Source organism: Chironomus tepperi, unplaced genomic scaffold (genome assembly GCF_022539635.2).
Source record: "Chironomus tepperi strain 1889 unplaced genomic scaffold, CSIRO-AGI_Ctep_v1 contig_449, whole genome shotgun sequence".
Classification (NCBI taxonomy): domain Eukaryota; kingdom Metazoa; phylum Arthropoda; class Insecta; order Diptera; family Chironomidae; genus Chironomus; species Chironomus tepperi.
This window is the reverse complement of record NW_027226571.1, coordinates 10,828-82,916: the sequence shown is the minus strand read 5'-3', so window position 1 is coordinate 82,916 and position 72,089 is coordinate 10,828. Positions and strand designations below refer to the sequence as shown.

Genomic DNA, 72,089 nt, shown 5'->3' with positions numbered 1-72,089 from the left:
TTAGTCACTGTAGACATTTACAATCTTTGTTGAGTACAATATCCTTCTTTCCAGCACAAACTCAACATTATCAGGCATTCAAGTAGTCTTTGGTGATTCACAAATTTTAGAGTCTACAAACTACGTAACCTATAAGCTTCAAGATTTTGTTTCTGACATTGGTGGACTTGCTGGATTATTTCTTGGATTTTCCCTCATTTCTCTGTTCGAGTTGGTACTTAAGGTTATCAGTGAAGCTAGAAAATTGATATGGAAGCCATCGTGGTTCAAAAAAAATCAGAAACATAATTTTTGTAAATCACAAAAACGCGAAAAAAGCAAATCTAGAACAATGGTGACTCATAATAATCAAAATCCAGATGTTGTTGTCATTGATCTGCTTTTTGGCGAAGAAATAAGAAATGAAAGGTAAATTTTGAGCTTAATTTCAAGATAATTATGGTACAATAGATCGTATGTAATTTTCAATGCCCTTTCGTCTTCGACGGACAATAATCTTTATCCATGATAAAATTTAGTTACCCGAACAGCACAACGTATTCACTAGAGCATCACAACGTCGTTGTATGAAGGACAAGACGTGAAAGTGCCCTGACGGCACCGTGAAGACTGATTTTTTGAAAAATATCTTGCAACCCATCACTGAAATTCGCTCTTTCCTGGGCACTTCAAATGTTCAGTCACAGAGCTTTTAATGCTACGCTAAAGCTCATTTATTAACACAAAATGAAAGTCGCTTCTATTTACCAGTCATATGAATGTCACCTGAATCGAAGTCTAGACTCTAGAACCATGGCGAAGCCTTCTTCATTTCCATCGTTCAGGCTTCTCTTCCATCCTTAAAAGCGTATAATGAAAAGTTAAGCGAAACAAAATTTTAATCCACATTAATTTTTCATAAAGTTTTTATTCAAAACAATACTTTAATGCACTTAGAAAAATGTATAGCAACATGATATTCCAATTCAAATTTAATTGAGATTAGTCACGTATGAATCCAGTTATGCAGCTCACGGTTTAGCATAATTTCATTTATTCTGTCTGATTTTATAAATAGAAATAAAAATTTTATTTTTAAAAATTGAATAATTTTTTAAAAAATTCACTATTCTTGCTGTTTGGCAAGTAAATTGAGGCTATGCCTTCTAAATGACAATAATTCTTGATAGCCACAAGCTGCAGTCTAAGCACATATCATAGGAAATAGGAACAAATTGCCATAACTGCGGATAACAAAGCGCTACATTCTCCTACTTCACTGTACAGTTCCAGCTCGCATGCAACAAGAAGAATCATAAAAAGCTGTAAAAGCTTTCCATTTATATTTAATTAAGATGAGAAATTCCCATGAAATTATTTCAATAATGACTTTTTTTTATCTCATTCCTTTCAAGTATTGCTAAATGAATTCTTTTACTTATTGTGTCAATTAATTCATCTACGTCAGTGATTCTCAACCCTTTAAAGATACTGAGCTAATTATCTAGTTTGAATCAAACTTGAAGTCGGGTCGAGTTGTGCATGAAGTCGAGTCGATGCGAGTCAAATTTTCTATACAAAATCCAAGTCGACTTCGAGTTTTGGATTAAATTAAGTGGATTGGCATCCCGGAAAGCATGAGTTGAAGGAATTAGACATCAAATCGGCATCAGGTTGGCATAAAACTGGACTCTATATGGATCTCGCATCGAGTCGATACGATGCTTTCCTTAGGTCACTTTATTGACATTTTTGCTGCTAAATATCATGATTGATTGAAGTTTTTGTCAACACACTACTTAGGGCTTCCGAGACCGAGACCGAGAAAGAGACTTCGAGAAACCTTGCCTACTAGTGTGCTGTAGAGCCAAGTTTGAGAACATCTGATCTAGATAGAGGATGGTAGACAAACAGCGATGAGAAAATGGAAAATAAAGGAAAATGTTTATTATTATAAACTGAAATAAAAGAAGCTTTGGATCATGAAACATTATACCCGGTCTGTAGATTAGCTGTGACCAGAGCTCGAAGTCGACTGGGCTTTTTAGGGACAAGTCGACCTGACTGCATTTGAAACTTTAGAAGACCTAAGGCTCAGTCTGAGTTTGATTTGCTTAAATTGAGCATTCAGATTCAAAAATTTGATCTAATTTTAAAGAATCCGCACTAAAAATAGCATAATACAATTAAATTTCATCACATAACACCCTCATACCTAAACAATGTCTTTATCTCGGGCACTAAAGATCAAAGCAATGTGATTTAATAAAGCATTTTTAATTACTCTCCATTATAATTAATTTTTTTATACAGAAAGCTGAACATAAAAAAAGGCATCAACATCAGATGGATGAAAAGAGAGAGAAAAAGACACACAGCATGTCCATTAAGTCACGAGGTTGTTCATTAGCTCACTTTATTCATTATACGAGCTTTTTTTTCATATTTTTTGATGATGATGCACACAAAAGATCCACAGTCATTGCACAATTTTTTATTTCTTTTCATGTCACATAACCGCCAGCAGCTTTTTTTTGCGAGACTATGCTGTTATGCTCATTGACTAAGCTTGCATCTTTTAGTCAATTAATTTTCTTTTAGTTGGAGTTCTTGATTTTTTAGTGGGGGAATTATGGAGAATGGATAGGAATGTCATATGGGTTTTGACTGGCTGACTGATTGATTGACTGTCAATTGTCTTGATGTTGCTTAATAGAAGATGCATATAGATGTGATTTGAAGATTTTTGCAATTTCGTTGGACTCTGTACAGAACCCTGACAGACATAGAGACCGCTTTTAGGTATCGTAATGGTCTTTCTGTAATATGGAAGCATACTCTTTGCTTGTTAGGGGAGGCGCGATCAAGGAAGAGTTTTTGGGGTTAAACCAACTTCGTCCTTCCTCCTTCTTCCCAAATTACTAAAAAATTACTAAAAAAGACTCAGAACTCCTAGTTGACTCCAATTTAATATGGAGTCGAGTCGGCTTTTAATTCAAGCTTTGACGTAACCTCGCCCCTGGGGTTGGTTTCTCAATTTTCTCAGGATATCCTATCCTACTCAGATAGACAGGACTATCCTTAATTACCTCATGTGCTTTACCATTTCCCAGACCCTGTCAGTTATCATACGCTATCCGGATAGACAGGACTCTTCTAGGGTCCTTCTATCTATCCTACCACTGCCCCCTAACCCCTGCCTACTCCTCACTTCCTTATTTATAAACATTATAAATGACACATTGTCTTAAAAGACATGAACTCTGTAGCCATAATATCAATTTTGCCTTGTTTCTTCATCTCTTATTTTTTCGCGTTGCTAACCATCATGATAGCCACCAACCATCATCATCCGTGAATTAACAGCTTTTCTTGTTAGAGATTAAAATTAAAGAAGGAATTTTCTTTTTTTGTGAACATTTTGTGAAAAATTCCACTTAATTAATAAAACATTTTTTTGTAGACAAATTCAAGTGAATTTTTCTCATTTTTTATTATTTTTGTTCATTGTTATGTCAGCGATGAAATGGATGATGATAAGAGAAGAAGGAAGATGTATGAAAGAGAGAAAAAAAAAATTGAGGAATTTATTCGGAATGCCAGTGTACAATGATGGAAATTGAGGATGTAAAATATTTTTTAAGAAAATATTATGATGAGAATTTTTGTGAATGTGCAGATTTTGAGATTATTTATGTATTCATTGGTGTAGGAGGATGTTATGGACATATTTTGTGAATTATTGAGTCATGAAAAGACTGATAACTTTAGAGTCGCAGTCAACGAATGCTTGATCTCAATACCTAATCCTGTTTATTCATTTTTAGTGAATTTTAAAGGATTTAAACCAGTAATTTTCAATCTTCAAGTCACTAAGTATCTATCTTGGTGTCTCCTAGTGTCTTTACGTGTCTTTTAGTTTGTCTTAGTATCCCTTGGTGTCCCTTGGTGTCTCTTTGAGTCTCTCAGTGTCTTTTAGTGTCTCTTGGTGTTTTTTAGTGTCTCTTGGTGTCTCTTAGTGTCTCTTAGTGTCTCTTTTTGTCTCTTAGTGTCTCTTGGTGTTTTTTAGTGTCTCTTGGTGTGTCTTAGTGTCTCTTAGTGTCTCTTGGTTGTCTCTTTGTGTTTCTTTGTGTCTCTTTGTGTTTCTTTGTGTCTCTTGGTATCTCTGGTGTCTCCTAATGTCTCTTAACGTCATAATGAATGCATAGAATTTATGACTCACTTCTTTACAAATGGCCGTCATTAATGAACAACTTATACATGAATGACCACACAGAGCACAGTTCCATTCCTCAACAAATCTCCAATTACCTTAAATATTTACAGCTTCCATATCCTTCATTTAAAAAATCTAATTTCCCATCACAATTCCTTTTCAAAACGTTTCCATTTACATTTCATTTCCAGCAATTAAATCAATGTACACAATTAAGTCCTCATTATGTAAAATTACAGTTCAGAAGTGCATATGAAATATAATATTAAATCTTAAAGCATCAAACTGTAGCTGAAATAAGCTTGTAAAAGAGTACACTGAACCGTGAAGAAAAAAAAAAGTAGTTGGGAAGCGAACGATAAGCATAAAGTATGAATGAATAAAAAGTTATGAGAAAAAAAAAGATTTCAGTAAATATTTACCCGGCAGTAATTTTCCATTTTTTTATTCATTCTCTTTTAGTTAGAATTATTTGAATAATTTTTTTTAAATAGAGGAAGGGAATTTTAAGAAGATTTGGACACTTCTGGGTAATTTAGGTAGATTACGGTACGGAAACAAGAAGAAGGTCTAATTTTTATAGAATTTTAAAGGTGGTCAACTGATTCTTAGGACCTAAACTACAAAAATTCAAGGTTTATTGATGTATGGACTGTGTGTTAGCAGACGAAATCAGCAATAAAGCCTTCTTGAAGAGACACCAAAGGAGTTATTGATGGCAATTGATCTGGTCTCTAAGGGGCTTTATTGCGGTACATATGCAGTCACCTACTTCAATTAGCCTAGCCACAACAAGTACCAACTTTATCTTCTCGTGGTGAGGTGAGACGGAGTCAAACGAGGCTGTGGTTAACATGGGGAAAATTGGTGTAGCAAACCGTCATACTTTAACCAAACAGACCCACCCTCAGAAAATAATTGAAACTTACTCAAATTATTCATCTTGCCATTGCTTTAAGCTTTAGTTTCAAGCATTAAAAATCCAAAATCTCATCCCTACTTTCCCTTCCCAGAGTGTCCAATCCTTCCAGCTAATAAACAAACAAGTTGCACTACATAGTACATCCAAGAGCTTCGAAGTTGCATTTTTATTTATTTATTTTTCAGTCTTCAGTCAGTGCTTCTTTTTCGTCTCTAAGAGCGATGATTAAAAAACATTTTTATCACTCAAGCTATTCATATTTGTACAGAGCTTTAAATTCCTTTTTCTTCTATTTTTCCATATTCATTCTTCATGCATAATGCCCGTCACATCGTTCATTTTGTGCAACATCAGCAGCAAATTTACCATTGTGATATTTAACTGTATGCTTCATCATCAGAGAGAATTATTCTCATTATATTTACTGCAGGGCGCATAAAATGCTTACATCAAACAACAAATGTGTGGGAAATGGTATTGGGGATGTGGATAGAGCGCATTGCTATGGGTTAGGGCTGTTTAGAGGAAGAGGAGAGGTGTGGTCCTTAGAATCAATATCAACCAAATTGTATCTTTAATTTTGAATGTACATCCTTCAAATTTCAAATTCTAGCCTCTGATAAGGATTGCAGTGCTTCTGATTAGGATCACAGTGCCTCTGATTAGGATACCAATGCCTCTTATCAGGATCAAGTGTCTCTGGCTTCGCAGCGCTCAAAGCAGCTTCTAGCTCTTACTATACTCTTAATCAGCCCCAAAGTCATTTCTAGATCACATCCTCTTTACTACCCCCACTGCACATACTGCACACATTCAAGCTCATTGAAAATAAATGAATCAAGAACTATGCCTGTATGATGAACTGACAGTCTATCCATCCATGCCAGTCATTATAATTTTGTTTCTCATATGATAGAATGATGATGAATAATGCACATTCCAACAATTGTTATAGAGAAGTTGGTGCCTTTATTGTTGCTGATATTATTATTTTTATTTTCATTGTAAACAGTACTGAATTCCGCAGAATATTGTGCCTCTAACTCTTGATACATGTGAAAGGTGATTCATATAAAATTTAAGTCAAATTTGTATTGCTGTAAATTACAATGATTGCACATTGTTCATTGCTGATGGCATTTTCGGTGAATGAATTGTTAATGGAGCCTGCATGAATGAAATTTTTTTGTTGAATTATCAAAGAGTCAAGTGAAATTGAAGATTTAAAGATGATTAAGGCTACTTTAAAGGCACATCATAAGGCTGTCCATAGAATTCATGGTAAGAAATTGTGGATAGGGAAAGTATTGCAATTGGTATTGAAAAATGGCAAGCAAAATCAAGCGATAGAGCCAGTTTCAGGTGGAATCTGAGGGAGGACATGGATTACAATTGATCTTTACGGTTAGCGAGGATAGATAGTTAAAAACGACACATCATGATACATAATGAAGTCTTAAGAGTTTAACCAGACTTCTGGTATTGACAACATATAACAGTCATGATACCCTAGCAGGAAAGAGTAAAGTCAAATCAGATTAACGCTCATGAACATGCAAATCTAGTGTATTTAAGGTGAGCAAGCTCTCGAGAGAATGCTCTTTGCCTGCTAGGGAGGAATACATTTAAAATATAAAGCACGGGCTATGTCATCATCATGTGTAGTATGATCCTGCAAAGCTGATTTTCTTGATGTCAAATTTCTTGAAAACAGTCTTTTACGTCGATGATTTAGGGGCAGGGACGTATTAAGGAGTTGCATTCAGCCTCTTTTAATATATTAATTCGTTAAGGTTTCTCAAGCCCTTGCTCTACGCCTTGCATGTAAGAAAATTTCAACCCCTACCCTTTCCCTTCCTCTCTCCCCCTACTCCCTGGTTATGCTTCAAACTATTTCCAGGAAATAGAACAAAGCCCTAAATACTTAATTTCTACAATTTTTTAGAAATTTGAAGCGAAAACAGAATTACAGAATTTTAGCTAATTCTAAAAGTTTTTGTAAACACCAATTTGTCAATAATCAGTCTAAAATAATCAACATTTTACAACATTTTTAATAATTTAAGTGACATACGTAGAGTTAACGTCTACAAACAAATAATAACTTAGCTACAAGCGAAATTAAGTAATTTTATCTTGTAAAACTTTTGTTTCAACTACTGACCTATTTATAATTTTGTTCAATTTTTGAACTGCTTGAAGTCAGACATGAATTTTTTAATTTTTATAATTTTTATTTTATTTCCAATTTTCCACGTATTTATAGTCATAATTGATTGTGCTAAAAACTATAGATTTATAAAACTTGAAGTATGTAAGACGGACGATGTCGTCGTGTCCATTAAAAAATGTGAAGTTGATGAAATGTACTTTACTGTGGATGCTGATGTTAAAGTTCCAATAACGAAGGCTTTGGTGAGTTTTGTGAGGTTTAAGGCTTAAAAGCAGAGCTTGAAGACGACTTGGATTTTGTACTGAAAAGTCAACTTGAGTCAACTCGAGTTCTGCTTGAAAGGAAGTCCCAACAATCACTGAGCAACTTGATAATCCATATTATCCCAAACCTTTTAGATGAACCTCAGCATTGGAGTCATGAAAGACAACAAAATCATCCAAACACTTGCACTAGACACGTTTGACTGGTGTGGAATAATCAATAAAAATGGCAAAATTCCAACAAAGCCAGGATGGAAGCTTGTCATGAAAGGATTTGGAAAATATTTTAAAAATTACATTCATTGTCCAATTAAGCGGAATGTCAGCTTTAACAAAATTTTTGCAGATCCAAAAATGCTTCTTTTTGCGCCTCCAGGAAGAGCGAATTTTAAGGGTTTGGTCGATGTTTTTGGTGAAAATGGACATAAAGATTTTTTTAATTTTTCAGTCATTGCTGAATCTTATGTTTGATTAATTTTTACGCTCTATATTTACTTGTATGACAATGTTACCATCCGGAAAAATACATTTTTGAAAATTCATATAATTAGTAATATGATGCATATTAACAATTTGTGAAGTATGATCATGAATATAATATTTTGAATCTGGATGTCGAATAAATTTTAGTTCACTTTTCGATCTTCAATTGGTATAACGTGATATATTTAGTTCTATTCTGTCAATATTACATTCGTAAGGTAGTCTTGTAGCTATTTTTTCTATTTTCTTGCTTCACTTTATGTTTCTGATCCATTGCGTTATACAACGTCGTCCAGAGCTTGATTTCAAGTCTTGATCGCGTTCAACAAGCAAGTGAAGTATCTTAACTTGTGAAAAAACACAGATTCTGAAGAATCATCTCATCAAATTTAAGACAAACGCCAACCTTTTTACTCAGCAGAAGCACTTAACTAGTAGGCTGGCTTATTTCGAGTCAAGTCGATTCGAGATGATACAAATTCCGAGTTCAATTTGAACATTGGTGTTAATCTCAAATAGATTACAATTCGAAATGTTTGAATAGCACTAATCAATAATTTGGTCTTTTGAATCGATTGACACACTTGAAGCCGATTGAGACAGGATGTAAGTAATCCACATCAATTCATAAAAAAATGACATTTCATGAAAAGTTACACTTGATGTTAAGTATAAAACTCATTTGAATATCCAAACTCTCTCGATTAATTGAAATGGTTCCGATTTGAAGTTGAATTCAGTCTAATTCGTTAGCATCATACCTTCACGTTTGTGCCATGCAATTGTAAAAATGACTTACAATTGCAGGAAAATTCAACAATTTTTATTAAATTTCTCTTTACATTGACTTTAATAAATCCTCATTAAATAAATAAAAGTATTACCCAACTTCCGATAATTACCCAAATTTAAAAAACAAAAGGCCAACTTCATTTTACATGAATTGTATGACTTTTGGACGTGCATAAAGCAGTAATGAAATTTTCACTTCTATTTATTCTGATTTCTTCAATAATAAGCTATACTGATTGTGTGAAGACATGCAAATTTATTGCCATCAAATCTTGTAAAAGTGACAATAATGACGTTGCTGAAATCAAAGATTGCGTAAGTGATGGAGCATTCTTGACAATAAATATCCACAATAAGGCTGCATTAAAGAAAGTAATTGTAAGGCATCTTACTTCTTTTATGCTGGTTTAACATATAAAACGAGCAATTCTTTTGCAATACAGGTTGATATTAAGATAGAATTGATGAACAGCGACAACAAAGTCGTATTTAAAGATTCACTTCCAACTTTTGAGTGGTGTGCATTGTTTGGTAAAAATGGTAAAATTCCAACATCAATTGGCTGGAAGGTGTTCATGAAGGGTTTTGGAAAGTACTTGAAAGACTACATGAGTTGTCCTGTGTCGAAGAATCTCACATTAAATCGTATACATGCTGATCCAAAAATGCTACTTTTTGTACCAAATGGAAAGGGATATTTTAAAGGTATTATTACTTCCATAAGTGTTGATGGACCAAAGGCAATACTTGATATTTCGCTTATTGTAGAAGTTAGTGATGTTTGAAGGATCAGATTCATGAATTATTGTTATTTTATTGTATTTACTTACTTGATTTCGCTGGCTATACTTATCAATTGTGGTCTATGACCTTCCAGTGATTTCATCGTGATGTTTACTTTGTTGCTGGCTTCCACTTTTCAATTTGCAATGTCAAGTGTATCTAAAAAGTCAGATTTAAAAACCTTATTAACTTTTGTAGTCTACTTATTAACTACGCGGGTCTAGAAAGACAATATTGCGTACCGCATAAGATGAACGGTCCATTATTATTTATTATTGAAACTATTAAATTAAATATTCCATAAAACAATATTGCCATAATTACATCAGATGCTTTTAGTTTTTCATCGCATAGACATTAGAGTGGCTGTTCTATCTATGACAGTTAGTTTTAACGAATTTTAATAAATATATCCATCACAGAACCTTAACCAGAGGCGTGTTCAGGGAACATCAGATGACTAAGTTCCTTTTTGAGAATAATTCTTGAATTTACTAAGGCTTTTAATAAAAAAAATTTCTAAATTCAGACCATCCCTCCTCCATCTAAATTTTTGCGATCCAATTACTCATTATAACTAATTATAGTAATAGTTTTAATCACCTTATAAAAGGTTAAGTGATTATTAACAAAAGAATTTCGCTCACATAATGACATTCAAATAAGGGAGCGTTCGGAAATTATGTAACGCTTAGGGAGGGATGAGTTACGGTGTGATTGAAGTACCACGGCATGAGGTACCGATTGCTGAACCGTTTTAAATCCTAAAGGGGATGCCGTTTTAAATCCTAAAGAACGACGGCATAAATCACCAAAACTTCAACATGCTGTATCCAAAAACTGGAAGTAGGACGAAAATATTTTTTGATGGACGCAAATGGACACAATATGGGCTTAATTCTGACAAAGTTTCAGAGCAATCGGACACTTCATGCCGTGGTACTTCAGTCACACGATTTACGGAGTATAAATGTAAGTTCATGATCTTGTTACAATGTGTTACATTGGAGGTCTGAAAATTGTAATTTTGCGTTACATAATTTACAAATCTGTTCCCAAAAATCTGAAATAAAATTACTAACAACCTCCAATTACTTGAAATTGAAGGAAATTTTAGATTATATTTGAGATATTTTATCTTTTTAAACTTTAGTCTGTGTATTGCAGCTATGAAACGTTTAACTCTGATGATATTTTGTTCATTAGCAATAATTTCCACGGAATGTGCAAAAAGTTACAGATTTATAACAATAAAAGCATGCAAAACTGATAATGAAGACATTACGGCTATTACAAAATGTGAAATTGATGGAATTTATGCTACATTAACTGCTTATGTTAAGGTTCCAATTACTAAATTTATTGTAAGTATTCAACAAGATGTCTAGTAGCGTCAATTGGATTTACTCTTTCTATAATCAGGCACAGATAACTAAAATGCTTAATAACATTTCAGATTGATGCTAAAATCGAATTTATGACCACTGACAATAAACTCATATTTAAAGAATCATGGCCAAACTTAAACTGGTGTGGATTATTTGGAAAAAATGGAAAAGTTCCAACATCAATTGGCTGGAAGATAGTCATGAAAGGTTTTGGAAAGTACTTCAAAGACTACATGAACTGTCCCATTAAAAAGAACATCACATTTATTCGCGCCCATGGAGATCCAAAGATGTTGCTATTTGCACCTAATAGTAAGATTAATTTTCAACTGTTGGCGAATATTTTTGGCGATAAAGGACAAAGAGAAACTGCAAATATTTCACTTTATGGTGAAATTTATGAGACTTAGTAAGCCTACGGATTTTTGGATATTTTAATCTCTAAGTGACTATAACGAATTAATTTTTTACTTCCGCAGATCAAAAAATTCACAAAAAAATTATAAATAATGATTTTAATGTCCAATAAAATCACATTTCGAAAATCTCAATTTCTTTGCCCTTCTGCCTTGATTCATGCCAGTCATGAAATTGTTCATTTTAATTTTTGTAATCTCTTCCTTAATATTTCATATTAAATGCGCAAAGGATTATAAATTTGAATCAATTGAATCATGCAATAGTAATAATAGTTTAGTGGCTGCTAATACATCATGTGAGGTTGATGGAATTTACTTGACAATTAATATCGATATTGTTCAGCCTGTAACGAAGCTAATGGTAAGTTTGTCCTAGAAAGCAAAGAGCAGACCAAGCTAAGAGTCTAGAACACTCGATAGCATGCTCAACTAGTGTATTTGAGCACAGCAAGCTCTCGAGAGCATGATTGCTACATGTTAGGGCTCCATAAGCCGTTTAGTTTTTACGTTACCCTGAGTGGACAACAATACGTTAGAACTAGTCATCAACTGGACATTGACTAGTTATAAAATATTGTTGTCCACTCAGGAACGCCAAAAATCGACCTTTTGACCTTCAAGAGCGTTACGTAATAAGTGAACGGCATCCGAACAGGCAAAGTGTATGATTTAATGGTACCTAAAACTGCTCTCTTTGCCTGTGTACCATCAGTCACCTAACGCGTATGCAAATAAGGTGCTCAAGCACATTTCGTGCACTATGTTTACACTGTGCCGTTCCTGTCTTGCAACATGCTATTTTGTATGTGCCTAAGCACCCAATTTGCATAGGTGTTAGGCGACTAATGCTGCACATGTAACGGGGCAATAGATATCAATTACAACATTTAACTGACCCTCCTATCAAAATGTAGATGGACATTCGAATGAACCTAATGAACAGTGACAACAAAATCATCTTTAAAGACTCATTGCCTATTTTTGACTGGTGTGGATTATTTGGTAAAAATGGAAAAAATGAAAAGGTTCCAACGACACCAGGATGGAAGCTTGTCATGAAAGGATTTGGAAAATACTTAAAAGATTACAGAAATTGTCCAATTAAGAAGAAATTGGCACTTAATCGAATGCATGGAGATCCAAAAATGATGCTTTTTGCACCAAACATGAGATGCCTTTTTCAGCTTTTTATGACTGCTTTTACGGCAAGTGGAGAGAAGGCATTTGTTAATATTTCTCTAATTATTGACATATTTGATAATTAGTCATCTAAATTCAGTGGTGGGCAACCTGTGTGTCGCAATACACTTGAGTGTCGGAATGCCATGGACAGTATACCGTGTACAGCTACAGTCGAAGCTAACCACCAAGGTGTACCGCGCATAAAATAGGTTACCCACCACTGATCTAATTACATCAAATTCGAATTTGACATTCGTTCATGTTTGAATGTTTTAAAATGCATTATTTCGTATTTATTTTAGCCACACAGGAACAATTATTAAGTATCATATTTGCACTAGAACTATCGTAATTATTTTGAATGTCAATAAAAATTTTGAATGCCTACCTATTTGCATTAATTATTTTTAAAAATAACTTCTTTACGTTTCATATGAATGTTATATAATTGTGACTGCTTGTCAGCACTGATCAGCACTAACATTGTTGGAATTTGATTCCTGAAATAGCCTTTATTTAATGGTATATCGCTCTATATCGCATGTATGGCGATTTGTCATAAAGTCGAATAAGCTCCGATAGCTCAGTGGTAAGCTCAGTGCTCAGTGCTCATGCAACTGAAATCATAGGACGTGTGTTCGAAGTCCCATTCGGGGATCCATTTAGTTTCCATTTTCGAATTTTACTATGACTAGATGTAGGTCTGTCTAAGAACCATGTAATTGTGATGAGATATACACCATGTTCATAAGAACCTGCATGTACTGAAGATGGAGGTCTGTTCAAAGACACCCGTTTCTTATTTTAACAGAATTTTCAATTTGCTAAGCTTTTCCGAGTCAGTCTTCACTGTGGTTTGGTATGCACAGGTACATCCATTAAATTTTCAAATAACGCATTATCAGGAGCGCATTCAGTTGCTGTTGAACAGAGACAGTATTGCATTTTGTAATTATAATAAACAAGCGGAATCCAGCAATAGGGACAAATTCAGGCGACATTTGAAAGAAGCCACGAGTCACTATTGATCTGGACTGCCAGTGAAGTAAATAAGCACTCAGTTGTAGAGTATAGAGATCCAACTGATCCAGCCAAAGTCAGACATTCATATCCCTAAGCTGATTTCATAATCCACACACATGTATACTAAGAAATATAAAAATCTATTTGTGAATATTCAACATCAATAGATTCTATAAAAAATGGCAATCATCAACCACAGGCAGAAATGGTAAAAGAGAATAAGAACAAAAAAAAGAGATGAAAAATTGTACATGAAAAGCATTTTAAGCTCGAATGACAAAGACACATGAGAGTGAGAGGTGAAAAAAACAGCAACACAAAAAAAAGTTGCATCAACTTTGTTCGTGTTTTCTACTTCCATCACTCATGATGCTTTACTGACGACAATGATGATGGAAATGTGCACAACAGAAACAAAAAAAAACCTTCCCCAAAGCTCACAAAAGCCACTTTTTTTCTATCTCTAAACCTTTTTATTTTTATCTATAGCTGTCTATTTTATATGATACATCCATTGAGTGGTTAAATGATGCACAAAGAATTGAAAAATTGAATTTTGAGGTTGGGAGAGTTCTTTGTGATTTTTTTTGTTATGCATGATGATAATGCTGGTTAACTTAGCATGTGACAAAACCTTGAATCTGGTTTCCTATACACAATTCAGCGCATTTACAATGATGTACTATCCCAACCGACATAAACTGTCCTATACGAAAAGATATTTGCTGTACAGATGCTATATGGATGTCATATGACTGCCTTGAAAGCTTGTTGATGTTTTGGTATGAAGATCCATACAAGATATGCATGATAAGAATATATAGAGAGATAATGTCCCCTAGCCGGTATGCATCTGCCTTAAGGCTGGACTTTAACAGCTGGACCAAAAAAAAATGCCCGTCAGAGTCACGCCTTCCTTGAGACACTATAATTTGCCTTTTCTACAGCTGTGTACCTTCAGGTACCAAGTTTTAAGTAACAAGAACATTCCCGAAAGGCACACGGCGTGTAAAAGTCGGAAAATGGTCGCTCCAAGCCAGCATAAATTAAGCTTTCGATTTTTGTCGAATATGAAGCCACGGCACCAACTTCGCTCCAGTACCCAATTCACGTCAGTACCAAATTAACACCGGCACTAAATTCATGTGGATGCTAAACTCACGTCGTCATGACTGAATGGTCCCTAGACAGAATCTCCATAAATGCGTCTATCTTCACATCCATCCATTATCCTTCATACTTCACCCACATTGTAGTAAGTCTGTAACATTGAAAATATGTATGATTTAGTGCACCATTGAGAGAGGTTACAGCACATGCATATTTTTTCATTATGCCAATTTTGTGAGGGCAACCAGATTAGTTTGCGTCTATTTATATCTCTTCAAATTGTTAAAGAATTCAGTAAATAAATTTAATACAGTTGCTCTATCTCTATAGTCATCCTGTAGAAGCTGAAAAAAATATTCTAATGGCATTTCTCGTATGCTTCTATGCTGTTGCTGTTGCTCAAAAAAAAAAGTTATTTAATATGAAATGTTGTACAAAAAAATTCTTCAGCTTCATCCATTCGACAAAAATGTGAGATGGAAGTAACGAGGATGGACTATTGGGATATACACATGTCCATATTATTTTATGAAATGAAGGAATGAATTTTAGCCAGTCAACAAATATTTTGTGCTGAAAAATTTCTTTTTTTGTTCTATTAAATACAAAACCTTCCGCAAAAGGAGGAGCAACCTCAGAAAGAAGCATGCTGAAAATTTGACAAGTTGGAAATGCATGGAAGGGTATTAAGCGCATTTTTGGAGTAGTTTTGATGATTTCTGATTTTTGTGATCTGCAGCACAGATTAAAATATAGCATATAATATGTCCAAGCTTACAGTATCCAGGAAAGGGGGTTTGGTGTCAAATCAGCCCCATCACCTCCCCATCATACCCAGAAAAGGTCTGATGACAGTATTTTACCAGTTTGGTGTCACAACAACTGGTTTAACTCTTGCTTGACTTTAGTTTGGCTGCTGAACCTTTCCATTTGAGATTTTCAGGTATCCTGTCCATATCCTTCCAAAATACCACAATTTCCATCCAAAAATACACTCACATCCAGCCAAAAAGCCATCAATCAACTCACTTACCTCAAATTCCACTCACAATTTTTCTGACCATCTCAAAACAGCAAAAAAATGTACAGTAAAATACACAAAATAAAAAGTCCAAAGTCATGACATTACTGATGCTGTTGCCTTTTTACTGTTTTTGTTGTTCATGTTGTCATTGCCTTCCAGCTAGATACCAAAAAAAAATGTCGAATTGAAATAAAGTTGTCGAGTGAAATAAATATTTAAATTTTTTTCAAAAAAATACATGGAATGACTTTATTGGTATGTCATTTTTTTTCGTCTGTGCTGTTCATTGAAAGGAGTTGGAAAGAAGATGAAGAAATTTTTGGTTTTTTTTTTGGAGTTTGTGGTATGAGATGGACAGATGGGAAGGGATGGAGACTTGGAGATGGAGTTGGTTTGAAGGTGATGTTGAAGGAATGTGCAAGGAATGCTTGTGGATTGTCTTAGGAACATCCAAGGAAGATCCAATGACAATTCATAAGAAGAACAATTCGAAGTTCAGGTTAGGTTAAGGATTTGCCTGCCAACTGCATTTTAACCTGAACCCACAGCTTAAAGGACATTCAGTACAACATATTGAACAGCCTTTAGCTGATTTAAGTCCATATTGTGCCTGTATATCACTCATATCAACCTATAAACTCTTCCTAAATAAGTTCACATTCAATTTCACTACAACCAACTCCAACAAGCTTCAAATGACACAACTTAACTCAAATGCATCACTTATGACTTATTCAACTACTCCCAAAACACATTCCATCCCCTGTGCAGCACAGAGCAAGAAGAAATTCCAAAAAAAGCATATTTTTTGCCATCTTTTAAAAAATTCACAGCTCAGATAGAGGAACAGAAAATAACCAGTCAACAATAACAACAATATTAGTTATAGCATGAGCAAAAGCGGATATTTAGATATTCAGCCTGAACATATCCTATCCAAACATGACATTTTGAGTCAAGTGTATGGCTGACTTCTTCCTTCTCTCCGCAGGAAAAAAATTGCTCTCATAAAAAATTTAATTTTAGAGAATGATATTGCTAGAAAAAAAAGTCAGCAGGAACAGCATGGTAAGTTTATGAATGACGATGACTTTCTGCTTACCGTCACTCACTCGCCTGGTTATTGTGCATGTACATATTTGTAATTTTGTAAGCTTACATGAAACTTTTTTTTGTATTTTCTCGACTCATGTTTTCTTCTTCGTCCCAGCACAGCACACAGCACTGGATATAAGTTCGCATGAAATAAAAGTGAGCGTGCAGGTGAGGTAGAAAAGGGATAAAATAGACAGCTTTATGAAGCATAAGTGCACATAACAGTTTCATATTTTTCCCTAATGCAAATCATCATCATCGTCAACATCATTGCAATCTATGGCAATATAAAGTTTCATTTTAGTTCCTTTATGTGAGCTTCAAATGGATTTTTAGTCTCTTGTGTATGCTATTGTACAGTCTGCTATGATAGTAAGCTCTAAAAAAAAGCTCATGACATATACACACACACAATATGGCGAAATTAGAATTGAAATGAAAGTTGAGGATTTGTGGATGAAGTTCAAGTGACGCTCTTGAAAAAGGTATGAATGGTCCTTTAAGCAGGTGTACAAGTGAAGTTAATTCTTTCAGTTGCTGTTTTTTAAGGAGTTTTGTGTTTTTAAGGATGTCGTTGAAGCCGGCAAGTCATTTGTTAGACAATGAACCAGACTTGCAAAACAGGCACCTGAAACAAGCAAAAACCGTTGTCGCCGGTGTCTAGTTTGCAACTCTGCAATGAACTTGTCTGAGTATTGTATTGTTGATTATTATGTCTAGGATTAAGCTTTAATTGTCTAAGAATCATATGCATTAAGGCAGATTTAGGAGGATTACAATAGAGGTGCCATTTCGGTCCGGTGCAGCAATGATGTATCAAGTCATCATTGTACCATGATTGGTACATTCAGGTATACTTCTTTGCCATACCAGGTGTTTCCTTGCTATTGACCTGTACCATTGGTGTTCCTATGCCGTACTGTACCTGACCACAACTGGAGATATTGGCTCTTAGTGTTAACCAAAGTGCTACGAACTCGGCTTAAAGGTCTGCTTTAGGTTTGACTTTATAAAATCATTCTTGTTACTCTAATGAGCTTTGATGAATCAAAGCTGCATATATCATCTCGGGACACACAAGGTTCAATGTGACAATCAAAGGAGCTTGAAGTTCAAGTGGGTTTTTATGGCTGTCTTTGACTGGCATCATCTTGGCTGGCATCATTATGGCTGTCATCTGATAACCTAATAAATATAACGTCAACTTTAGGTGTCATCTAAAGGAAGGCCATGGATTACATTTGATCTATACAGCCAGAGAAGTAAGTAACTAAGTAATACCAAAGCGTATCCTTAAACCTTCCTGATTCACCTCAAAAAGACCTTCTATATTCAGGAACAAAAAGTGACTCGATGTTTCCATTATTGTCCTTTGAGCATGTATACATGAATACCAATGGCACAGCATATTCATTCACGTGATGATTATTATTGCATTTATGCACAGACAATTTCGTTCGTCCTTTCCACAACATTGGATATTGTCGAGGATGTATGATGCACATGAGAAGGAACAACAACAGTTAAAAAACAGCACCAAAAAAAATGAAAAGCTGAATGCAAATAACAACAAATGCATTTTTTTCATGCTCAAACCCCACGTCACACCATCCTCTACAGTTCCTACATGTGTCAATGTGGGCAACAAAAAGGAAATTACATTTTTGCAATTCTACAGAACATGAACATGAAAAGTATGAGTTGGGGCAGCAGCAACAACAACAAAAAAATTGTTTTGGTTATTGTTTGCATATTGTTGTAATCATAAAAATTTATATCAATTTCTGGCTATTGTTGGATGTGGATGGGAATGAAGGAAACAAATATTTTTTAATTTTTTTACTGCTGGAATTATGAACGATGCAATAGTCGATGATGGTAAATTGTAATACGTGTAAAAAAAATTTTATTGCATCCAAAAAAAAGTTTGGGAAAGGAATTTAGATATTGAATTTATCTAGCATCTAGGTTTTGCAAAATTGCTTGATTTATTTATGGATAAAGTTTGAATAATAAACAATTTCGAGTATGGAATTCTATTCAATATAGTTTGATTACCTCTATATTTGATTAGATGGAGGTTTGTAATTATATAAAAGCAGCTTCAGGAATTAGGACTGTAGAGAATAGTTACAGACTTGTAGTTCGGACTCTATAAGTACAGTAAGGTCAGTAAGTACAGTAAATACAGTGTACAGTAAGTACGGTATTGGATTTATATGAAAGTACAGTAAGTACAGTAAGTACAGTAAGTACCGTAAGTACAGTACTACATTGGAGTGAACGACCATTCAAGTACAAAAAGTTGTCTCCAGTTGAGTTAACGTGATTATAACAGCGTAACGCAACCGGAGTCCAACAAAACTTTCCCAGGAATTGAGCACCGGCACCTTAGAGCCGATTTTCCGACATTCTAACCAACTACGACGCTATCTCTTTTTTGCTGCACTAAACGAATAAGCATTATACCTAGAAAACTCTAAACTCCTCGTCGAGAGATTCATCTAGATTCCAGTTGATATGTTTATCACATTTCCTTTGCAATTTTGTAATAAGTGTTAACGTTTATTCCGTTTTCATCAGAGACTCCACTCTGCTTTTCCTTAAAAATGACTGTAGGTAATGTCGGTAAAGTAGATTTTGCATGCAAGTATTTTATACAAGACTCAAGTTTCTTATGAAAGAAAATTGACAGTAAATTGTTCGATTTAAAATCCTTTCAATTTTGTACTGAAAAGGAGGGCAATGGAGACATCTCCACATATTGAGCTCCTCGTAGTCCTGTAAAGACACGTTTTTGTACGTAGTCCAGAAAAAAGTTCAAGAAACAGGAAATTACGAACCAAAATTTAAATTTAATCAGCCTTTATTAATTAATTTGGAAGACTCTACATACGATGAATTTACAGTACAATATTTCCATAAATGAATCCTTCATTTTCTGATTTTGACATGCAAGCAACAATTCATAATGATGCAAATGCAAATGAATCCAGAGTAAATAGCTGCTATAACCAAATCTTGGAATTCATGAATTGTGAACAATATTACCAAGACAATGTTGGCTATGCTCAATATCGCGATAGGAATCATCACCAATGAGTCTTTCTGAAAATTGAATTTAAAGATAGATAAAGCTACAAATATTGTGAAGATTAACTTACGTAGCATGATCCAATGATCAAGCAAATGTTTCCAAAGAAGTAAAACACATGAAATGACATGAAACTGATGTCAATAAGTGAACGTGCTGTAAGGAAATAAATATTGAGTTTTAATTGCTAACCCTTCCAGTTCATCTACAAAATACTTACGAATTCCTAGCGAATCTGACACTTTATCCTCTGCACTAAAAAATTCATTTCCAGTAGATATCCAAATAATGGCAACGGCGACAATACTAGCTGAAATTATTGCATTTATGAAGCCTGAAAATGGAATAATTTTAAATTTTGAAGATGATTAATGAATGGAGGTTCTTACCAAGGAGAATGTTGTATATTTTGAATGCATTAACGCTACACATTTTGACTAATTTCGAATAAACTTGAAGAAAATGAAAAGTTTTGAAATGTTTTTTGTGGTTGCTGTGATTAATTTTGAGAAATTATTGAAGGAAATTTCAATTTTTTCGGAGGTTACTTATGTTGTGTTGTGGCTGGTATGTCTATTTAAGCAATTTTAATTGAAACAGGAAATATTTCGTTTTTTGAACAACGATGATGCTTACCTTTAGACAAAAGCGTATTGTTTTATAGGAAATTTAAGTTGAATAATAAGGCACCAGACGTCTGGCTAGTGTAAAGCCGGATTCAGCGTTAACCGCCAACTCGGTATTTCGCAGATTCCAAGTTAAATTTTTGATACTGAAATCAGGTATCATGCCGTGTCTCTGCCATAAGTCAATGCCACACCGACATATGCGTGGATTTTTCATAATATTATCCGATTTTTGCTGTTCATTTCGAGTTAATTTGACAAAATTTCAATTTATTGCCGAATTTTTAACATTTCGTGATTCTGTTTAAGACTGAAACTCTGTTATATCCAGAAGTCGCTTCGTCAGGGCTCTCTTACGGCTCCTTTTAAATTGTGTTAAATCATTTTTGTCACTCGAAATAATGATTAAAGCTTAGCAAAAACTAGGGTTTGTCCAGAACTGCAGGGATGCAGGCGATAAATACAGGCCTGCAGTCTTGGACGAACTATAAGTTACAGTCCTAAAATGTACGAAATGCAGGCCGGCAATATTTTGCCAATCATGAAATTGAAAATTTATTAAGAAAATCCAAAAATTTTTCTTTAAAATTCATTTTTTCTTTCTTTATTTTCTTTCATTTTATTATATTTTGCACAAAATTAAAATTCTTATTTACTGATAAAATTACATTAGACTAATTTAAAATAAAATCATCATGGAAATTAAATACATATATAATTTGTTTACTATCTCTTGTCATTAATTCATAATTAAAATATTTTAAATAAAACTCCAAAAAAATAAAATAAAATTAAGCCTAAATAAATCATAAAAAAATCATGTGTAGAACAAATAAGCTCGCATTTAATGATTCTAAAATGCATCATCGTCGTACGTACTTCACAGTGGTTCATTTGTTTCTAGTGTCCAAAATGGAGTTGTCTACTTGGTGGTTCATTTTGCATACTTTGATAAATTTTATATTGAGATGTAGGAACTCCAATTTGAACTTAAACTTAAATTATTTGCATAAAATCAAGAGATTCTTAGATGATGCAAAAGAAGTAAATTTTGGACTTAAAAATTAATTGAATAAATTTTATTTTCCTTCATTTTAACAATTGTGGCTTATCAAATCAGTCCGTAGAAATTTAGTTATCAATAGTTAATTGAAGGAATATGACATGATATATAAATTAACATTAACTCAACATATCACCGAAAATTAAATTAAATTCTCATTTTTTTTAAATTTTATTTTGTGATTTTTGGAGGTTTTGTGGAATTTTGGTGGAATTTATGAATGATTTTTGGATGTTTTCATTCAATTAAATTTCATAAGAAGGTATCAGACCTCGAGACTTATTTGCACTAATTGTTCTAAAAACTCGCATTTAGTCGGGTTAAGTGCCGAATTAAAGGTCTGTCAGATGCACTGGAGTCAAAATCACGTGAATTTTTTGTGGGTCGTACACGTATACTCATTAAACCGGTTCTAGAACAGTTTAACTGACTTTTTATTTATTGCAAAATGAATTAATGACATCCAAACGCAGCTAGTCATGTAAACAATTAATTATTATTGTCGATGCCAACTATAGGTCATTTTTGCTGAATGATTGATTTTTATATTATTTTACTACTTTACTTAGTCAGTTACCCGGAAATCAAATGGGCAGTTTGATGAAATCAGGTCTCAGGACAGTCTCAAAACGAAAAGTCGAATATCTAGTCCTAGATCGTTTTGAGATCTGGGACTGGATATTCAACCATTTCGTGTAGTTTCCGGTTTAGTCATTCATTTAAATGATTTTGTCAAATATTAAAGTCGGATTAAACTCAGATTTTGTATGAAAAAGTCGGCCTAAGTCCACTTGACTCCATATAAAATTCGAGTCGACTTCAAGCTCAGAATTTTATAAGTAAATTCACAAAAATATCACGAAAAGCTCCAACAAAATTCCACAAAAGCCACCCAAACACAAATCATAGTAACTTAAGGAATTAAAGTCAATAAATCCATTAACATGAATGCTTTTTAACTTCTTTTTTTTGTGTAATAAAAAATTCACTTTTAGAAAGAAACTTTTTGTTTTTTGATTAAATAGTTTTTAATATGCAAGTTTTTTATAAGTTTTTGTTTTTTATGAAACTTTTTTCCTTTTTTCAATGATATGAATGAGAAATAGTGAAAATGTTCTGTTTTGAGGATTACAAGGATTACATAGATATATAAATTTTTCATTCTTAGCACAAATTTACTTTCTTTTCTTTTTGCCATTTTAGCTTTGCTTACAAAAACAGTTCCTATCATTAATTTAGCTTTTTTTATGAACAAAAGCAATTTTTTTTATTATTTTTTTTCTTAATTTTTGACTCACGAAATTTTCTTTTTTTATGCGATTTACTTACAAAAAAACTTTTGGCATCAATAATCTTTCATATTTATGATTATTTGTTTTTTTAGTCCGTATCAGGCTTGTCAAAATGGAAGCAATTTTTTAATCAAATTAATTATTTAGTTTTTTGCTAAAAAGTGACATAAATTGTTGGATTTGATTGTTAAGTTGATGGGGTTTATGGGAGAATTTCCTTAGTTTTGGGACGAGCCAGTGCGACACAAATGAAGAAAGCATCGCCATGGAGCTTTTAAGACTCAGCTAAACTTGACTTTTTTCAATTTTAATTAATTCAAAAAATTTAAATTTCCATCAAAAATTGTCATCAACCCGTCTTGACCCTCCACTGAACTTCACTATATACACCCATATAGCTAATTTTTCATAAATATTCCAATTTTCAGCAAAAAAATCGGAAATTTATTGACCTAGAAAATTGAACAAAAATTTTTCAATTCATTTTGATTTTCTCCCGCAAGACTCTGAAGCAGTTAAGGACAACATTTTATTTTTCGAGGCCCAATTTGCTGGAAAGCCTTGATTTACACCTCACTCTGCATACGGTTCCCCTAACAAGTAAATACCATGCATTCATGATATGGAAATACCGCTACGCTACCTAAAAATTGTCTATTTGCTTGGTTTTTGGGTCTTTTTGTCTGGCTCTCGGACCTCTTAGCGATCAATCAAGGTTCAAAGCATTTCCAAACATTTTTGGCAACACAAAATTGTGCCCCTGTCTCACAGTTAACCCACCTCTGCTCTAAAGCCTATAATATTCTTCATAATCCCATCCACTTAACAATCAAGGCCAAAGCCTTCGTGAAATATATTTTTTTGTGTCACTCAAATAACGTCAATTAAACAGAAAGGAAATGAAAAAAGAAAATAAAGTTCTTCACGTAATAAACAGTGAACATTAAAAGCACTTTTTTATTCATATTTATGTCTCCCTAATATCCATTTGCATCCCAAGTCGAAATAGCAATTAAATATAAAAAAAATTTCATTTTAGCTCATGATGTTGATGAATATTTTTGCATGGGCAATGAGAGGAAAATAATGGGATAAAAAGGGGCTTATTTGGATGGTTCAAGGAGCTTTAAAAGGTTAAATATTTTCTCAAAGCTTTTCTTATAATTAAATTTTGGCAATTTTTTTTTGTTATGAAAATTGGAGATTTTTATTTTTTGAAGACTTAGAGACTCGATGGAAGGAATTTTCTTATTTTTTAATGGATTTTTGTGTTGCCGTAGAAGATCAATCAGCTTTGATTTATAAATAAGTAGCTTTAAAAGAAGGTCAAAGGACGACTATCGAGTGAATCGACTCTTGAATAAAACAAATGAGGAAGGCTCTGATATGGAGCTTTAAAGACTCTGATGAAGCTCATTTTTGACACAAAACGGAAGAATTATCTATGTTGAATTCTAATGGCAGACTTATAGCATCAAGTAAGGTTTCCCGAAGTCTAGATCTCGATGAATTCTCGAGATTGTACTGAGACCGAGACCGAGATCATCCGGGAACTTTCGGTCTCGATATCAAGAACCTTTACCATCAATATACAAGTAGCTTCCATTTGATAATCCAATAAAAGAGCTTTAACGGAGTCTCAAAACGTCCGGAGTGAACCCTTCTTCATTTGTGTCGCTCAGGACTTAACAGCTAAGTCTTGCCAACAAAATCTGTTCTAAAATCATCCATAACTAGACTTAAAGCTACTGATAGCAGCGAAAAAGAAACAAAGGCATAATGGTTAGACCCAAAGCTACATTTTTGCAATTGATGCCATTTAAGCCAAAGCAACAGAAGACACTACAGCCAAAATTGTCACACCTTCCTTATCATTATCAAATTCGATACAAATATTAGCATTATTGATACAAATAGCTTGTCAGTTCAACTTCAATCAATTTTAATTATGCATGACCTATTTTTCGAAAGGCTGCTCATTAAAAAGTTAATTTTATAGGCCATTGAATCTACTTTAATTGCTTCCCAGAAATTCCCATCTCATTAATCCCCTATCCAGTTCATATTCATCCACATCAATAATTTGTTTAATTACAAGGTTTTGCACTCTATACAACTTTATTCATTTTGATACACATTGTTTATGAGGTATGTCAATTGAATTATGAGACACATTTAACAATACTTCCATCAGTTTCTACGAAGTAAGTCATAACCTCAAAATAAACATTTTTTAGTGCAAAATAATTGATAAAAAATTTAAAAATTTTACATTTTCTAAAATCATAAATAATAAAAATAATAAAAATAATTGAGATTGAATTAAACTCATGATGACCTTGTCGCATATACATACGTTGTCTAGGCTGCTTACTTATTTATTATTGACATTACTAACTCTTGATTAATGCCTTTTTCTTCCTTTGTACCAAAATATCATAAAATGGATTATGGGCTATTGAGTGCTTTAGTAGTCTTATCCATTCGTTCTTCTCCTCTTCTGTTGCTGCTGACATACGATAAACATTGTGCTTACCTTCAACAACCTACGAAAATCAGAAATAATTTTATTTATATGAAAATTGATTTGCGGATATAAATTTAAATTTCAGTATATTATTTTGTGCTTTCTCACCTTCCCCTCTGAATCCGTTTTACATGCTTTAATGATTTCAGCACCACCGGTAGCATATAGCTCAAAGCAATGTTGCTTACTTTTATCGTTGGCCTTGCACTCACGAACCTGTATGAAAAAAAAGAATTTTTTATTTTTATTATTAGACATAAAATAAATTTCTTTTCTGCGATCAATAAAAGTTTCTTATTTTTAAAGTGACGATGAGGTCACTGCCCGAGTAGCACAGATGAAGAAGGGTCCGCCATTTAGTTCGCGTTCATTTTGCTGCCATAAATAGGAGGCTTTAATTTAATGTCAATAAAAGAGGTTTAGCGGAGCTTTAAAGGCTCTGTAGCTGAGCCTTCTTTATCTGTGTCGTTCGGGATTCCGAGCTGCATATGACTGATTTTTGGATACTATTAAAATAGCTACAATTAGGTTGTAACAAGATACTAAAGTTGCATGACATTAATTATGAAAATTCAAGATCGATTCCTAATGATTCAGACTTGCTTCCTATGCTGACCATTTTGCTTCCTATAAACTACTCATTGAAATCTCCTACAACAATCATATCCTACATTATGCATCAAAATTTTACTTCAATATCAGTAAATAATCCCCAAAATATGTAGACATATTGTCTATAAATCCATCTTTTCTGTCAACAATTCAAGCCTTATCGTCCGAAGAAATTCCTTTCATGAAGCACAATGTCAACATTGAACTTTACATTGTTAGCCGGTATTAGTCGATATTTTCACAACCTTAGACATTTCCTGCCTGTCAGTTTCTTAGGCTGAGATTAAAACATTGTATTTATAAGGAAATTTACTTTCTCATTGTCTAATCTTATCCTTTATGTGGATCTACATGCTTCTTTTGTATTCTTCGAAGCTTCTTATTAAGCTTGAACTTCTTCTTGATCAATATTCGCAAACTTTAAGGATTGCCTTAACTTTAGAAACTGGCAGACATTTTAATTACAAATTACAATTATTAGGAAGACATCCATAAACTTTTTCATATTGAATTATTAGTCAGCAAGTCTAATATTGTCTGACATTTCAGTAATTACTCATTAATATTTGTATCTATGCATAAAAGCCATTTGGGAACTTGTCGATATTGATCAAATTTTGTGTCAATAATCATAAATAAGCAAAAGCTTTTACATCCCCAACAAGTCATATTAGACATGTCCAACAACAAAGCTTAAACAGCCATTCAATCCATAATTATGATTAAAAAAGATTAACTTTAATGTCTCCAAAAAAACAAGGTATTTAGCATCATATGCTACTCGGTCATCAATATCTTGAACATCTACCATAAAAAATAATCGTTACGGATACTTACCATGATATTTTCTAATGGTATGATACCTCTTGGTTCTTTATCTGTTGTAAATTCAAAGTAATAAAGACAATTATCGTTGAGAATGAACCAACGTCTTTTCCAACTTTTATAACGACCGCCTTGCTTCCAAAGCCATCCTTCCTTATCAGGATTAAAGAATGTATGCATCAGATCATTTCCATCATCTTGTGGAATTTTGAATGGTTCAGTTCTTATTGATTCATAAAGTGATTCTAAAAGTTCACGTGGCAAATCTCCTCCATTATTGATGCCTGTAAATACAGAAAAAAAAGTTATAAAGTCAATGCATGGCTTTTTTAGGGCTCGTATGTCAATTACCTCGATTCATTGAAATGAATTGCTCAACAGTAGGCTTATCCTTAACAGATGGATTATGTAGTGATGTATTTAACATAATGATGGCAAAACTCAATACGTAACATGTATCGGCATTTGTAAAAATGTCGGGATTTAATTGACAGTAGCGCTGTGCAAAGCATTCCATCATTCTATCAATCTTCTGTGCCTCTCCTGGCAATCGAAACGACCACAAAAATTGTCTATAACGAAAAAATAAAAATTTTTAAGCATTAAAATTCACTTCTAGTTCAACCACAAAGCATCATGGTATAGTCTTCAATGTATCGATGTGCTGATTCTTCTTTTACGTATGACAGGCAAAAAAGAGAGCAAGCAGTGAGGATACATAAAACAGCATAAATAAGTAGCAACATAGTCATACATATTTTATAAAATACAAACATCTGGTGAACCGATCGGAAGTGAAAATAAATAAATGTATGATTGGATTTTTTTTTTGCACGCTTTTATGCTTGTACTTTGTCAATTTTAGGTTAGGATTTTTGTTAGTTCAATTTTAGGCACTTAGGAATGTTTGATTAAAATTGAAAACTTGAATTGTTGCGTGCTCCGACAAGAACTACCGGAATGTATGAACAATTTTGATTAAAAATGCATCAATGCAGAGAATTTCAATTTGAAAAACGCGATGTGGGAAATCCATCAAAAAATCAAATAATCCAAAGTCAGTGAAAAGAGCAATTCTGAATTATTGATAACAACGTAAACTCCTGAGGTAGATAAAACCGTGCTGATAAAAGCCTAATCTCCAAAACATGCCTCAACCTTTCATCTATCTCGTTCACATTCTCATTCCCATCGCATTCAACCAGACATCGAATTTTGATTTATTCAAATTCGCTCTTTTTACATATATTTTTTTTTCGACTTTAATCACGGCGTGTCGTGTATGTCATGAATATTATTACTGCTCTCACATATTTTTGGAGTGTGTATGTTCTGTCAGTTTGGTATCATCATGATTTGATGTTGATATGAAAGCCACAAATCGATTTGAATACGATCACATAAATAGAAAAAAAAGCATCAATATCTAGACATGTGCATAAACTTTTCCTATGGATGGAAATACAAAATATGGCATATCATGAAATCTGATAGATTATGATGCCATTACATTATGCCTACACATTCTATTGTTGTGTATAATGTAGCAAAAAAAATAAATATATTTCATCTGTACGAAAATGACATTGAAGGATTGTTCCTGAATATAATAATGTCATTATTATCGTGATTGTTGATGAAAGTATTCTAAAGAAAAAAAAAAGTTTTTGCAAAACTAAGGCTTTGTTATGTTCATCACCATAATGTCTCAAATTAAATTGACGCTTTGTCTGTCTATTTGCCAGGTTCTAGAACTACAGAATACAATGGCGAGCAGTTGATATTTTCATTTATAAAAGAATAATGATGTGAAATGATATGCTCTTCAATTTTTTATATTATAACAAAGTAGCTCGTGATGCATTTGAGAACGAAAACGAAATGGCAATAAATAATAAGAAATCTGAGATCTTTGAGAAATAAAAACAAAGTGAGTCTGAGTCGTCAATGTCAATGGCTGATAATAATATTTTTCTTATAAATAAATATCATTTCCTTGTCGTTGAACAGAACAGTCTGCGGAATTAGAGGTTATAGGAAACGATTCTTGATTCGGTGTGGTGGGTATGTTCATGGGATTGGGGGGTACGTTTGGGTTGAGAATGATCAAACTTGAGAGCCTTGTCTATATTATCATTCTTGACTCTGCACTTGTCTAAAAGCTCTTCATGTTAATTAAGAAGATCCAGAGACGTAGCCAGAAATATTTCAAGATTGGGGAGCGGGGATAGGGTTTACCAACAATCCTGCCACATCTCCCAACCATTCCACCCTCCCCTCATCCCTCATATCCATCAATACGTCCCTGCAACGACCAACGACGACTGCATTCTAAAGGCAATAAAACTGAATAACCAAATCCTGAATTTAATATCTTTTGATTCCATCCCTCAATTTTCCTAATGTACTGTTATCTTATCATCCTTTTCAAACTCATCAAGCCTTTCAACTCCGAAAAAAATTTCAATAAAATCCAGACATATTTCATCTCACATCAACCGCGTTTCATCATTTCAATCAGTCAAAAGCAACAGCTCCAGTATACCCAAAAACACATTCAATTTAATGGATAATTCAGGATTCATACTATTTCCATTAGATAAATTATATCCAATCACATTGCTTTTAAAATTTATTCCAATCGACTCGACTCTCTACAACCAGACTTCATTATGAATGTATTAAATCAACACGACATCGATAAATTGAGTTGGAAGACGGGAAAAAGAAAAGTTTTCTTCTTTTTTACTTACCTTAAAGCTTGCACTAAAATGAGATTCGTAAAGTCATGAAGCTCAACGAAAGCTTTTAAAACTTTCTCATTGAATGGATTTTTCTCGCCAAGATAGTCACCTAGTGATTAATGATATCAAAAAAATAAGTCAGTAAATTTCGATCAGCTAATGCTTCCGCTAATAATAAATTACCAATTGCTGTTTTATTTAATCCTTCGCCTTTGTATAGGAATTGCGCCACATCTTGTGGATCGTGTTTGAGCAGATGATTCTCGTATAGATATTCAATGCCTACATATGGAACATAAAAATTGAGAATTAATTTTTTGGATAGAATTTCATTAGAGATATGAAGTCTATTATCATTTAATGACTCCATCAGTTTCCTATTAAATTTATTTTGCTATTATTCTTCGCATTATGCGCCATTCAGTCGCTTTAAATGGAAAAGCGAAAGGCCATTAACGAGGGTGAGAGAATATTCAATTTTCATCAAAGCATGAAAAAGGGTTTTTGAGGAATTGCTTTAGCTTGGCGATTCATGAGTTGGATGAGCGCGATTAGTAAAATGGGAATTATTTTTAATATTGGATGTGGCAAGGAGATAATCAGAAGATTTATAAGAGAGGATTGTATGAGATGCAAACATTTTAGAGGTGTTTTGAGATTTCTGACTCCAAAAACTCAAAAACTAAAATTGAGGAATTTTGTTCAAAGGGGGAGGTTTGACCTGAATATGGCCCAACAATACAATACACTTGATAATATCCAAAACGACCGCTGTTAATCACATCCTATTGACTCAATGTCAATAATCCTTAATGTCCGAAAACATATATCGATTAATCGATTAAAAATCCGACTCAAGGCTTTCATGACTCTGACTTAGAGCCGAATTCGGTTATCATGCCAGAGTCACGTTTGTCAAGTGCCAGATTTCAGATCAATTAACCGACTCATGCTACTCAGGAACAGCTTTAACAGTCAATATTACCAAAATTTTCCCAACCTGGTAGATCCACGCTCCTCATAACTCATTTCACGTTGAGAAAACTCTCAAACTAATTTCCATTTATTGCTCCATTCACCTTTTTTCGGGTCCATATTAAATTTCTTTCGTCCTATCGACATTTGCTTCTCCTTACTGGAATGCTTACTCTCCGATTCATGTGATTCCATTTCTTGTACAACTTCACTAAGTTCATCCTTAATTTGCTGTAGATTGAGAAAATAAAAACAAAAAAAAAAGTTTGATTATTTTATTCCATTTCTGTACTTTTTTTGTCGTGTTACTGCTTGTACGTTCCAAAGCGAACTACGTGAAAGCATAAAATTTAATTTATTAAAGTTTGGGTAGCCTCTTCTTATTTTCTTTACTTTTTTATATTTATTTCTTTTCACTAGAGTCAAAGGATACGGCAGGGAGATGGAGAAAGGGGCAAAAAAAATGTTTTGGGTGACAGCGAAGAAATGAATGTCACGCAATGACACGAAGAAAAATTTTTCAGCTTTTATCGGCTGAGGTAAAGGAAGTTGAAATGTAACGACATTATTTAAGGGTTGAAATGCGATAATTAAAATCTCATTTGAGGTCTGCAATAAACAAACATTAGTTTATGTACATAAAGTCCTTTTTAGCTCATATTTATCATCATATCCTGATGATGACTGTGTAAGCATAAATCTGTTACTTTTTTATTAACCACATGTAGAAATAAATTTCAATTCTTGATATCATCATCATCTGTAAGCAATGGACCGCATTGCAATTTACAGTATCTATACATATTATCATATTATATGGGGAATAAGAAGCAACAAAATATAAAGCTAATATTAATGTAACACCATTATTCTTGACAGCTGCTTTTCTTCCTTTTTCGCACGAATAGAACAGAAAAAAATGTGAATTCTCTTATGGGGAAACTTTAGGTATCAGTATGCTATCAAGGCATGCTACCAAATATCACTGACTTAAGTGTGTACCCGATCGATATATATTGAAATTTTGGCACCAAAGCGACTCCTGGCCTTATACTTAGAACTAGGTGGCAGTTACTTGGCAAAAACAACCAAATCTGTCAAGTGGCCACCAATCGATTCTGAGGATGAATCCTGCATACTCGTCGCCGTGGTGCCAACCTTTTAATATGTGATGATCGGTCTCAGAGGATCTAAAATTTAAGAACTGTTCAAATTTAAAGAAATATTCAATTTTGGGATATGATTCAGATTCTTGAGCCCCATTCCTTTAAATTTTTAGATCAGAATGTAGGAAGGAAGTTTCGCTTTTGTGTAAATATACAATAAAGCTTGGAATCCTACCATAAAACATAACTCAACCACAATACTATAGAAGATTTATCATTCAAATTCTCATTTATATCAAGTTGTTTACTTTTATGAAAACTAATGAGATTTTTCCAGCATTAAAGCTCTATCTACTTCCGTTTCCCATTCCCTTTAATATCAACTCAACCCCAAAAATATCCAAATCTAGATTAATTTATTACAAAATTTTTAATTATTTACCACAGAATTTGGAGAATTTTGTTTTTTGTAAAAGATACTTGTAGGCATCACCATAGTAACTGAACTGAATTAAAATTATTACTATAATATTTTTGTATGTAAATTGACTTTTGAAAATTAGAGATTTTGTTTATTTTAAAATAGGTATTTGAATGAAAATACTTTAATCACAAAATAATTAGCTCATCTGCCTGAGATGCTTTTTACTAGAATGCGGTTGGAGAATCTTGCACATTTATTGATATTGCTTAATTCTCATATGCAATTGATTAAGTTTATAAAAGTACCTAAATTGGATAAAAAAACAAATTTGGAAACTTTTTGCTTTATTAAATTAAACTACCTAACAATTTAAATTCCAAAAGTCCTTTAAATTTTCGAAGTCTACCTGAATTATGAACCAAGTCGATAAATTCAGGCTCTAGATTGAATCTTTTATTTGCATATTTCGTGATACCAGAACTTGAAAACGACTTGGATTTAGCAAAAGAGTCGACACGAGTAAACCTCAACTTCGAGCGTGATACTTTAACATCTCTTCTAAGTTTCCTCAATCTAACGTAGCCCAGAGCTTCAATTTAGGCTTGATCTCGTACATTAAGCAGTCAAAGTATTGAAACTTCCGAAAAAGGACAAATTTGGAAATGCTTGGGACTCAAACCAGTGAATTTCGAATTACCATACCAAATTTGAGCTAAGAACCTTACCTATTCGGTCAATAGGGCACTTAACTGCTTAAAGTACACTTTAACCAAAGAAGTTCGTAAGTAAGTTAATATATATCAATATTCAAAAGGTTTCCATGTCATTAAATTATACATTTCTGTTTACTCCCGATTCATAACTTTTAGATCCTCGAAACTTTATTTTCTCAAGCACATAATTTTTTACTACTTTCATACCAGCAATCATAAAAATCACGGAACTTAAGATCTCCTAACAACCGTCAATAAAAAAATTATAGAAAATCACTATTCACTGCCCTGTTTCGGGTCATCATGATATAACTGCAAAGGACCAAGAAGACACAAAGAGCAATGAATAACATTCACATAAGTGAAGACGACAGCTTGCACATAAAAAACAAGGATTGATTTTTCCATTGAGAAACGAAATTTCACTTCGATTCTTTTTTATACTCAGTCACTTGCTCTATATCCTGCCAATTTATTCCAATAGATAAAATTTCCTTTAACGCCATGGCAGTGTTTAATGAGGTCTTCGCTCTCAATTTTCTTTCTACTTCCTCATACTCCAAAATTGAACCTTTTTCTATCTGCTATTTTATTGTAAATTGGGACATAAAAGGCTGTGAGGAGATATGGCAAGCAAACAAGGAAATGAAAAGAGAGAATGCCTTAATGACTTTTTCTGTTTTGTTCTGTATTTTCGGGGAATCCTTTTCGATTTAGCGGACAATGGTTAAATCTCATCAATAACAAATGAAGTAGCCCAAAGGGACATTCAAATTAATTTTAATTTCAAATTTATAGGCTCGGAAGTTTTAAAGGGATGGAGACTTCCAAGCGATTTTTTTGGGGATCAAATGTAGATTTTTATGAATCCTTTGGGCATTTTTTTGATATTGTCAATTTCTGATACCGTAATCAATAATAATGTTTATGGCAGCAATAATCTACAGCAACAGGATTGCAGGAATACAAATTGGATTTAAGAGGAATTAAACTGGAACTACAGAGAGGTATAGAAACTAACTAAACGAAATATTCACTTTGTCTAGATATATAGCCAGGGTTATGAACTACATATGAATAATAGAACACAACTTCAAGTGCTGAACAATTTTAGAAAGCTTGCAATTCCATTCTACATTCCATATCTCTCACACGGAAGTCAACAGCACCAACAAATAAAGCAGAGTATATTCAAATGCAATTAATGGAAAGTAAACCTTTTTTTCACAAGATTACTACAGCTATAACGACTGTACAACAGAGAAACTAAATGGCGTCAATTTGTTGTCACAACAAGAGGTAAAAACAAATTAGCATGTAGCCGCTAGGCTAATTCATCGTATATGTAGTATATAACACATGATTACAAATGATGATGATGACAATTTACCTGCTTATTGTTAGTACAATTCCATTCCGATTTACAACTTGACATGATACTGCTACTTAATGTCAGTTTACTTCCATTACAACTACACTTATTTTGTAGATTTGCACGATTTTGTATATCACTATTTTGCGATGAACTATCTATAAACTCAATTGTACTATCATCTAAAACTGATATTGGTGTTAAGGATGAGGATGTTTCATCATTATCCGTATACAATAATTGTCCACATTCATCAAATATAAGACCATCACGATTTTTAGCATTCAATAATTGCCGTCGATTGATTAATTGACCATTTTCATTAAATACTAATCCTATCCGATGATGCATATTACTATTATTGAGTCGTCCATTACTACTACTACTACTGCTTACTGTTGATGGCGTTGTAACAATTGTATTTGATTCATTACCATTAATTGTTGCTTTGGTGACAACACGAGTTGTTACTGTACGTGTTGTCCGACTAAATTCTTCTTTCTTATTGTATAATAAAATATTATTACTAAAATTATTTGTTGTGAATTTTGGTTGTTGCTTTTGAAGCTTTTGATGATGTCTCTTTAGTCTCTCACTTGTCTCAACATCATCATAATCATCATCATCACCATCTATTGCACTATAATTCTCCTCATTTGTTATTAATACTCTACGCATTTGATCACATTGCTCTATATCATCTATTGGCGACACACCAAATGATGGCGATGATGTTTTTGATGAAAATTTACAACAACAATTTGTACATGAATTGCTATTTGATGATAAACCATCATCATTATTATTATTATTGCTACTATTGTTATTTAATTTCAATTTGGAAGGCTTTGTGTGGAATAGTAAGTCTTGTTCAGACGATCCTCCTGTTACGCCAGCATTTGATAAATCAACACAGCTCTTTTGTAAAAGTTTACTACTATCTAATGATTTCTGTTTCTTTGGTTGTCGTCTTAGTGAAAAGAACCAATTGGTTCTTGGCTTCTTATCGTTACTAAACATTATTGTTTATTGTATAATTCTCCACTTTTACAGTTGTTCCAGCTTTTATGATTAAATTTAATTAAATCTCATGTAATGGACTTGAAATAAAAAAATTATTATTCAGTCGGAATCTCCCTCATGTATTGGTGTGGATATATTGCAAATATGTGCTAAAGAGAAGAGGTTCTGACTCGACTCGATGACTGTTGTTGTTGTTGCTGTTTGTGTAAATTTTTTTCAATTTTTCTCCTCTTTCTCCCCAAAATATATATAATATAATACGTACAAAAATTGGATAGAAGGCACTTTAAATGTATTATAAAATGAAGCACTTTGTTTTATGTTTATGCTGCGTTGATGTGGAAGTTATGCTGTTTATGTTTATATATGCTGACTCTGATTTTTTGTTCCTTTTTTTCTGCCTGTTTAACCAAATAATTCACTTTTCCTTCTTATTTACTGTCGCTAACACTGCTGTTGTTATTGTTTTATATTTTCCTTTTTATGCTGTATAAAGCCTAGCGCTTTGGCTAGAATTTTAATATGGTAATTTCTGGGAGGGCAATATTAAAAGCTAATATTTCAAGAGCAATCATTTGCATGAAATTTTTGTATACTGTCAATGCTACAGCATCCAACAATAATAATCAACATTGAATGATGTAAAAACATTCAACATCCAACATTGACTCTCTCAATGTTTTCTCTCTCTCGCTCTCTCAATTTGGGTTGTTGTTGTCTTGCTACTTGGCAAATTGCCTGCAAAAGATAAAGGAATTTTTTTTTTCTTTGTATCTCTCCGACTATACGCTCTTGCCACACAGCATTTTTTCGTTAATAGCACATATTGCCGTAATAATATTATTATACATATATATGCTTGTTTTTATTTATACACATTTTTTTCTCTGTTTCCAATTTGCCTTGGACTTGGTCAATTGTTGTTTTGTTGCTGATTTTTTTCGGAATAATGAATAATTCTCGTGTAGTCATCAGCATAAAAATATATTAAATACATGTGAAACTTCTGCTGTTTCTCACAATTTTTTTCTTTTTTTCATGCTCATTAATGGCAATGTGGCAATCAATTAAGGACTACGGCATCATATGCTTATACTCACTCTTCCTTAACCAAACAAAACAAGAGTTTTTGCTGGTTCTGGAATGTGGGCGGGCACATTCAATTTCTGATGTTGATGTTCAGAACAAAAAATTAAATAAAAAAGTTTTTTTTGCATTATTTTACTTCTTTTACAGAAGATTGCTAATCTGTCAGAATAATCACGGAGTAAGTGTCAATTAGTAAAATACTACGTCTCATTAGTAACACATATATTGATGCTAAATTGTATTAAATTTATTCACATAAGTAAGTAGCTCGTCCGAGATCGAGTTGGACTGATTGAATGGGTTTTGCCTTTTAATTTATTTTATACTCTTTTTTTTATTCGAGCACATGTAGAATTTTAAAACATGAATTGAGACGCAAGATTTTGTGGATGATTGAGGAAGAAAGTGCGTGTTTGAGGTCATTTTGTCTATTAAATCATGGATGTAGAGTTGAATATTATACTGATTTTCACGAATTGATAAAATGAGGTTATGTAGGTTTTATAGAACAGTGGTTGGCAACCTACGTGCCACGGTACATTAGTGCTGTCAATTTTTTCGCAAATGGTTAAACTTTAAGTTAAGTTTTTGCTAAATTATTCAGTACAGATTTATAAAAATATCAAAAAGTATAAAAAAAGTAAAGGTTCGAATCCTATGGAATTGACACTAAAAAGGCCAAGTAATAAAGTCGAGTCGTAGTTATCTATTTTAGATTTTTTGTTTGTTTGCTATACTTTTTTGTACATTTTTCAATTCCTTGAACTTTTTTGTTTGTCCCAATAAACAGGTTGTGCCAACGTTTTAAGAAGCGCTATCATAATTCACACAATAATTGTACATTTTCCACCTTAAGTTTATTTCTTTATTTTTTTAATACATATGTATCATAGGAAAGTATAAAAAAATATCTTTCAGCGCCTTGCAGTCGTTACCGTTAACCCACATTTTTCTTCTTCATACATTGAATTGTGTGCTCCTTGAGAGGCCGGCCGCATAATATGTTAATTACCCAATTAATCGTTAAATATACTTAATACCTCTGGCTTTTAATTTAAAACTTTTTCATGGTTTTTAATCTCAAGAGCCAAAAAAGTATCAAGTTTTTTATACATTCCTTCCTGAAATATCTTATGAATATATAAATTTTGTTCTTAATACAATATTATTTGTTTCCCCCTTTTTTTATTGCTTCTCCCATTTTCATTTTTTTTCATAATCTATCCCTGAAGGAAATTAGATTATTTACACGGTAACTTTACTTCCTTCCTTCCTAAACTTCCTTTCCTCATCTTTCTTTGTACTTTACTTCCTATGCCACCCTTTATAATTCATTTCTCATCATCTTAGATCTTCTTAGTTTTTCCTCTATACATCCACTCATATATATATTTTTGGAATTATTTAGGATCAATAAAGATAACACAGAGAGAGGCTGAATGAGTGTAGTATAAATAATATTGTTTAAATGGAAACACAAAATGCGTGAAAAAATAATAAAACTTTTATTTTTTTTTCTTGCTCCAACAAGACTTGGAACTTCTTCTTATTCTACTTTGCCAAATAGAACAAAGTATATACACTGTGCAGATATGTACACGCCATGGCAGCATACTCAGATTCCCCCCTTGAATGAAATTTCTTTCCGAGTTATTAGGATGATTGTTGAAAGTTTTTATTGGAAATTTTTTATGGTTTAATTGCAATGAGATGGGGATTTTTCGAGCTAAGGAACTTTTTTTTACAGGAGGGGAGGAAGTTGTGCATGAACTTGTGGGATTTTGTCAAATTAATAAATTTATTCAAGGTTTGTGTGAATTGTAGGTTCATTAAGGTTACTAATGGTTAATTATGAGGTTTCAAACTAGTTCAAATGAACAGCTTGCAGGATAAGTGAATGTATCAATCAGGTGATGATGTCAAGCATGGTTTGGTGGAGTTTTATTAGCAAAATCAAGTCACAAAGGAGTTTTTGCAAGATATTTCATAGATTGACGACAAATTAAGAGAAAATCGCATGTTCTGAGCTGAATTTGTTGATAATGCATGCTTAAAAGCTGCTTAATTCTATGATTCTATCAGTACAACTTCATCACAGATACCCAGACATGTGTCAACAACCCTAACTCCCATTTGAAAGCATCAGTCCTTAAACTTTCATTCATATCCCAAACATAACCTTCAATTCCACCGAGTGACCATAGCAAATGGCAACAAAGTTACACAAAAACCTCAACAACAATTTCCTCAAGGGGAAATAAGAAATAAATGAAAGTAATTTTCATTTCATAAGGAAAAGAATTTTTTTTCCTCTCGTTCAGTCTTCATTCCATTAGACTTTATTGCGACATATCATCCATGATAAAATGTTATATTATTAAATAGACGAAAAGATGCTTTCAATGCTGATGTTTTATTGAGCAGTTTTGCTGGAATTTCTTGCGAATTGGAAATAAATTTAATTTTTTTTTTGTCTTTCTTTCCTTCTTATCGACTTTATTTCTTATTGTATTTTCGGTGACGAAAAGTTTTCGACTAACTCTATTGTTTCTAGGGATTCATGATGATGAAAAAATTCCATTAGTTTGTCTTAAAAGACGACAAAAAATCTTCAACTTCGTTAAGCATCATTATGAGAAAAATCAATGTTAAGGGGTACATCTAGTCGCACAATATGCCTTGGATATTTTAAATGTCTTTCTTCAATTTTAAAGAATTTTTCCTTTCGTCCCCGATGCCTGCCTCATTTTTTTTAAAAAAAATGAAATTGTATTTAAATGACAATAACGTAAATGGATTTTTAGAAGCAAGAATATTTCCCGAAAAGCACATTGTGTTTGCTAGGGCATTAACCCGAGCGATACAGATGAATAAGGATCCATCAGGGATCTTTAAAGGCTTCGCTAAACCTCTTATTAACACCAAACGGAAGCGACAATTTTCGATGTAAATAAATGAGATTTAGCTAAGCCTTTTAAACTCAAAGAAGAGCCTCAAAAGCTCAGTACCAAATCCTTCTTCGTTTGTGTCTGACGTGCCCGTGACGACTAAATTCGACACATTTTTTACCTCGAAAAATACAAACCACCTCATTGTGCCGCTCGGGTTTTTCGTCATAGACATTAAAAATATCGCTTCCTCTTCCTTAAAACTACATAACATACACAAATATTACCATTAAAAATTCAAACTGTGTACCCATTTGGCGTTATATCGAGTAATTTTCATTGTATCAAAAAGGACATTCACATTATCGTTATCATCGTCAGCATAAGCTACATTTCATTCGAGGACAAAGATGAAAACAGAGAGAGAAAGTGTTTTTTTGGAAAGGAAGGAAAATCTGTGGCTGGTAAACAATTTCCGGCACTTTAACTTTTTTACTTTAAATGTTCAGCATTTTTCCTCGTTCTGTTAATGGAAAAAAAAGCTGTGAGATGAATATTGGGATAGCAAAGTTTTGAGCTTTACGCTGAATTTGAATTGAATGAAATGAATTTTTGATATTTTTCATCGATTATGGAGAGTGTCGACGTGAATGGAGGACGGGATTATGTTATGGACTAGCTGTGCAGTTTAAGTATGGGATTTTGTCAATTTTTGGAAACAGATAAGTTAGTTGGTATGAAAGAAGTCAAGCAAAGTTAGTAGAAATTAAAAAGTTAAGGTTCGAATCCTTCAATTTATTAGAATTAAATTTTGCTGCCATTCTCACGACATTTTTTTGAATTTCTTCTTTTTTGGTTGATTTCCATCTTATTTTCCTTGATTGCTCTAGGGACCATTCATGAATTTTAAGACCCATCTTCCCTTCTCGTCTTAAAATCGAACCTTATAAGTGAACGACTCCCTAATACATTTATGTCAAAAATCTCATAATCTCCAAGAAATTGCGCATTTTTTTCATTCATCCTTCTCCCAAAAGCTTTAAGTTCAACATGTTCATCTCCACCCACACACAGAACAACCTTGAACAAAGAGCAAGGCAGAGCAAAGAGAAGAAAAAAAAACTTTTAGGATTTTCAACTTCCGTAAAGTTATCATCATTTGCATCATAATTAATAAAAATTGGATTAAAAAAACATTCCATATCCATTAAAGGGTCGTTTGATATCAATTTTGAAGGATTCATTTGCATTTTTATTTCGTCTATTAATTTTTGCAGCCTTTTAAGCTTCTTCTCCTCCTGCTTATTTTCACACATCTGCTTTGAATTATGAATATAGCACAAAATATGAGGAAGGCTTTGTTGAGTATAAAAAATTATAATAATAAAATTGGAACTCCAGAAAAGTAACGATAATTTTAAAGGGATCATATGCACGAATCTTCGTATTACTGTTGATGATGATGATATGCAAATTTTAAATTTTTTTTGTTCCATATACAAAATATGGTAATAATAAGGCACAAGTAAAAATTACGAAGGATTTTTTTCATAACATTGAAATGCTTTTGGTCTCGGTTTATGGCATGAACAGGATGTCCATAGGTTTTTGTGGGGAAATTCAAAACAATCTCAGTGCTGAAAGTTGTGGTGATAAATGTTTATGGGAGTTTGAATATTTTATGCTGCTGAGGGATATTGTTGGCAGTTCTACAGGGATAATTTGCATTATTTCTATAGCTTATTATAATATAAATTAACAGCAGCAGTTGACTTGGCAGTAATTTAGTCACTTTAAAGAAGCAATTCACAAATCGTTAGACCAGTGGCGGGCAACCTGTGTGCAAGACACACTAATTTGCCGCAAAAATGCCATCGACTGTATAACGAGTGCGTTTTGAATCAAGACTTATCATAAAAGGTTGACAATCACTGCATTAGACTCAACATCCATCGGTCTACTAAACTTCAGATCCTTCATCACAATTTGATATCAACAATCGCTACCAAATGTCCCAACAGTCCATAAACAATCTGAAACACAATACATTCAAATCCAAGCGGAAAGGTCAGATTTGTGACATTGAAATCTAAGCTGACAGCACTTCCAAGAAGACAGTGAAACGATTTATATCTAAGTAGTCCATCCGCTTGAACAAAAATCAAAAAATTGTCCCTTAAATATCTCTACACATAGACATCCCACACGTAATCTATGTAATTTGATACTCAGCAACAAGCCTATATCCATCGTAGGAAATTAAATAAACAACATAATCTTATGTACGAGATTTAATGTTTAGGATGTGAAATAATAAAGGTAAATAATATGTATACTAGGTCGAATGCCAGAAATCCGTTAAATAATAAATATTTTGACGACGCTATTAAATATCGCACATTCCATCGCATAAAATAAATTCATGAGCATGCGGAGTTACTGTGTAAGCTACAAAGCAAAAATGTCTCAAACTCATAATTCTTCATTTCTTTCATCTTTAGTCGATTTTTTTTTTCTCGGCCACCCACGCAATGTTTTTTCGCTCTATTGCCGTTTCTATTATTGTCTTTTCTCGCCTATAATCATCGAGTATCGGAAATAGCCTTTGGCAAAAACAAAATATATACAAAAACAGTATTTTGTTATTTTTATTCATTGTGATTCATCAAAAGGAAGAGACTTAAATTGACGTAGTGGACGTTCGGAAGTGATGGGTATAAGAAAATTGAACTGTTTTACTTCCTGTATTTAACTGAGGCTTGATAACGATTGGAACATTATTTGGCCGTTACTCCTGTACCTCCTTAGACTACACAAAGGGCAGCCAAGCCGAAAGTTCACTCAGAATCAATTAATATCTATTTATCAGTTCTTTACCATATTCTGATCAAACCTATCAAACCCAAACATCATTTACAAACGTGTCTTTTCAAAAGAAGCTGCTTGCTTCCTTTTCTCTGCCATGGCTATGTTGCCATGTCATCTTTTGTATTTTTTCAAACAATTGAAAATTGCTCATTTAACCGACATCTGATCGTCATTACTGTCGTCTTCTTTTGAGGTTTTATTTTTAGTATCAACCAAAATAAGAAGCTCTTCCCATTGCTTTTTATATTCTTTTCATTAAATTTTTTTTGCACAACAAAAGATGATAAAAAAGAAATCGAACTTCAATGAGAATTTTGTTCTGTTCTGCTTTTTCATTCATTTGTTTTGCGATAATAAAAACACAAAAATACACAATAGAACGTTTGTTCAGCTGATTTTAGCAACTTGTTGTTGATGCTGACTGGCTGTTTGGGTGAGTAAGGAATTGCTGAAGGGATGTTGTTGGATAATTTGAATTTTGTGGGATTATATGCTTGAGGTTCAATGGATATAATTAGAATTCAAGAGAGGTAAACTGATCAAAGGATTAGTTCCGTATAAAGAACAGTAGAATACTGTCTCAGTATCCATGCGACACAATGTCAGAGAGACCTAAAAGTGTCCTGACCTCGCAGTGTTGATGTAGTTAGCAAAAGAAGAATTGACACGGGTGTAATACTGAAGGGGACATTAATAGATGTAATAAGATGCTAGGTTAGGATATCAAGGTCAGACAAGGACATCCAGATCCGAAACTCCAAGAATTCAACAATTAGAGACACTTCAAGTGCCCAAAATACACATTCTCAGTTCAGCAGACACATCTATGGTTTCCCAGCTTTTAATCTTCAAACCCAAATACTAATTTACTTTAATCCCTCAGACTGTCATCACAATTCACATCACCCTGATTCCAATCAAACACCAAATGCGCTTCCTTAATCCCTCACACATACACGCTTTCACTTCATCTATTCTTCTTGATTTTCGATTATATGAGAAATCAATACGACCGAGCTTTCCGCTTCTTTCTTGTTATTTTAATTTCTGTGCAAACTTTGCCCAAACCAACTCTCGTATTCCCATTTCATGACAATAATAAAAGAGAATAAAAATGAAATCATTAGCAAAAAAATAAGATTGCAAAACGCACATACACACGAAGGTGGAACCGGGAAAGGAATAAAAAAAGAATGAAATCAAGCAAGGTTCATTGAACTTTTTGTTGATAAAAAAGAAAGAAGAGAAAATTCTTCGTCGATATTTTCACGCGTTTATGAATCCATATATACCGCAGCCTTGCTTTTTTTATGTTCAGAAATGAAAGAAATGAAGGATTTTTATGCCATTGAGGTGGTAATAAAAATGTCTTGAAGAATCCCCATTCCTAATTTGTTTTGTTGGATGAATGCGGTTCCCCCGCCACTCTTAATTCTTTGTTTCACAAACTTTTCCTCTTCCTTAATTTATTGCAATTTACTTGAGGGAAAATAAAGGAATAGAAACACCAAACTGTAAAACGTCACGTGTTATTTTCCATTTTAATGGTGTAAAATTTTTTGGTACGTGAAAATGAATATTATTTTTGGTTCCTGTTGTTGTTGTTGTTTTGGGATATATAGGCATCGAAAGCTGCTACATACTTATAAGACGCATCCCTTTTTATTAGAATTGTCACATTTATTACATTTAAATGGAGTAATAAATTCAGTACTTGTTCTCTTTACAGTTACATACTTTTTGCCTTTAAAACGCAATTCGTGTTTAGATTACGATCTTAAAGCCTAGCAAATATTAAGCTTGAATGTAATAATAAAGAAGCAGCAGGAAAGATACTTATCTTCACATTCTCAACGTGTACATAAAAATGCAATGAGCAGATTTTCATGCTTTCTGTTATGGCATCAATACGAGCAGTGAATCTTCTTTTCATACATTTTAGACAGACAGACAGTAGAGTTAAATATCTACCATAAGAAATAAGAAGGAAGACAACAAAGAAACTTTATGGTACATTGCATATAAAAGTTCTTTCTTCTACCAAACACTTCGTTTTTATTTATTAAGAAATAGCTTTTCATCCACATCCCTGAATGCCATTTCCAGACACATTTTTTTTTCTTTTAAATATAACCAAAAAATGTGTTCCATTCAGATGTGTATGGAGAATTATGTGTTCAACATATCGTCATCATGTGACGATGTAACAGCCAGGTATCTTACAGAAAACTTTCATACACAAGTCATTCATCTATGTTGCTACGTGTGCGAATGTCATGAAAATAAATAAAAAAAAATTTCAAATGAGCTAAAAAAAAAATTCCTAGCAATGCACGGCACTAGAATGACGAACAAAAGAGATAGCTAATAATAATATGAAGGAAATGAAAAAGTTACGATGAAGAAGAACTTAGCACGAAAGAGAATATTATTAGAGGTTGACTGAAGTGAAGTAGAAGATCAGTGGTGGACAACCTTTTTTTTTTGTGGGACAGCTTGGTAAGAAGTCTCGATGGAAACCGCACAGGACAAACGGTTAATGGAATTTTGAAAAATTGTTGTCGCGATGACCTAGTGTGTCGCGGCACTCAAGTTGCCCATCACTGTATTAGTTCAAAATTAGAATTTTTATGAATTTATAACGGAAGTAACTTTTAAAATGTCTTTGTGACTTTGTCATCTATTAATTAAACTATAAAATGGTTCTTTAACCAGAATGCGAAGGTTTAAGGACTAAAATTAGAAATTGTTCCAAGGTTCGAATCCTACTAGAATTTTTATAAGAAGATATGTTTTCAATATTGTTTGACTAATTTTTTGCAAAATTTATAAGACAAGTTGTCCCTCAATCCACTTATGTTCAAGTAGAATCAACAGACAATTTTGGCAATAAGATGATTTTCTATTAAACTGACAAAATATATTTTACCTGAGTCTACTTAAAATGAATAAAATCTGTCACGCTACAATAATCTTGAATTTTAATTTCGTCTCTTTTTTTGCGAATTAAATTTTCAAATTCCTTTATTTGCTTGAAATGAGTTTGGCATTCGTTCATATTTATCTTATTAATGGATTTATATTAAAATCGATATAACAAGATATATCAATAAAATATAATCATGATCGGAGTGATTTCTAATATTTTAGCTTATGTGTGCTTAATCATAATCAAAATTTATCAACTTGTTCTCTTTTGCAGGCAAAACGGAAAGAAGAAGAAGAATTTTAATTAAAAAAAATTATTCAAAGCCAAAGAAGAAACAAAAAAAGTTTGCAAAAAGTAGAAAGAAGAACAAAAAAATTTCTTTTTTAGCAAACTAAGGAAGAGGAAGCTTTTATGAACGCATTTTCTGTCTGCTTACCGGTCATTGAGTCTTGTTTATCGTACACTCTAAGGAATTAAGTTGAAAGCAACGAAATTTTCTTGGAAAAATATAAATATTCTATTTTTCGTAGAAAAAACGTGGAGATTGAGGAAGCTGAGTATTTTGAGTATTATTGACTTTGCAGATGCGATCATAAAATTAAATAGAAATCAATTTAATTTTATTATACTAACCAACAATGATTTAAATTAGCTAAATTGTGACTAAATTTATGACCTTATTGTAGTTTTTATTTCTTGCTTCAAGCCGGTTGTGTGCCAAAAAATATCAGAGAATCAGGGGTGGAGCTAGGGAGAGATTGGACCATAGTGGTACAAGTGCCGCGGCATACACGTTTCCCAACACTGCTCTACGTAAATGAATTCGAACTGGTTCAAAATTGAAGATCCGTTCAACCTTGATCGACAAAATTCATCAATTTTCTTTTCAAGCATTTCAACAATATCCCCAATTTCCTCCTTCGTCCATCCCTGCCCTACACCACTCTACATCCTGATTACAAATTTAAAAAAGAAAATGCGCCGATTCAAATTCAAACATTCGAGAGTAGTTTTAAATTTCATTTATTTGATTGAATATAATCCAGACGGTAGTCAGAAACCACTCAATCGATACATTTTTATACTCTATATCTATATCTATATCCCAAAATGCAAATATTTTGATTATATCATGAAAGTCAGAAAAATTATTTTTTTTTTTGCTCATTCCAATTTTGTTATATTTTTCTTCAACACATTGCATTTGTTTCGTGATGCTGAGTGCTGTTTTGTGTGGCAAATAAGAATGTACAAAAAAACAGTGAGAAATAGCTTAAAGCAAATGCAGATTGACAGTGAGTCGCAAGAGGCAAGAATATCATCATATATTATTCAGTGGCAGTAAATTTTCAAGCTTTATGTTGAAATTGTCATTTGTGCTGTGTTTAGATCTCCTACATGAGTATGTGAGTCAAGTCAAGGGGATGAAGCTCGATGACAATAAATATAAGAAAGATAAACATTGCATGTTAAATTAGCTTCAGCTGCTTATTTTCTTTTATGCATGCATATGTGGAATTAACCTTTTGACAGGAAAGGATGAGCACATCTGAATACGAAATTCCATTATTTGTATAAGCATGCAGGATTTTATTTCTGACGACGTTTAGTATCAACTTTGTAAACTTTTTGTTTTATCGCTCGAATAAAAATCTGGCTTTAATTTTTTGTCACCGAGCTGCCAACAATTCACACGACAAAGAAATCAAGATAAATCTTGTTACAAAAAGCACCTCTTTTGATCAAATTAGATAGAAAAATTCTCCAAAAAAGAAAAGTTCAAAGAAAAAGCTATTCACACGCCAGCTATTGTCATCGCGACACCGCACGACGTCATGGAAACAACGTTTTATGACAAAGAATGAAGTAATTTGATGATGATGAAATAAATTATAATCAAGAATGATAAGATAATGAACGAAAGTATATTATGTAATGTTCATAAATAATGGAAATACATAGGGTCAGTTCACTTAGTGCAGGAAAAGAGACCTCTTTTAGGTACCGAAGAAGTCATTTTGCACCATGAAGGCAGACTCTTTGTCTGCCAGAGAACACGAAAAATCGACTTCACTTCCTCATAATTGAGTAAATTGTCGTTTTGACTCTTCCTCCCTAAGAACGTCCCATAATAAGCAAACGACCCCATATCATAATGAAGATGTAAAAAAAGCTTGAATAGGCTCCATGTACTTTGTGCGATGTGTCACTCTAAATTATATTTTTTTATTGTTATTATCGTCATTCCGTATTAATGTCATAGTTTTCAGTTCCAATTCCAAGTGGATGTAAAAATTAAAAAAAATAAAACGACAATTTTTTCAGTGATTAGTCATAACAAAATTAGAGTATTTATCATCTTTATGATGTTTCTAAATTATTGAGGATATGAAATTTGTCAGAATTTTACGACCTTGCTTCCAGAATTATGAGGTTTTTTGAATTTATGTGAATTGTGATTAAGAAACTGACTAATTTTTGGAAGAATTTTGGAAGTTGTAGATTGAGTTGTTGCTTAAAGATAATTAAGATTTGACAAGAAAGATTCAAAAAAGCTCAAAATTTAATTTAATTTGAAATTGTCAACAATTTAAAGAAAAATTTCAATTTAAATGAATAAGATTTATGTGAATTTTTTAAAATTGAACAAAAGTTGCGAGTTCGAATCTCATCAATGAAAGAAAACTAATTTTACGTTATAGTAAGTTGCTGTTTTTTTTATAAGAAAATTGCAAATTAATGATTTTCTTTTTTTTTCATAATTTTTTCCACCGTAAAAAAATTTTTATTGACTACTTGAGACCATTTCACCCACCACAGATGCTTCCCATTCTCCCTCAGACATAAAAAATATAATTTTTAACGATGACCGTAAAATTTAAGCCACTAACCAGAACATCTACAAACATGCTTGCTCGGTAATGAATCACTAAAACTATGTCTCAAGTCTGGCAACACGGCAACAATAGAAAAGAGAAGAAATTAAATTAAATAAAATAAAAAATATTTGCTGCGTTCTTAAAAATAGCAGAAGAAAATAAAACTGCAAATCAGAGATAAAAATACGATGACTGAATATTAACATTCATTTATAGGCGCTTTCTCATCATTGTGCAAAATAAAATAAAATAAAATAGAGAGATTTCTGTTGCTAATTTAAAATTCAGTAGCCTTCTATTTATTTTCTATGTCTCACTTTGAAAACAGAGTGACGAACTTCGGTTTCTACTCTATTTCTGTTTTTATCTTGCAAATAAATCAAGTCAGCTCGTTGTTTTTTTGTTTTGTCTATTTTATAAATAAAATGAATATAAAAAAGTGAAATTCATTCTCAATGCGATGAATTGGAAAACGATTTAATTTCATTTAATTTATTGATATGTAGATAGATATGTTAGGTTTGTAACTTAAAAAAGAGAGCATCCAACTCTTGACAGGAAGCCATATTTGTCGAGTGTGAAATTATTTTATACCATAAATGACGATTGTTGTTAATACCTGGCATGTAAACATTCAAGCATAAATGTTTAAATTGAAAGAATAACAAGCGATCATTAACTACACTCAATATTGTGGAGTAGAGCAAACATATATTATGTACATTATAACAGGATTAAACCTATCAATAATCCAATCAACTTCAGACATTTCAATTTCGATTCCACTTGACTACATATTCACTTTCCTCTCTCCTAGTTTTTTATATTTCGTCATGTTGAATATTAGCTGGTTTTTATGTTTAAATTTTTGGAGTTTGAGGACTTTTTGGAGTTTGTTTGTGGATTTTTGGATGAATTTTTTTTAGGGATGAATTACATTTGAAGTCGTAGAACTGACCAAATTGATAATACAAAATGTTAATCTACTTCAAGACCTGGATTAGAGAAAATCTAACATCAAGACTCTTCTCCTCTCAAGCCTCTTGCTGCTCTCGAATTCTTTCCTCGTCTACAATCCCTTCCTATTCTCATACCCCTTGCTTGTCTCAATACCCTTCCTGAATATTTAATTGCTCCCTCTCATTAGATATGATTTCTTAATAGTTTATATAATCCAAAATGTCAAAACTAAATCAAAATCTGAATAACTCAAAAGAATTTGTTAAAATTCGCATGAAGAGTTAGAGTTCGAATCTCATTAACATCGAAAATAGTATTCAAGTTTCCTAATGATGATTTTTTTCCACTTTTTCAACATACAATGCGTCCATAATCCTCAATTAAACTAGCTTCTCAACTTCCTAACTATATTTTTTGTTTCCCATACACAAGATGAGATTATGTTACATCTATATTTACTTCATATTATTTTGATTACTTCTTGTCTTTCCCATCCTGTTCCTCCTATTTCGTTCTTATCAGTTTTATTTTTATTTTCATTTCAATCGACTACGTTCCTCCTTTCCCTTGCATTCCCGCATTCATGCTTTATGAGAATAAAAATTGAAAATTTAATTACATACACATGAATGAATGAGCTCCTTCGTTATTCCCTGTTTCTTATTCATTTTATAGAACAGCATATAAAATGGCATAAATAACAGAAGGAGTAAACATTCGAAAATGTTGTAACGATGGAGCTGAATGAGTTTTTGTAATATTTAATCAAGTGAAAAAGGTAGAAGGAAACTTTTATCCATACAAGCTATTTTGTTTAGCAACAACAAACACAAATACACACTCAATTCATCTACAATAACATCTCGTTATCGGTTTTGAATATGTTAATGCTTAAAATGTTCTATTCATATATTTGAAAGAGTTGAAAATGATGGGGTTTGGGTTCTTTGAGGTTATTTGAACTTTTGATTAGATGCTTGAAAGCATTGAGGATATAGAAATTGTGTTGTTCCAAAAGTTTAATGACCGACAATCTGGAATTATGTGAAAAAGTTTCATAACAGTTCTTTTGTGATTAAAATTTGAGCATGTTATCAAAAAAGATTAGTTTTAAGCACTCGCATCCCTAACATTCTCCAAAATTAACATCTCACTTCCCCAACCCTGATTCATTCATAAATAGACAAGCATGAACTCGCGCGCAAGCAAAATGGTTTAATTTAAAATTGTTATTTATTGCTTCTATATTCCAAAATGCACTTTACACTTCGCCCTGTATACACAAGCATAAAGCATATTTTGGCAACAAACAAGGAAAATTAATTTTCAAGATAGTAAAAAAGAGAGATTGCAAGTAGCAGGCACAAAAGAGAAGAGAAGAAAAATAACTGAAAAATTTAACGATCCGGAAGCATTTTTAAAGTGATTTATTAAGCCAAAGCAGAAATAATAGTATAAATAGAAACTTCGTCCCTTTTCAGCTTCACTTTTTTGTACATTAAATGCGATTTATATCCAAATGTATGTATGTGACCCACATTTCTCATCGCAATTTACTCCCGATTTTTTTTTTTTAGTAAAGTACATCACACAGAACAGATGGCCTGGCAATCATCGAGAGCGAGAGTTACTGTTGCTGTCTTTTTTACATCATCATGTTTTGCGACGACCCCGCATCAACGATGCCAAATCGATTGAATAAACAAATAAAAAAAAGGAATTTTGGACGCACATGTTTATTTACAAAATCCTCAAATTCTTTACTTTCCATGAGTGAGGGATAGAAAAAAAAAATGCTACGGACAGGAAGATCACGTCTCTTGGGGCATATTGACACCGTTAATTAGACTTGTGTAGTAAATTTTTTTATTATGTTACGTGATGATCTTTAAAGATTGATGAAATTTTAGACATGCAATCAGAAAAGTCTGAAAAAGAGCTTGTTGAGGATGTGGCATGATCATCCTCGACATGGATATCCTCAAAATAAGGTCACAATTGCTGAATAAATAAGTAGCAAAAAAGTTAAGCATCAATAGAGCTCCACCCGAATTTTATATTCAAAAGTTCATGATTTAGAGCGCATTGTGGTCATGTTAGTTCCGATTCCATTATGCCATAAATTACAGCAAAATTACCCAAAACATAAATTATCATCCACAGTAAACTTTGAAATTGGCAATTTTTCTTACTTAATTCTTCAAAATTGCAATTTTTTCATCGCAGTAAACTTTAACAAAATGAAAATTTTCATTTTAATTCAAAACTTTAACGTAAATTTTCCCAATTCTGTAATTAAACTAAAGTGAAAATTTTACATCCGCAAATCAATACAAGACATCAATCAATTACTCAATACTCAGCATGAATCCCAAAAAATTGGCAAGAAAATTAATTTACAAAAAAAAGGAGGAAGTTTTTAATTAATTTTATTCTCTTTAATCGCAGTCAGTTATGGCTATCCAAAGCATTCGCAAGTCATTGGAACAGAAGGTTGACGAGACTCTTGTAAATGACATCCATTTTATTCACTACATGAAATATTTGCTGATATGTCATGGAAATGAGAAGCTTCAGACGGAAGCAGCTTGGATATTTACAAATATCGCAGCAGGATCAACAGCACAGACGCAAATTGTAAGTTGTATACCAAAAAATGCAGGTTTTAGATCTACTTGCATGGTTTGAATCTTAAAATTCTAGACATCGCTTATCATTTTAATGCCTGCAGCACTTAATTTCCAATATTATGACTCATGACAATGTCCCTAAGCTTTTAAGTGAATAAGCTCTCGAAAAATTTTACTAGCTTAATCAGCAAATGTTTATTGACGCGATTATGACAGCTTAAATGTTATCAGCCAACATAATAATCCCAAAGTCAATCCAATCAGCAACCAATCCCACAAAATATCCGTTCAATAATGTAAAATCAATCATCCCACTATGGGCCCAAAATGGCAAAGGTTGTCAAAAATTCAGGTTATGTATGGATGTTGTAGTGCCTGAAGAGTAGTGTACGGGAAAAAAAGAAATTTTGTCCAAAACTGCTGTGTGCCTGACTTATGGCCAAAAAACGATTTTTGGTACCTGCCATTATAAAAATTGTTGGCGTGCTTCAATACATGGACCAATTTTTTTCAAACTTTTTTTATTTATTAGATATATATAGAGCCTACAAAATAACAGCACATTTGGACAATTTAGGTTCCACCGTATATCCAAAAAAGTTAAAAATATGTCAAAAAATGCGATTTTTTTAACATTTCATGCTCTCATGTGGCTATATTGCACTATGGGATAAAAAATATATATGCATTTGATAGAACCTATTTATACCTAAAAATCATACATAGATTATAATTTAATTGGATGCACTACAAAAGCATAAAATAACTTTAAAGCCAAAAATTTTCGGTTTTTTGTGATTTTTTGACCTTTAACCCCATTTTCCCTACAAAGTAAATTCGTGCTGTTTCAGGTGAACAGTGATTATTATAGGACTAATATTGTACTATTATTATGTGAAAAAAATTTCAATATGGGACCCCCCTAGCTCATTTTTGGGGGGTCCAAAGGTACACCCCCCCTCAAAAATGGGGGTCTCTCAAAACTCAATGTTACTTTTCTTAACCGGTTGTTTAACAAATAATTTAAAACCACTTTTAAAATACATTTGAACAAATTTTAAGTAGTTTCAAACTGTTCTAAACAATCGAAACTACTCATGCTAGCCAGTTCATAGATTAATAAGTTTTTGAGTTTTAGACATATTTTTACGAGGTTTTTGGACTCAAATAGCAATACATATATAAATTGTTTATTTTTTCATAAAGTACTAACAATATCCTATCCAACAATATATAATAAGTCATACATAAGGTCAATTCAGTCAAAAATTTTGAAAAATGTTCAAAATTTTATGTTTTTTTAACATTCATCCTTCACATTTATGCTTATAAATGCTGTTAATCTTAAGTATATGAATTGAATTTGGTATTTTTGTAGACATTAGAGTAGTATTAATGAAATAAAATGAAAATCAAAATTCAAAAATAGCTTAATGTTAAAAAGGACAAAGTCCAATTTACCATATTTTGACTGCCTTTACTCAGTGCAGAGAGCATCCAAATTTTATTTTTTGAAATATTTTCTACAGATATATACTAGAACTATTAGAAAATATTCGCAAAAGTAATTTTTCGTTGCTAATTGTAAAAATCGAGTTAGCAAATTTACTCTAAAAAACGCTATTTTTAAGGATTTTCAATGGACAAATTTGTTCGATTTAATATCGGAAAATTATTTTTTTGCCTATTTTCTAATAGTTCTAGTATATATCTGTTGAAAATATTTCAAAAAATAAAATTTGAATGCTCCCTGCACTGAGTAAAGGAAGTCAAAATATGGTAAATTGAACTTTGTCCTATTTAACATTAAGCTATTTTTGAATTTTGATTTTCATTTTATTTTATTAATACTACTCTAATGTCTACAAAAATACCAAATTCAATTCATATACTTAAGATTAACAGCATTTATAAGCATAAATGTGAAGGATGATTTTCAAAAAAACATAAAATTTTGATCAATTTTCAAATTTTTTGACTGAATTGACCTTATGTATGACTTATTATATATTGTTGGATAGGATATTGTTAGTACTTTATGAAAAAATAAACAATTTATATATGTATTGCTATTTGAGTCCGAAAAACCTCGTAAAAATATGTCTAAAACTCAAAAACTTATTAATCTATGAACTGGCTAGCATGAGTAGTTTCGATTGTTTAGAACAGTTTGAAACTACTTAAAATTTGTTCAAATGTATTTTAAAAGTGGTTTTAAAATGTTAAACATCCGGTTGAAAAGCATTGAGTTTTGAGAGCATTTTGAGGGGGATGGACCCCCCAAAAATGAGCTAGGGGGTAATTGAAATTTTTTTTCACATAATAATAGTACAATATTGTTAATCATCACCTGAAACAGCACGAATTTACTTTGTAGGAAAATGGGGTTAAAGGTCAAAAAATCACAAAAACCGAAAATGGCTTTAAAGTTATTTTATGCTTTTTAGTGCATCCAATTAAATTATAATTTATGTATGATTTTTAGGTATAAATAGGTTCTATCAAATGCATATATATTTTTTATCCCCAACATGAGAGCATCGCCTCGTTAGGCTCTATATATATCTAATAAATAAAAAAAGTTTGAAAAAAATTGGTCCATGTATTGAAGCACGCCAACAATTTTTATAATGGCAGGTACCAAAAATCGTTTTTTGGCCATAAGTCAGGCACACAGCAGTTTTGGACAAAATGCACTACAACATCATACATAACCTGAATTTTTGACAAAATAGTGCATCCTTTTATTTTCATTTTTTTAAGGTCGTAGATTCAGGCGTCACTCCGCTTCTCATTAATTTACTTTCATCAACAAATATCGAGCTTGTAGAACAATGCATTTGGGCTTTAGGAAATATAATCGGTGACAGCCATGAATACCGTGATTTAATGATTGAGCAAGGCATTCTAAGTCCATTGTTATCATATGTTCGTGATGGCTTTTCCGTATCATTCCAACGCACCCTCGTTTGGGTTTTTGTGAATCTCGTACGATGTCGTGAATGTCAGCTGTCTGTTGAAATTGTACGAGATATTGTACCAAAATTATGTGAACTAGCTACGCGACGTGATACACCAACAAAAATTGATGCACTGTGGGCTTTGACATTTCTAGCCGATTGCGGAGATGAGTACATCCAACTTATGATAGAAACGGACATAGTTGCAATTGTTATGCCAATGTTGACAAGTTTCAGTCAAAAACTTCAAGTGACAGCAATGCGATTTTTAGGTAACATTGCAACAGGAACGGATGCACAGACACAAGTTATTTTAGATCATGGTGTACTCAACAACATGCGATTCGCATTGATGCATCAAAATAGAAATTTAAGACGTGTTGCTTTATGGAGTCTGTCCAATATTACAATTGGTACGATGGCACAAGCACAAGCTGTATATCAATCGGGACTTTTGGCAATAATTGTTGATAATCTTCATCATGATGATGACAAAATAGTTAAGGAAGCCATACTGACTGTTCGTAATTTAATCAATTCTGGAACGCCTGAACAAATGTTGGAAATTATTGATTGTCGTGCTGTAAATCTGATATTCAATCTCATCATGTCAAATGACATAGAAACAGCTGAAGCAGCTCGTCGAGCATTGGATGTATTGTTTACAAAAGGTGGACGTCTAGTCCAAAAGTATACACAGATGTATTTGCAAATGATGAATTCCAGCAGTTCCACTGGCAATTTTGAAGACTGATATTATATTTTAATTTAATTTATATTTGTGAAATCAATGGCTGTGATTCCTTGATTTTATATTTTTAAGCCTGACTACTTGCTGCTCTCCTTTGTGACAGCTTATTATTGCATTATACATGCCTTGTAAATAAAGAACTATAAAAAGTTTCGCCTGACTTTTTTGTGAGTTTTATCAATAAATTTTAATTTGCCATAAAAATCGCAATTTAGGTCACGTAAAAAAATCCATTTTTAACTACAGGAAATGGCAAGGCTGAAAGTTTACTGCACTTGTAGATTCATTCTTTTTATAGTTTATGCGTTTCTGTTTGGGTTTTTGAGTGGAACGTGCCTGCTTTTTTGTGTTTGACTTCTGTTTTATTTGCTGAGTGATTTGAAATAAATAGCTGAATTTATTATGTCTAGTAAAAAGTTTCAAGAGACGCTCTTTTTATTTTGAGGATATTCGCATAAAGTTTTGTGGACTGAAAGAAAATTCAATTAGGGAAATGCGATGAAAGAAGTCAGTAAGAGGATTAATGTCAAAAACAAGACCCGAGCTGATGAAATTCTGATTTTTTTGCTGCTGGTGAGTACTTTTGGGAACGTCTAGAGTCTAGATGGGTAAGCTGTGTAACGAGACATACTAGTGCGCTGCCAACAAATTTTTGGAAATGACATATGCTTTATATGGTTTGCTCGAGGCTTACTGGCCGACTTAAGGCTGCCCACCACTGGTCTAGGCACAACCAAGTTTCCGTAGTCATTAGAGGCTAGCTCGTCGACTAGAAGGATGACCAAGAATATTATAAAGTCAAGACAGCTCTAAAATATTCTAAATATGCCCCTAACAAAGACTTTATAGTCTCCTTGAAATCAAATTATGTCACTTACGCGAATAACATAATGAATGCAATGGAAGCCATTTGGCATCAATGTCATCACTCGGAAAATTATGAAAATCAGCTTACAAAATGAAGACAAAATCCAAAATAGTCAGCAAATACCCAATTAGCATTAATATTTGCAAATTGACAACAGAAACCATTCAAAACAGCAAATCGTTCATTTCAAGCAATCAAAATCGCCTTTATTAATAATCGAATTACTCCAAGTCATGTCACAATTTCGATTGAACGGTGCGAATATAAACAAAAAAATCGAAAAATTTGTTCAAAGAAAACTTCAAACAAATGCAAAGAAATGAAATTGGAAATAAATTTATTTTCCAGCAAAAGCGACGATAGAAAGTCTTTAAAAAGGCATTTAAATGTAAACATCAAATATTTTTTTTTTTTCTGTGATCGTTTCCATTTCTCAACATTTTGAACATATGTGTAGCAAAAAAGATGCAACATTAATTTTTTAAATTCTTTTTTGCTTTTGAATTTTATTGAAGAATTTTTTTAATATAAAAATTTTCTCTTTTAATTTGTTATACAATTCAAATTTTAAAACACCACGTATTTATTGAAATTTATTAATCAACTTCTAAGTCATTTTTTAACGTCTATTTTGAATTCAAATTAAATGTTAAAGTAAAAAAAAGTGCTAGACCCCTTTGAGAATAACATTTTTTTTCTGTGAGAGTACAAAAATTTTCGCAAAAGACAAAATCTCGTGGTGGACAGAAATTTATTATTTATAGCGGATATAAAGTAAGAAATTAATTAATTATTTTATTTACACCATTCTTAATGGCTATATCACCAATAGGTGATTTTATTTCATTCATTTTTCATTTATTTTATACAAATTGTGCTTCATGAAAATCGTCGGATGAGACGATCCGGAAATAAATTTTATACAACAGAAGAAACGAAGTGTTTTCCTGGATCTAAAACATTTACAGCACAGCAGAAAAGGAAATAGGATCACGAAGAACCGCATTTTGAAGGACATCAATATAAAATCACTTTATTTTTTTAAAAGAGATCAGCAACAAAGAAAGTGAGTAACCTCAAATTTATTCAGTGAGTGTAAAAATAAAAAAAATAGTGACATATAGTACAATTAAAAGAATAACAAACAATCAGTGCAGAATAGAAAATATTAAAACAACCCTAGAGGTATAAAAAGAACAATAAAACTACATTATATGTAGTAAAGTCTGAAATTTGATATTAAGTGAAAAATTAATTAAGTAAAATAATAATTTTCATTCTGGATCTTAAAAGAATGAAACATTCTAATTGTAAGTTATTGTGCCATTTATAATCATATCTATCGTTTGAGATATTATAATACATTCTTTGTGTGATAATTAATCATTAAAATTAGTTCAATATTTCCATTGAGAAATTTTTTCACGTGGAACATCTACTGGATGTTACTACAAATACACCTTGAGGTGTTTACAACAATCAGTTTAGTTCATTAATCTTATACAATATCATATATTGAATATTTACATTATAAGTGCCCATTATAATCCATGATATATAAATCAGTAAAAAAAATAAGATCCACATTAAACATCCAGTGAAGTTTGAAAATAATATTTATTTAGTGAGATTATTAGAACAATAAGTTCAGGTTTAGCATTCATGTTTGTCATATATCAGTTCTGTCATTATTTATTGAATTCGTGAAGTAATATTATATATTATTTAATTATTTACACTCAAAAAGCTCTCAAAAATTCCAAACAATTTCCAACATTCCAATGAAATTCCAGTAGATTTCCAATATTTCCAATTAAATTTAAATTTTGGAAATTCGTTACGTTTATAATTTATCATCTTACAGTTTTTTAGTTGTTTGAAAGTTTATGTTACTTCCAATAAATTATTTCCAATAAAAGCTCATAATCTTTAATATTTCCATTGAGTCTACAAATTATTTAGTACACATATTATTATTATTTTTTCTTTTACACAATCATGAATAAGTGCAGTGATTGTAACGAATCTTATGATGCTACACAAAAAGCAAGGTATAAGTGCAATGGAGAACATTGCCAATCATGGACACATAAACAGTGTAGTGACAAAAGACAGTTCTCCATTGAGGGATATTGGTATTGTAAGGTTCATATTGAAGATATTCCTTTAGAAAAGCGTCGTTCTAATGTTAATGAAAATGAAGAATCATCTGAAAAGGAAGATAGTGAAGACGAAAAGAATAAAATTGAACTCGATAATAAAATTAATATTATAGATGATGATGATTCCAATTCTAATAAAAATTCCAAAATTGATGATCAGTCTAATGATCATTTTTCTAGTTTAATGCATTCACAGACCAATGATAGAAAGTCTATAAATTCTCACATAACCGTAAGAAATAATAAAGCAATTAATGTGATCCCTTTTGATAATGATGATGATTATAATCCCTTCTCTAATTTCAATTGTGAAGAATGTAACAAGAAATTTACAAAAGATTTAGTTGGAGTGTTATGTATTGAATGTCGAAGTACATATCATTTAAACTGCTTGAACGAATCAGAACTTGAGGAAGTTAAGCACCATAAGTTCGTGTGTCAATCTTGTATTGAAGATCAAATTAGACATAATAATTTGAATAATGTTAAAAGTAAAGCAAAATTAAAAAAGAATGATAAAGAAATAAAACATTTCGCGAGTAGTACACCCAGAGTGGTTCACTCTAAATTTAATGCAAAGACACACAAGAAACTTAGATATGCTGATTTAGATTCCTCTGGTTCTCTTTCTGCTTCTTCTTCATTAAGTGACACTGAAAGTACATCGAGTTTTGAAAATGAAACTAAATTAATTGAAAAATATAAGAAGCTGAAAAAGCTTTTACATAAACGCAAAGACGTTTTAAAATTAAAGTCCAAAATCGATTATAATAGTGATGATACTGAAGAGGAAAATGATAATATTTCACAAAGCGATGCTATGATAGGTATCTACAAATTAACTAAAGAAGAACGAGAGAAGTCCAAGTATGAAAAGCTCCCTATTGTAGACAATATTGATACTAAATGGGCGGTATTTTACGATTTATTTGAACAGTCTAGAAAATTATTTTCCGATGCTGAGAATATTTTACGTATTCAAAGATCAATTAAATCTAAAGAGATTTTAGAAATTGGGGAGTAAATTTGCTAGATCCTCGTACCTATTGGCAATCAATAAAGTTAATAAATGAAAGACTTGCAAAATCTTTTAATCTTCTTCAAAAAGAAACTAATGAAATTATAAGAATAAAGAAACTTAGGAATGACACTGAGTGTAAGAGGGTAATCGAGTTTATTAATAAAATAATAAATTATAGTAGTATAGTTAATAAATACGGAAAAAAGAAACATAAGGTAGACGAAAGAATCATATCTCACATCAGTAATATTATGCCTTATAATATGATGAACGGCTGGCATAAAGTTAAAAGTAAATTAGAAGAAAAAGACAAGACAGTCTATATTAAGCATGTTGCTGATTTTCTCAGTAAACAAGTACCTTATCTTAATTCCAAAATGATGTCTGAGGAAACTGATCCATGGAAAGAAATCAATGTTAAACCATTTAAGAAAAATGATTTTGGATTTAAGCGATCTTATAATACAAATAATAGAATAAACAATAATCAAGAAACAATTGATTTTTGTTGGTATCACAAATCCAAAGGTCATTCAGCTTTTAAATGTTCAAAATTATGGGAACTTTCAGGAAAGGAAGTTTCAGAACTTGCAAGACAGAATGATATATGCACGTTCTGTGGCTTAAAAAGACATAAGAATTGTCATGCTGCTAAATCCCTAAATTGTAAAATAGATAGCTGTAGCCTTAAGCACCATATGCTTTTCTGTTTTAAGCGCCCTGGAAAAAATTATAAAAATTTTAGTGGATATAATAACAGAAATGAAATTGAAAAAGTTCGCCAACCAAAACCAAATAATAATTTTCAAAGAAATGACCCAAGTATGTCTCATCATGAAGATGATAAATTAAATTTTTCCCATCATCAAGATGATAAAACAAATGATAATTACGATTTAGATTCAGATAACGAAGAAATAATTATACCCCAGAGTGAACTCTATATAAATCAACCTCCCAAAAGTATAAAAATAAAAAGAGATAGCAAAAAATGAGAATCCAAATAGTCATGTAACAAATTATTTTAATAATAAAATGCATACGATTCGAAGTGAATTTTTTCATAATCATCTTTCATTAAATAGTGTCACGCGTACATCATCAAGTATTTTAGGTGTTATTGTAATCAAATTTGTAGCTAGTAATGAAAATACGATTAAAAATTTAAATATTATTATATATATTGATATATATTATATATATTGATCAGCCAGTTGATGCTGCTGAAATGATAGAACTTTTTCCTTATTTAAGTCATATGCACTTAACTTCATATTGTAGAGTTTATGGAATAATCGGAATTGATAATTTATGGTGTTTCCACCAAATTAAGATATTTAAGCCAACATATTGGAATTCCAGCATGCCATATGGTATTCGCTGCCCTATAGGCGATTATGTGATAGGATGCTTCCATCAACTTCAAGATTATTATAATTATTTAAAAGATAACGCCAATAATAATCAAATTGTTAATTTGTATGGAATTTTACTTAGTACAACATTATCAGAACCATACATTCAGTCCCATTCTAATGCTTCAAATGTAATTATTAATAAGACTTATGTTGACGACGTCATTACATCAGTTGATAATTTACAAAATGGAAAATTCTTGATTAATGACGTACGTAAGATATTGAAGACAGGTGGATTAAACTTGGTGAAGCTCAAAAGTAATTTAGATGATGTACTGGAAATTGTTCGTAAGAATCTGTCACCAGATGACTTAAAGAACGAAGATAAGTTCCATGCCTGATATTTCCTACTCTAACGAATATTTTAATCCTCAACTTTTTCAATTGCCGGAGAGTAATTGGCCTTTGATAGATGCCAATAATATTACAAATTTAGTTTATAGTACAATTAATACGTCAACAGACGATATTATTGAGGATGAGTCGTTTATATCAAAATTTGCATGCTTAAATCGATTAATTCATAGTGTTACAAAATGTTTGGAATGTAATTAAGATCAATAAAGAAATTAAAGATGTAAAATCCATGAAGTGGCGAACTCGTGCAGCAGTTAATAAAAATTTAAAAATAATAGAGACACTAAAAAACAAGAAAATAGTTTGCTTTCAGTCCATCGATGAAATTGGTTCAAACTATAAAAAAATTGAATTAGCGTTGATAAGAATGGCACAAAAAGAATCGTACAAAAATGAATATAATGATCTATGTAAAGGCAAAGATATAAACAAAAAATCTCACATCTACAAAGTTCTTCCATATCTTGACTCTAATGGTGTGATCAGGTCCCAAACACGCATTAGTAATAACAAAGAAAACCTTGAGAAGTTTGGCTTAGATCGTATAAATCCTATAATCCTCCATCGCGAAAGTCATCTTACAAAACTATTCATACTAAAAGAACATAATGCATTGGTACATAATAATGAGAAAATAGTGGTCACAAATTTATTACATAGATTTTATATAAATAAAATTAGACGAACTGTCAACAACGTTATTAGAAGAAATTGTCTTGAATGTCGAATAAGTCACGCAAAATCTATTGTTCCATTAATGGGAGATATTCCATTTACTAGATTAACATTACATAAAAATGTCTTTACGTATGCTATGGCTGACTTATTAGGACCAATTACTGTTAAGGCTACCAGATTTACAAATAATAAAAGATATGTGTTAGTTTATTCATGTTTGACTACAAGAGCGCTTCATTTGGAAGGAGTAGAAAATCTAGATTCCAATGCAACATTGAGAACACTTCAAAATATCTTTAATATTCGTAAGGCACCGCGTCTGTAAAGTTGGACAAGTGTCTGTAAAGTTGGGCAAGAATAAAGTCATTAATGATATTAAGACACTTAATAAAAATCAAATCATGCGAACTTATAAACAAGAAGCTAATACAGTCATATGCAGACCAGCCACACTGATTGCTAAAATTAATTTAGACGTAATTAATTAATAAAAAAAATAATAATAAAATAAATCTCACACGATTAATTTAAATCAGGCACTAAATCCTAAGATTTAACTTTAAAAATAAATTAGATTAACTGAAAATCTCAAAAATATATATATTTTTCATAATTACATATATATGCATTAATTATCAAATTAACTTCATCAAAAATAAAGAAAATATATATTAAAAATGGCACAATAAATATATAAAATACTTACAATAACTAAATATACTATCAGTTTTCAATTTTCTTACTTAATTCCATTGATATATTCAATTCTGGAAACGATAAAACCTAGGTATTCTGACTATGGATTCAGAAATTCTTGCTTGAGGCAATAAATTTTATTTAGAGTTACCCGTGGTAACGAACTGAGCTCAGTCAATTATTTTTGGGAAATTAATCCCATTTTTCTCTTTAATTCGAATGGCCACGAATTAAATAAAGTCATTTATGACTTGTCGCATAGTCAAATAATTAATTTTGGCGTGAGCGACATTTTTTGTTCAGTTATTATTAAATTTACTGTTTGAGGTAAAATAAAACTCATATATTGAGAATAAGAATTGAAAATAATATCTCTAGTACAAATACACGAAAGCACTGATAATTGATATATTAAAAAATAATATATAAATATACTATGTCAAAGTTTATAAACATTACAAATATTGATGTTACTTTAGACAATACAAAATAATTAAATATGTTCCTTTTAGATCATGAATGAGGATAGAAAGCTAATTAAGTTCCTTAGCATCCCTTCTAAACGGACAGTAAAGGATTTCCTAGGGAGTGTATGTCGACAATTGAATTTCACCAGAACCAATTATAAGGAAATCAACGGAATATTCGTCGAAAATTTGCAAAATAGCAGATTCCACCTCCATATCCATTCAAAGGGAGAACAATTTAAATCTGGATTATTAGGAATCTGCAAATCAACCTCAGATCCGAATTATTCATCAATAGAAATTAACAAAACGAATCATCTATTTGTTACACCTCCATTCAATAATTCCGTTTATCGTTTATTTCCAATGGACAGAAGTAGCGAATGTTACGAGAAAGTTATTGAATACAACACAGGCATACACCAGACAATTATGGATATTTTGATTATCGTTGATTCCCAAAAATACAAAATACATATGTCGTCTGCAATCGCGCCAAAACGTATATTGCCTTTATTAATGGCACTGATGCTATGGAAATGATGCAACTTTTGAGATCACAGCACTTCTCACCAAAATTCTCAACTTGTTATGCTAAATTGATTTACATTGAAGGTGAAAACTATGTAAGAAATTCCGTCCCACAACCACCAGTTCAAAATAATTATCAACAAAATTTTGTATCCAATGTACCGTTAATTCCTAACATGACACAAAGGCAGCCACAAAATTATCATATTGTGGGTCATCATGAAGGTCGCCAAAACTACAGAAACGCAACCAACAACACTCAGCAGAGCAACATCGTTAGGCGACACAACTTTGTCAGAATGAGACAAAACTTGCAACATCAAAGACGCAACGCAACTCAACGACGTGACAATTTGCGAGGAGCGAGATTCGTGCGTGTAATGCTTCCAGATGACATACAGCAAAATGCCTATGAAATGCATTTAGTTAGAAGATTTTAATTCGTCATTTCTTTTATAATGTACAAACTTTTTTAATGGGCGAGTGTAGCAAAAAAGATGCAACATTAATTTTTTAAATTCTTTTTTGCTTTTGAATTTTATTGAAGAATTTTTTTTATATAAAATTTTCTCTTTTAATTTGTTATACAATTCAAATTTTAAAACACCACGTATTTATTGAAATTTATTAATCAAACTTCTAAGTCATTTTTTAACGTCTATTTTGAATTCAAATTAAATGTTAAAGTAAAAAAAAGTGCTAGACCCCTTTGAGAATAACATTTTTTTTCTGTGAGAGTACAAAAATTTTCGCAAAAGACAAAATCTCGTGGTGGACAGAAATTTATTATTTATAGCGGATATAAAGTAAGAAATTAATTAATTATTTTATTTACACCATTCTTAATGGCTATATCACCAATAGGTGATTTTATTTCATTTATTTTTTTCATTTATTTTATACAAATTGTGCTTTTTGAAAATCGTCGGATGAGACGATCCGGAAATAAATTTTATACAACAGAAGATAACGAAGTGTTTTCCTGGATCAAAAAACATTTACAGCACAGCAGAAAAAGAAATAGGATCACGAAGAACCGCATTTTGAAGGACAATAGCTTAAGAGATGAACAAGAAGTAGGAAAAAGAATTTCTATTGATAAAAAAAAAATGTGGTTTTTTGAATTTCTCACTTCACACACGCACTTAAAATTCTTTTTTATGAGGCTAGAAGGCAAATAAAATAAAATAGAAATGATCGCTCTATGATGCGATCCTCAATATGTCAATGATACCAGTTTTATTTTAGTGTAGGTAAACTAGGTAGGTAGACTGAGAGACTGCTTAGAAATTAGAATTCGAGGAGGAAGTTCGTGAACTGTTTTAAATACGATTTTGGATATTTTATTCTGCTGTGGGAATATTTTTTTTGTAGAACTTTTAAACAGTCTGAGAAGTTTCATTTGCAGTATGAATTTCAATGAGATTATTGATTTTTCATTGGAATATTGGAGATGGGGTTAAAGACATTTTGATGAATAAAATTATTGTTAGAGTTGCTTGACTAGTTGAGGAGTGAATCATGTCGATTCAAATGATGAGGACATTAGTTGTCTTGGATTTACTAGTTCTGTAGGGGGCAACCTGATATAGAAGTCTGGGAAAGTCTGAAAATTCGTTTATTTTTGGTTTTTTGAATCAAATTCGCATTAAACCTGAGCATTTTAACTGAAAATCATTTGGCTGGCCCACAGGTTGTGTATCAGTAGTTGTATGACTAGTTAAAGACTCAAATATTCATTTAAAAATTGTAAAAATTATACAAACCTTGTGAAAACATTTTAAAGGAAGGCAAATCAAATTATGGTCACATTAGGAGACATAGTCCTACAACTACTCAAATAGCATCCTCTTGAATTGCCATTTACTAGTTTAAACGCTTTTCTCGGTAGACTTGGGTCTATTCACTCAAGATTCTGCAGCTATTTCACTAAAATAATGGACAAATGATGCCAAATCATTAAAAATTGATCAAATTACTGAATACTATTCCAAATTAGATCCAATTCCATCATTTTCGATCATTTTGACTAGTCGTATGCATCACGAGGACACTAGATAATTTAGAGCCGGGTTTTATTCAGGAGAGTAAGGGTTTGAGGGCTGCTCCAAGCCAAATCAGACCCAAATTCCATCAATTTTCCCCTAAAAATCCCTGATTCCTCCCAATTTTTTCCAACAATTTCCTCGTTCATTTGACTCATTTCTTATTAAAACTCAACAAATAAATTATTTAAATACATATTTTTTATTAGCATTTCGCATATTACAAATCCATGACACGCCTCATTTTTATTATTTCTATGATTATTTCCATAAAAATAATATTATATGCCTTTAAGTGCACATATAAAAAATAATATTACATTAAAATATAAAAATTCTCGCTATACGATTACTTTAATTGGGTAAAAAGAGTGACTCTCAATTCTGTGGCCTGAACGCGATGACGTTGATGTGACTTATTGTGTACTTATAAGCATATACATATGACATTTGATGGACAGTGAAGGCGGATTAAGAATTATTTTTACATTTCGATGCAACATTGTAAGTGTTATGAAGATAAGGAAAAAGACTTATGAGACATTGTATATGCAAATGGCGTTGATTGAAGGGTTTAACGAACACGACTCGTGTCTAAGTTAAGCATGAGTCTAAAAATTTCACATAATTTCCATTATTGCAACAAAATAAATAATCTCGACCAGCCTGACTTGATTTATACGCCACCGCACAGCAACAATTTTTCATCAATTTCATCTCTTTATGCCTCATAGCTATAACAACAACAAAAATTAAATTCAAATTCATAAAAGTCGCACATAAAAAATGAAAATAGATGTTACACAGTTTATCATGACTATGTATGCACAATATATGAATGCATATTCATAGTTAACTCGCACTCAATTAATTTAAATTATTCACAAAAGAATATGAGAAGCCTTACGGGTCGTTTCTTGTTATTTATAAGGAAGAAAAATGGTAGTGGAGAAAGATTATTTTAATGAGAAATTTTATAATAATTTTTTCTGTGAGTTGCTGTTGATTGGCTTTGTTGAGGTGTAATTAGGATTTATTTGAATTGAGTATATGAGAGTAATTGTGATAATTGGAAGGTATTTAGGCTTTTATGGAAGTTAATTTGGGAATTATTGATTGATTGATGTAAGTTAGAGGTTGAAGAGTCCATTCTGGTCGCTGAGACACTGTTGGATTGTCTTATTAACGGCATGACTTGATGTTGTCCAAGTGATACCGTGTCGATCCACTTTTTGGACATAAACTGCGATTTACCGCATCGTGACACTCGGCCAGAACTCAAAGTCTATGTGAAAATTCCATTTTAAGTCGATTTAGAGCTCTTACTACGGCTCTTAGTCGAACTACACTAGTGTTGCTTGAAATTGCTCAATATTTCTGAACAGCACCAATTTTCCTCAAGCCAATGCCCATAAAGCTTCAAAAATTCACAATAACTTCATAAAACTCTCCAAAAATCCAATAAAATTGCGAAAAAATAAATCTAATAAAAAATTGAACTTTAAATGTAATTTCCTCTCACTCCATAATTCACATAGTCAATAATCATCTACGAAAAAACTAAAAATTTTCCCTATCTCTACCTTCATTATCATTATTGCATAAATTCTATGCTTTCAACATAAATACATATCCACATATTGTACGAATTGATGATGAATGAGTTGAATAAATAAATGATATATTGAAATATTTATTGGAAAATCGTGTGTATAATAACACTTAACCGTAGAAACTGTATTTCGAGTCGATGAGAATGTAGAAGGGAAAGGAATATAATTTCAATCAATGGACAAGCCTTCAAGTTAAATCTCATAAATTTTCTAGTAGAAAAAAAAGTTCAAAATATATATCTATAATGGCATAACATGCATATGGATATATATGCGTTCAAGTTGAAAGGTTAGAAGGGTAAAATTATTGTTTTCCTATATTCCAACCTACTTTAAATGTCTAATAATGCTCAAACTATGCCCCGTGTTTTAACCGTAAAATTTATTGCATCAACAATATGAACAATGAATGAAATCTTTCACTCCATAAATTATCTGCTGGCTTGAGTATGTTGATGTTGTGTATGGTGACCCGAGCTGCACATTAATTGCATCCGTCAATTAGTTATGGACTTGAAAATCAGTTCTAGAATTTAATTTGATTGTTTAGAAATATCAATGTGTCAGCAACATCAAAGCAACATGTCAGCTACGACATTGTCTAAGCAACATTTCGGTCACATCACATCCAGTTGTGTCACAACATCTCTAACTTGTGTCAATCAAGTAACAGCAACATGTTTGATACGTCATTGCAACATGTGTACCACATGAAAGGAACATGTCAGCCATGAGACAAAATAATGTCAAAAATGTCACAAATCAATTTATTACAAATTTGAGAGCCATGTCACAGTAGCATGTTGAACATGTCAAAGTAATATGACAGTCATGCCACAGATGGTTGTCATTTAAGCTGCAATAACACGTCAACCACTTTGATATAATGTGTCAATCATGTCATTTCAATGTTTCAGCTACGTCGCAGCAACATGAAAGCTTGTCACAAAGAAAATGAATGTTGCTTGTAGCTCGGGCCCAACTGCTTCAACATTGAAAATTTGTGGCTTTAAAATTGGATATTTTTCTTGTATTTTTCATCATTCCTTATTTTCTTATTTTCTCAAAACACAATAAAGCACACGTGACTACATAAATTGTACAAATCTATAGACAGGGCGGTAATTTATGAAGTTTTCTCAAATGAATTATGGCTTTTTTGGAATAACATATCCACCTAAAATTGTATCATCATTATTATTATGTGACATATTGTTTACATAAAATCGGATTAGAAACTATGCAGTTTATTGACTTTATTCAAGGAATTTCTATGAAATTTAATGAGATTATTGAACTGCGGGGCTAATTGCTTATGTGAAATTGGTTTCAGATTAAGAATTTATAGATTCAAGTTACACAAATGCTCGAATTGAATCTGAGACGATTTACATTTCTAGTTGAAATTTAATGATCGTCATCTGCAGCCATGAACTCTATTCTTATTCAAAACCATGCGTAATTAAAGTAACAAGAGGAATTTTCTTGCCACACAAAATGTGAAATATTTGGCATCTCCTTTGACTCTCATTAAACTTGATTAATTAAGTCAAAAAATGTGTTTTCTAACATTTCATTATAAACATTTGAATGCTGAAGCACTAAGGCACATATATGACTTTTGTTTTTGTGGTTTTACAATTTGATATTTATTGAAAAATAACTTTTGAGATGTTGAATTACGTTGTGGAATTTGAATTTTGAGTTGACTGGTTCTGTGGAGGTTCTGAGGGGTGAGGGGGTGGATGATGGGTAAGGGGTCACCCCTCTTCACATTCTTTTGAAAGAATTCTTGGATTACCTAAGGTTTTTCATAGAAAAATTCGAAAATCCCTGAAAATGTTTGCAAATATTTCGAATAAATTCATCCCAACCCCCCATCACGTATGTCTGCTCTTGGTATGCTTAATTCGCATGCTGAACAAATCAAATTTGATCCATGTTATCTCTTAAATGACGCTTGAAGCTTCCAATTATTCTTAAAATCAGAATTTTGCATTTTGGATGCGCAGGACTGCATTTTTTGTCTGTATCTAACAATTCGTCAAAGATTGCATGCCTGCAGGTCACCAATTTGGGTAAAAAGCTTTTAAATTTGTAAATTTGTTCAATTTCAAGTCACTAAACCTGAAATTTCACCATAAAAATATTTAAAAACAATTAAAATTAGCAAATTAATTCACAATTTATTTCACATAATTAAAATCACATTAAATCACATTAAAAATGTCTCAAAATTGTCAATTAAAATTTTCCATAAATTTTTCAAAATAAAAAATTAATTCAACTAACTGGAAATAACATTGTAGGTAATTAATAGAGATACAAGAAATTCTCATTCGTAATAAATTAAGTGTCGTTTCGCCTCCTTCAAAATATTTCTTTTTTTTTTTCAAAGTTGAGAAAAAAAGTCCAAAATAGAAAGAAATAAAAATTTTTAAACGAAAAGGCAGCGCAGTTGAGATTTATGAAGGAAATAAATTATTAGAATATAAAAATGTAGAAATGTGAATTCTTTGGGTATTAAGCTTGTAGATTAATATGCAAGAATTAACAATTAAAATAATATTTTAAAAATATTAAGATCGCCCGTCGTGCCATCGGGGTAAAAATGTGAAGAAAATGTTTAAAAACAAACAAAATAAAAAGTCGTAAATTTTTCAACTTTAATCTTCTAAAAATGCAGAAAATTTGAATTTTTTAAATCATTTAATGATGTCTATTGAATTAGTCTAGTTATGGCATGCAGCATGTCATAAAAATTCCATAATTTTTCCCTAAACAGAACCAAACTTTCCTGGCAAATTTACAAAATTTTGCATATAAAAACTCAATTTTCCCGCCAAAAAATGTCCCTCCAAACTACACATCTGACTACTCCATCAACCAAACTAAATGACTGCACATGCAACACACAAACAAGCCATGCAAATGTCGTTATGTAATATGCAATTTAATTAACTTTTATTACTATTCATAATTGCGTCGTTAATGGGGTGAGATAATTCGGAATGCAAATGAGAATGACAACGACAAGTGTCTTTCATTGTCTCTCTATCTGGTTAAAAAAAGTATTAAATTAAATTCACATTGTGTCGTTTTAATGCAAAAAAATGCAAATGATTAATTTTGTTGCTAATTTTGTCGAGCGTGAATTGAGTTTGTCGATGTTGTTTGATACTTTTAGAGCGCGTTTTATGGGAGTTGAAAAATTGAAAAAATTGTTTTGAAAATATGAAGTTTTTAAAATTTTAAATTTTTTGGATTTTTAAATTGAAATTTAAAAGAATTGAAAGTAAAAATTTTAATATAAATTTAAAATTTGAAAACAAATTTAAAAAGTTAAATAAATTGAGATTAAAAATTTAAAAAAATTAAAATTAAAAAGATTTCAAAATTTTAAATTTAAAAGAATTTGAAAATTTAATTTTAAAAGAATTTAAAAATTTAAATTAAAATAATTATGAAAATTTAAATTTAACAGCTTTTTAAAATTTAATATTAAAATATATTAAAATTTCAATATAAAAGGTTTTTTACAATTTATATTTAAACATTTAAATATTTAAATTTTATATTAAAAATTCAATTTGTTTTAAATTCAATAATTCAAAATAATTGTTTTCAAACTTACAAGTGCAAAAAAATATTTTTAAATTTAAATGAATACAAACATTTTAAATTTTAAAATTCAAGAATTTCAATTTTTTTACAATTCGAGAATTTAAACTTTTTTTAATTCAAGAATTTCAAGTTCTTTAAAATTTCAACAATTTTAAGTTTAAACAATAACTATTTTGAAATTTAAATTAAAAGTATTATTTTTTAAATATCAAATAATTTTAAAAATTTTTTAAAACCTTTAAAAATTCCAAACTATCATAAAAATCGAATATCATTCTAAAAATCACTCAATTCACAGTGCAGTGCCAATGTACATCCACAGCTATGAATGCTAATTTTCACTCAATTCAATTTTATTACTTAACGGAGCGATGTAATAAAAATAAAAGTAATAATAATAATATGACTGGCAAATGTAGATATGCACACACGAAGAACATGAGAGATACAAGCAAGTGAGAGAACGAATCAGTCATGAGCTAGAGCTGCTAATAAAAACAGGAAATGATCACAGCTAATCTTAGATTAGAAGCGCGAGCGAACGAGAACTATTTTTTCTATTTCATTTCATTTCTTATGCTTCAATCGATATAAAAATAAAATGCATGCTGTAAATTATTGAAGCACATTGCATACTTGAAGATGATGTTGCTTTTGGTCAGCGTATTCCAATCACTTGATGCTGTATATTCTGAGATTATTGAATATATGTATGTGCATGTGGAATGAAACGGGTTAACAACTTCTCAATTTCTTCATTCTATAACATTATTAATGATTATTATTATTATTATGATCGTAAAGACATAAACAAGAGACGGAGATGGCTGGCTGGTGAGCTGGATGGGTGCATTTATTATTTATTAGATGAAAAATTGTAGATGAATGCAGAGTTGGAAGGGATTATTGTTGGATAAAATAAATATTTTTAAATTTTTTTTATTTTAAATTCAAAAAAAGATAATTTAATTTAATTTTTAGTTTCAAAAATAAAATTTGAATTTTTTTCTAATTTTCAAATTCTAAAATTTAATTCAATTTTTAAATTCAAAAATTCAGATTAAATTCTCTAAAATTTTTAAATTCAAAAATATTTAATTTAATTTAAATTTTTAAATTCAAAAGTTTAATTTGGAATCTATTTTAATTTTTAAATTCTAAAATTTAATTCAATTTTAAATTTAAAAATTCAAATTTAAATGTAATTTTTTGAACTTTTTAAATTTAAAAATTTAAATTTAATCTTATTAATTCCAAAATCACCACTCCTGCCTCCACAATCGCATCCACAAGACATCATTAACTTCAATCCTATCCAATCCAACTCAAAGAAAAATAACAAAAAATATGCATATAAAAAGATTTATATAAAATAAAGCAGAGTAAACTAATTCCATCATCTATAAG

General features: G+C 31.8%; 4 protein-coding genes and 1 long non-coding RNA gene across 5 annotated transcripts; 4 read left to right on the top strand and 1 right to left on the bottom strand.

Moving 5' to 3' along the window:
• The first annotated feature begins 11,642 nt into the window (after positions 1–11,642).
• On the top strand, positions 11,643–12,987 carry LOC139098639 (uncharacterized). Its single transcript, XR_011545216.1, has 2 exons — positions 11,643–11,779; positions 12,333–12,987. It is a non-coding gene; the product is annotated as an uncharacterized lncRNA (long non-coding RNA).
• Positions 12,988–23,840: 10,853 nt separating this feature from the next.
• On the bottom strand, positions 23,841–35,980 carry step (cytohesin steppke). Its single transcript, XM_070650832.1, has 8 exons — positions 34,244–35,980; positions 30,715–30,841; positions 29,819–29,917; positions 29,645–29,744; positions 27,243–27,463; positions 26,904–27,175; positions 25,563–25,670; positions 23,841–25,473 (listed from the first exon to the last, which is right to left on the bottom strand). Exons 1-8 carry the CDS (start codon positions 35,243–35,245, stop codon positions 25,321–25,323), a joined length of 2,082 nt encoding a protein of 693 aa, XP_070506933.1. The 5' UTR covers positions 35,246–35,980; the 3' UTR covers positions 23,841–25,320.
• Positions 35,981–51,315: 15,335 nt separating this feature from the next.
• Positions 51,316–55,205, top strand: LOC139098615 (importin subunit alpha-3-like). The gene is made up of 2 exons (XM_070650854.1): positions 51,316–51,498; positions 54,255–55,205. The coding sequence occupies exons 1-2, from the start codon at positions 51,316–51,318 to the stop codon at positions 55,203–55,205; spliced, it is 1,134 nt and encodes a 377-aa protein (XP_070506955.1).
• A 2,863-nt stretch (positions 55,206–58,068) lies between these two features.
• Positions 58,069–59,256, top strand: LOC139098614 (uncharacterized protein PF3D7_1225600-like). The gene has a single exon (XM_070650853.1). It carries the CDS (start codon positions 58,069–58,071, stop codon positions 59,254–59,256), a length of 1,188 nt encoding a protein of 395 aa, XP_070506954.1.
• A 2,139-nt stretch (positions 59,257–61,395) lies between these two features.
• On the top strand, positions 61,396–62,031 carry LOC139098592 (uncharacterized). Its single transcript, XM_070650823.1, has one exon. The coding sequence runs from the start codon at positions 61,396–61,398 to the stop codon at positions 62,029–62,031; it is 636 nt and encodes a 211-aa protein (XP_070506924.1).
• The last annotated feature ends 10,058 nt before the right edge of the window (positions 62,032–72,089 follow it).

Coding starts and splice junctions, on each gene's coding strand:
- LOC139098592 (XM_070650823.1), top strand. CDS start 61,396: ATGGCACAAAAAGAATCGTACAAAAATGAATATAATGATCTATGTAAA.
- LOC139098615 (XM_070650854.1), top strand. CDS start 51,316: ATGGCTATCCAAAGCATTCGCAAGTCATTGGAACAGAAGGTTGACGAG. Junction 51,499..54,254: donor CAACAGCACAGACGCAAATT/GTAAGTTGTATA, acceptor CATTTTTTTAAG/GTCGTAGATTCAGGCGTCAC.
- step (XM_070650832.1), bottom strand. CDS start 35,245: ATGTTTAGTAACGATAAGAAGCCAAGAACCAATTGGTTCTTTTCACTA. Junction 29,918..30,714: donor TAATATGGACCCGAAAAAAG/GTGAATGGAGCA, acceptor TTCCATATGTAG/GCATTGAATATCTATACGAG. Junction 27,176..27,242: donor ATTCATTTCAATGAATCGAG/GTAATTGACATA, acceptor CTGTATTTACAG/GCATCAATAATGGAGGAGAT.
- LOC139098614 (XM_070650853.1), top strand. CDS start 58,069: ATGAATAAGTGCAGTGATTGTAACGAATCTTATGATGCTACACAAAAA.